The following is a 72,089-nucleotide window of genomic DNA, read 5'->3' on the forward strand; positions in this document are numbered from 1 at the left end:
AGGCAGAAAAAGCCCAATAGAGATCAGGGGAACTACCAGCTTTTAGGATACACCCTTAAAGGCTCCAATGCCCCAAAGGGGTCTCATAGGATGCCATCTGGGTCCTGCTTCAATAGTGGAAAGGAAGGTCATTGAGCTAAAGCCTGCCAGGCTTACATGCCTCTGCTGTGAGGAAACAGGTACACTGGAAGGTAGACTTCCCCCTTGCTCCTCTAAGGGAGGATTCAGTCTCTTCCAGCCCTGCTCCAGCCACCTATGACCTAACCTTTCCCAGAAAGCTGGGGTTTGCCACTGAAGGCTGAAGGTGCCCAGGGCCGTCGGCCCCATCTATGACATTGTGGATGAGCCTAGGGTATTTCTTCCAAGAAGCAGGTAAACTGACCTCATTTGCAGAAGGGCCATTTAACTATGTTTTGCCTGAATAGTCAGGTTTTTTATTCTTCCCTCAAAGATCTCTGTTGTGGGTGTTGATAGTCCTATTTTCTGCTGCTTTGCTTAATATATAATGTTTCCTTTATCCCTCCTACCTCAATGCCCCACTCATATTTCAGGCTGGGACCTACTCCTAATTTAGAGCTCTCTCTCCCCCCTTTGCCAGCTTCTATTATGAATCTACCTTTGCCACCCAGCTTAGTGTATCCCAAGCTTCTCTTTACCAGGCCACAGTCGCAGAGCTCCAGGAAAAAGCAACCTGGTCTCATCTCTCCAGGCAGAGGAAAACAGAAACTCCATATCCATGCATGCTTCAAACGGCTTTTCCAGTCTACCTGAACCATTACCAGCTAGAAGCAGTGGTCATTGGGACTTGGACATGAGCTGCAAAGTATAGAATGGTGACAACAATTCCAGTGCCATGCAGACTTTTCCTGGATGTGGACTTTTCCTGGACTCCTGCTCCCTGTGACAGCTCCTAACAGACTGAACTGTGGTTGGATTGCATTTTTCAGGGATTTGGCGTGGTGATGGGGCCAACTTGGACTTGGTGAACATGTTAAGGACACTACTCTTTTATGGATTCTGGCTGTATTGGCCAAGAGTTTGCTTAAAGGCTTTTAATCACTGTAAAAAAAATAGAAGACTGGATAAAGAAGATGGGACACATATACACCATGGTATACTATTCAGCTAGAAGAAATGATGACATCAGATCACTTACTGCAGAATGGTGGATCTTGATAACATTATGCGGAGTGAAATAAGTGAATCAGAAAAAAACAAGAACTGCAGGATTCCATACATTGGTGGGACATAAAAGCAAGACTAAGAGACATTGACAGGAGTGTGGTGGTTACATGGGGTGGGGGGAGGGAAGGAGGGAGAGGGGGAGGGGGAGGGGGAGGGGTACAAAGAAAACTGGATAGAGGGTGACGGAGGATGATCTCCCTTTGGGTGATGGGTATGCAACAGAACTAAATGACAAGATAACCTGGAAATGTTTTCTTTGAATATATGTACCCTGATTTATTGATGTCATCCCATTAAAATAAAAATTTATTTATAAAAAAAAAACAAAAAAAAAACAAAAAAAAGAATAGGCATGCAGATCAATGGAATAGAACAGAGAACCCAGAAATAAACCCACACCTTTATGGACAATTGATATTTGACAAAGGAGGTAAGAGCATATAATGGAGTAAAAACAGTCTCTTTAACAAATGGTGTTGGGGAATTTGGACAGCTACCTGCAAAAAATGAAACTGGACCACCAACTTACATCATTCACAAAAATAAACTCAAAATGGATAAAATACTTAAATGTAAGTCGTGAAACCATAAACATCTTGGAAGAAAACAGGCAGTAAACGCTCTGATATCTCTGGTAGCAGTATTTTTGCTATTTATCTCCTTGGACAAGTGAAATAAAGGACAGGATGAACAAATGGGACTATATGAAACTAAAAAGCTTTGCACAGTAAAAGACACCATTAACAAAATAAAAAGACAACTCACACAATGGGAGAATATATTTTCCAATTTGTCTAATAAGGGCTTAATAACCAAAATTTATAAAAAAAAAACTTGTAAAACTCAACACTAGGAAGGTAAACACTCCAATCAAAATATGGACCAAAGACCTGAATAGACACTTCTCCAAAGAGGACATACAGATGGCCAACAGGCATATGAAAAAATGTTCAATATCACTAATCATTAGAGAAATGAAAATTAAAACCACAATGAGATATCACCTCACACCTGTCAGAATGGTGCTTATTAACAAAACAACACATAATAAGTGCTGGCGTGGGTGTGGAGAAAAGGGAACCCTCCTGCACTGCTGGTGGGAATGCAGACTGGTGTAGCCTCTGTGGAAAACAGTATGGAGATTCATCAGAAAATTAAAAGTGGAACTTCCCTTTGACCCAGCTATCCCACTTTTAGGAATATATTCTATGAATACCAAATAACTGATTCAAAAGAAGAAATGCTCCCCCATGTTTATTGCAGCATTGTTTACAATAGCCAAGATCTGGAAACAGCCCAAGTGTCCATCAGTGGATGAGTGGATTAAAAAGCTGTGGGATATATACACAATAGAATACTACACAGCCATGAGGAAGAAGGAAATCTTACCTTTTGTGACAACATGGATGAACCTGGAAACTATCATGCTTAGTGAAATAAGCCAGACAGAAAAAGAAAAATATCATATGACCTCACTCATTTGAGGAATCCAATGAACAATGAGAAATGAGCAATGGAACAGAGGCAGAGGCTGATCAAAAGGACAAGAGAGAACATGGTCAGAGGGAAAGTAGAAGAGAAGATGAGATCAGAGAAGGGAAAGGGATTAATGAAATTATGTATACATAAGACAGCATTATAGAGTACAGGACAATAAATCCTGGAGGGAGGAGAGAATACATTGTGGGAAGGGGACATGGGGGGGCAGAGGGGAATAAGGGAGATATATATGGGGGACACTTGAATCTATGTAAACACAAATTAAAATCATAAATAAAAAAACTTTGAAGATAAATTAAAAAAACAAAAGAACAACAACAAAAAAAACCCAATGCCCAGACAATCATATAAAAATGTTATTACATTTGAATGAAAAAAAAAGGACATACTTTGAGGAAGGTGCGGTGGCTACATTTGGTGTATAATTTGATGTATTGTTATGTTAATATTGTTATGTAAACATAGGGTGATTTTTTTTAACTTAATAGTGATGTATGTGTGAGAGGATGTAAGCAAAGACAGCAAGCAGGAAAGACACCAGTTCATTTAAAAAGCATCATGGGGTCTGAAGCTGGAGACATTAAACTAGTTAAAAGAAGCAACAGAAAAGAACTAAATCTGGAGTCTGAATTTGATTGAATAATTCAGAGAGAATGAAAAGTTGTAAGAAATGTATTGGTAATATATTGTTACTTCTAAAAACGACTGTTATACTGAGTAAAAACTAAGAAATCCGAGTGGAAATGAGTAGTTCTGACTCAGCATATTCCATTTTAACCACTAATGGAAGGGTGTTCATTTCAAATAAATGCACAGAATGTTTTTTAAACCCAATCTAATTAACCATAAGTTAATAGAACCAAAAATATTAAGATGAGACATTAGGTATGCTTTTTCTTGTGTTCTGTTTATTGAGCTCCCCAATAAGGAAATCTATTGTGGTTGGAAACTCACTTCCTGCATGCTTCCATGAAGAAGCTCTCCCTATATCTAATGCTGTTTTGTTTCCTCAGTCCTTCCTTGAGGAAGAATTCTAACTGAAAAGCTTGGGAGAAGTATACGTATGTATGATTCAAAACTCCTAGATCTCATTTGGGAGTAAGTCTTCCCAGAGAGAGCATGCATTTCCATCATTTCTGACCCTGTTACGCTTAGCAGTACAAGTTCACATTTGACAATTTGCTTTGTCTAGATCAGTGATTTTCAACCTTTTTTATTTCATGGCAGGACACATAAACTAATTACTAAAATTCTATGACACACCAAAAATATGTTTCTTGCTGTTCTGACAAAAAATATATTTATAATTTTGATTCAGATGGCTATTGTTGTGTTGGCTGTTGTCATTTTTAAATCTGACAATCTAAGGGAAAAGAGGTCAGTGCCCTTGTCTAAATAGTCAGGTACTGCATTTTTCAAAATTCTTGCAACACACCAGACTGATGTGGCACACTGATTGAGAATCGCCATTTAGGTGACTAAAGTGGTCATATTTGTGGGTAAAATATTATTAGCAAGCGCCCTTGAACAGAGCTAAAGCTGCATTCACCAAATAACTTTCTAATATGGAAATATTTTAACTTTCATTTGTCTAAATTCATCAACTGTCTCCCAGCTTTTCCAACACCAGTTCCGGAAAAGAAATGTTGCAGTTAGAAACTTCAACATGTGGCTTCACCTTTGTTGATTCAGTATCTAGTGTGGAGTGAGCTCCGTAGAATATCCATAGCTTAAATTGAATGGGTCCACTGGAGTCTTTAATGCCAAGGAAGGACCCAGTAACCTCTGCTGCAAAGACAAAAGTGTATACTTGACTCTGGGCTCAACCATCATTTAATCTAAAGTGGTTTGATCAAGTCTAAATCCCTCTTTGCCTCAGCTCACCAGCAGGAAACCAAAACTGAAACAGTAGAGAAAAGACCTCTGAAAGAGATAGCACTGTTACTTTTTTTGTCTTTGTGATAGCTCTCTTACCGATGATGTCTTTCTACGACTGCTCTTAATAGAACTTTATTTCTGCTTCAACTGCAGTGCCCCAAAGGCTTATCATGGACCTGGCTAAGTACCGTGTTTTCACAGCAGCAGTTTCGAGTAATAACGCATTTCTGAAGGGTATCTAACCTAGTCTGGGGAGGGTCAAAGGAAGATTCTTTCAGGATACTGATATTTAAACTAAGGCCTAAAGCCCTGGCCGGTTGGCTCAGTGATAGAGCATTGGCCTGGCGTGCAGGAGTCCCGGGTTCGATTCCCGGCCAGGGCACACAGGAGAAGCGCCCATCTGCTTCTCCACCCCTCCCCCTCTCCTTCCTCTCTGTCTCTCTCTTCCCCTCCCGCAGCCAAGGCTCCATTGGAGCAAACTTTGCTCGGGCGCTGAGGATGGCTCTATGGCCTCTGCCTCAGGCGCTAGAATGGCTCTGATTGCGGCAGAGCAACGCCCCCAGATGGGCAGAGCATCGCCCCCTGGTGGGCATGCCGGTGGATCCCGGTTGGGCGCATGCGGGAGTCTGTCTGACTGCCTGACTGCCTCCCCGTTTCCAGCTTCGGAAAAATACAAAAAAAAAAAAAAAAAACCAAAAAACAAACAAAAATAAACTAAGGCCTAATTTATAAAATAGAATTTGGGAGTTGGCTTTTCAGGAAGAAAATATGACATAGAGGCAAGAGTGACATGATCCTGGAATGGCAAGGAGGCTGCAGTGACTGGAGTCAAGAGAAATACAGGAATCATGGCGCAAGATGAGGCTTGAGAGGTGATGACACAAGGTCTTGCTGACCCGAAGATGACAGGTGTAACAGCTAGTAAAAGCTGCAAATGTTTGGAAATCAATCTTTATTTGAGGAGAAGGAATGTTAATTGATAAACCATTTTAAATACATTTTGAGGGACAGAGATCATTTCTAAAAGTGCCAATACGCCTTCCTCCTTGGTTTGCAATGTTCTATAATTTTAAATAAGTTTCTTTGACTAGATTGATAGCATATCCTCATTTATAAAATACTGATCTATGACAGAGACTTCTAATCTTTAAATAATGAATTTTAATGACCCATGAATCTAATATAAAAGGTGCTATAACTTTGCAACACAGTACAATATTATGGTCTAGTTTTAAATATTCAGTATCATTATGCCTTTAAAATGTTCTCAAGAATTAGGTTGATTATACATGAGCATTCACTGAGCGAGTCTAAGAATATAAATGGTTCTTTGGATGGCTAACTCCACCTTGAATGGTTTCAGAAAATAGACCAGATAATAGTGATGCAAGGTTTAAAGTTTTTTCTGTCTCTATAGGCAACTGTCAATTCAATTTATATTCTTTGTATAATGGGCACTTAAAGTGACTTCTGCTGCTTTAATGTTCCAAGCTGATGCAGAATATTTCTGGAACCTCCCCCATCATTCTAAACATATAGCACAATCCTCTCTAGGATTCAAACCTTGCCACTTATCACCTTTATATTCCCAATTGGAAAGAAACTGTGGAGAAGCATAGTACTTCATCATAGAAATACTTGAACTACATTTCCCTTAAGAACAAATATTTTCTCAGTCAAATAAGACAAAGAACAAGATTTTGCTTTGCGTGTAATATATACATGCGTGTAATTTGAACTACGTCATGAGTATCTTTTATATTAACTCAGATCCTTACTGCTAACAAGGCTGCACACTTTCATTTCATGAACACAATAATAAATATACAGCCAACACCATCACCAGCCTGGTTTCTCATCATTCAGTACTTTCTGTGTGGGAGACAGAGTTTTATAGTATGCTGCTCTACATTAAAGTGAATTATGGTACATCCTCTCATTGGCCTATGAGTCTTAATTTTAGGCCTTAGTATCAAAATGTAAATGCCTCAAAACCTTTTCTTGAACCAATAACTTCTATCTGCCATTGTTATTTTCTTGTACTCATGAAAAAGAACAAAAATCCTTATGCTAAAACAGCATTGGCATAGACTAAGAAATAGTTATTTTATATTCAAGTTCAGCAGAAAAATGTCATTGCTGATGATTACTCATGTACTTGAGTGCATGTTATTATTTTCCAAAGTAGCATCTTTGGCTAGAACTTGCAACTTGCATATCCTGATGGTCTTAATGAGTATTAATGTGAATATTAATTGATGATTCACAAAACACCTTGGTTCCACAGCTTCGTTTTCTAAGGCTGATTCTGACTTGACACTGACGCAATAAAATCTTTTGAACTCTACTTGTTAACAGAGACTAGTCATCTCTTACCTGTGAGCCTGTCATAATACTTATGGTCATTATTGCGCTTCCCCCCACAGCTCACTTCTGAACGCCAATGTAAATATTTCTAGCTATCAGGGTCAATATTCAACTTCCTCCAACCACACATCTGTGATCAGTGCTGTCTGAAGATTTTCTCTTCATGCTGCTCAATGCAATACTTGATGACAGAATGTTTTAGACAGGGTGTGTTACCTTTCTGAAACTATGCAGAAGAGATCTTTTAAATACAGAGAGTGGATCACTTCTCTCTCTGTATCACTTCCAGTTAGAAAGGTCAAGTGAGCACATTTGTTGTTCTGCTGAAATTAGCTCTGTGTTGTCATTAGGCAGTTCTGAGGTTTACCAAATATTCTATATGTACTCCTACCTACTGGACTTAGCTGTAACTGTAACACATTTCTACCAAGCTTGAATGACTTCTTTGTAATGTTTCCCAATTCAACTTTTAATTCAAGATATGATTTAGAAATCAATATGTTAGAAATGTTTTTCTTAAGTTCTCTAACCACATTATTTGATTTTACTGACATTACAAGTCCTTTGAGTATAAATCACAAATAATTATATATTGTTCATTTGGGGATATTTAGTACTTGTTTTGAGTTTACTAATTGGTTTGCATAGTGAGTCCATGGATGTTTTCAGAAAGAAAACAAACCAAGTTTATACTTCTATGTATCTCTTTATTTCAGTCAATCACCATTCAATTACTTAAGTGTTTAGCATTTGATTAGGTTTCTGTATAATACTAATACAGGAACCATATGGCTTGTGAGGGTTAACCTTTTGAGAATCATTCAATTATGTTTCCACCCTCAGAATTTACCTAAGCAATGTTAAAATGGTCATTGTGGTTTACTTCTCTGTTAAAGAAAAGTGCACATGGTGATTAATGGTACTTCTAGTGTCTAGTTCATTTTTTAAAAGTGACTGAGCGAAGGCCTTTACACAGAGATTTTTTTTTTATTTTCAGGACATACTGACCTTTAAAAAGTGATCTCTGTCCCTTTGGCTGACTTCCTTAAAAATTGTTTTTCTTAGAGATGTGTAACATATAGACACACACACACACACACACATATATATATATATAATAATTACATGTAATCATTATATATAATTACTATATATAGATAAATATATCACTACAGGTAATGATTATGGCACAGTTTCTCCAACAGTAATAGAAATTTAGATATTCTGCCCCCCAAAAAATATTTAGCAGTAAATATTTTGAAGAAAATATTGGGTTTTTTTTGGTAAATATTTAAAATATGATTTTGTCAGTTTTCATTCTATAGCAGTTTAAGTAACTCTTTCTTTCTAGTTGTAAAATAAAGTCAGAAATCTGGATTCTAGTATTAAAAGAAACCTCTAAAGTTTGCCTAGGTTCTATTTAGTTTAAAATTTGGGAAATTCATGCAAGTTCAATAAGAAAGTAATAAAATATACGAAAGAAAGGTTATTGGCTTTAAATGACTAAGGAGACAATGAGAAAATAAGTGACAAGTAAAGGCAAGAAGTCTTGCATAATACACAAAATGTAAAATGAATAAAGAAAACCTTAACACAGAATAAAATTATCTAGTAAAGAAAATTTGTAAACAATGTGTCAATGGAAATCATGAATATAGATCATTATTGAATACATATATCCAAATATATGATTAAACAAAAATAAGCAAGAGGTGTGTGATAGAACACAATCTTCATAAGTCTGTAGCATTCATGAATATCTACATCTGATTTTTTAGTTTACATATTCACATGCTTACACATACATACCCAAAGCCAAAGTTTGCAGAAAAATTTCAGGTCACAATTCTTAATTTTGTATTTGCAAATTTTTATAGCAGTAACAACAATGTAAATGAAAATACAAAGAAAGGTTGTCAATGAACCAACCAAACATTTGATAAAGTGTTTTGTTTTTATATATATACAAAGTAAAAAAAAGCATATATACAAACTAATATATATACATATCCTAAGAATTCCAACTTAATGTACCCAGAGAAAAATAAGGTAAATGTGAACATGAATATGTCATAATCGGATTGGTGCTTTTCATTGTTAAAGACTAACTTTTTGTACAGTCTGAGTTTGCTGCTTCAGAGAAGATTCTAGTAGACCTGCTTGAAGGAGGCTGTTTCCTTCATTCACACCAGATGGCACTATGGAACTTTTCCAATTCTTTAATAGGCCAAGCAAAAATAAAAGATGAAATATAGCGAAAAACTATTGCTGAGTAAATTTGTGTCTCACTTTTCTTTCCTAAGGTCATCTGGCATCATTGTTTAACATATAACACAGGACTGTGTCCGCCTAACTTGTTTCCCTTCTACAACTCTAGAAGTACACAAAGGTATATAAATATTAATCAGTTTCCTTAAGACTTCCAGAAAGACCTGAGTTTAACTGGCTTTCTGGGAAATAATTTATCTTTTGCTTTTCATATCTACTTCATGGACCTTGTAGAAATTCATCAGCAAAGTATAACCACTGATAATTTTTCAATGTTCACATTCCTACTATCATGCTCACATAGCTCAATTGGTCCTAATTGGACTATCTATTAATTTTCAAGTTGTACCAATATATTTCACTGATTTCTTCCTACTTATCTACAAAGGTTATGCAGATAAATTAAAAATTTTAGCACATTAAGACTTAGTTCCATTTATTTATCTTATCTTTTTATGATTTTTATATTACCATTTGTTATTTATTTCTATAGTAAAGGGGATCTGAATATACAGTATTTAGTTTTCAGTTTTAATTACCTTTTTTATTTTACAGTTTCTTTTGGTTGCTTTTTTTTTCAAAAGAAACAACTTTGAGCATAATGGTATAAAAAAGTCTATTTAGTGTGCTATGCTATGCATTTAAATGTTTATATTTAATTAGAAACATATTTTTACATGCAAAAAACAAATAATATACATTTCTACTTTCCAGTAATTCAGTAGTGTCCTGATATTTATACAAAAGTATATCAACTTAGGTTTATAAGATGCTATCAAAATGACTTTTTTAAAGAAATAGCAAAGTTTGAGGCTAAAATATTATTTTAAAGAATAATTTTTCTCTATTTTGTGTAGAAATAACATGATATACTGCTTCAGACAATGCAATAAATTATGTGAAAATATTCTAAGCCATTATTTAATGTAGATATATGAAAATAATATTGCGGCCCTGGCTGATTGCTCTGTGGTAGAGCATCCGTCCAGCATGTAGAAGTCATGGGTCTGATTCCCAATCAGGGCACATAGGAGAAGTGTCCATATGCTTCTTCACCTCTACCCCTATCCCTTCTCTCTTTCTCTTCTCGTCCTGCAGACATGGCTCAGTTGGAGCAAGTTGGCCCTGGGCACTGAAGATGGCTCCATGGCCTCACCTCAAGCACTAAAATAGCTCTGTTGCCAAGCAATGGAGGAACGGCCCAGGGGGGCAAAGCATCACCTGGTAAGGGTTGCTGTGTAAATTCCAATTGGTCGGGACACATGAGGGAGTCTGTCTCTGCCTCATGGACTCTCAGTTAATTTAAAAAAAAAAAAGAAAAAGAAAAAAATATTGCCATTATCAAGTCCATGATTATATCCCAATCAAGTAATAAAAATGTCAAGTATGTATCCATTTACATCTAGTAGAATCTAAGCAACACAAATATCTTTGACTTTTACTTATGTAACTTAAAAAACTAAGAACTGTAAACATCTGTAAACCATAAAGAGACATGATAAATTTGACATTCCATAAACAGGGCTCTATAATGAGAGCTTTTTAACGTACAGGAAATAGGCATATGCTTATATGGATGTTTTGGTAGAATTGACTAAAGGTTGCATGAGAAATAAGTTAATGGACTGAAGTTTATAGCTCTGTGTATAACTGTCAAATCTTTCTGTAAATTACCTTTCTCTTCTGCTGGCTGGAATGCAAAAAATCCAATAAACTGTTAATAAAAATGGAAAGGTCATATGTAAATATCAAAGATCTTGAAAATGAACCAGAAAAGATGATAGTTTGCAGAAAAATATCATTTCATATTCTGTTTCATTGTATTCTAAGTGTGATTTGGGTTGCAAAGCATGTTTCCAAGGGGGAGAAAACGAATCAGAAAAGTTTCTATTAAAAAGAGGTTAGTTTCTCTGAAAAAAAGAAGAGTTGAAGTACTAATTGGCTGTTGGTTTCTGCAACTTCAGAAGAATTGCAAACAATTAAACGCTTTGATATTTTCTCTGATTAAGCAAACTCTTAATAGGGCCTCATGGAATTATTCCAGAAACACTGAGAGAGCACAATCTGCGGAGGATGTGTGGATGTGATGGAAGGTTCATTACTTAGGGCCTGAGAGGCTCATCTTCTGTCTGCAGCCAGACACCTCACAAGGCAGCATTTGCTGGCCTGGTCTCAAGCTTGCCCAGAATTAGGGACGGAAAGAACTGGAGCAACAGAAACTACGCTTCTCTGTCCTATTCCATTTATCCAGAGACAGCGTCGTCCTTTTAAAGCCAATTTGAAAGTTGAAGCCTCATAAAGGGAATGTAGTTAGGCCCAGGGAGAAGCTGAGTTTGAACAACATGCTGCTTTTGATGAGGCCATGCGCGGTGCCTCTTGATCTCTGTGTCTGTATTTTAAGGGCTTTTGTGGTGCCTGCCTGGAAGAAATGGTTAGGCAGAAGGGCAAAGTGTGGATTTGGTCACCCAAACAGGTCCTGGAAAGAAAAATTTTCTTCCCGATTTTTCCTTTTTATTTTAGCAGTGTCTAAACTGTAAAATTGTTATTATGGGACCAACGTGGAAATCAAATTTTCCCAAGAAAATGAAGTAATAAGTAGCACTGATTGCTAGTGAAGTCTTTTAGCAGAGGGGACAATTAATCCTGTATGATTAAGGCATATACTCAATTTTCTTTAAATGTTCTAAATTATTCACTAAGAGCAATGAATGGATAAATTTATTTAGACCAATGTGTCATGTTTTCCTTAAATGATCTAAATTATTCACCAAAAGCAATGAATGAATGGATGAATTTATTTCACTGTAAACATATAGCAATAAATATAAGATTTCAAAATAAATTAGTCATGTTCACATTTGATGTAAGTTTGCTCATTTCATTAACTAATAGCTGGTAAATATGATGGAATAACAGTGAGAGAAACCCAGAAAGGATCCAAATATACACCCAAGTGGGATTTTGAATTTGTAGAAAAGTTCCTTCCGGAATACATTATTTAGCATATTTAAATAATATTGGCTTAAGGTCAGGCTTAAACTAAAAGCCTTTTTAATTTAAACCTTTCTGATTCCTTGTGATCACTTTTCAATTAGACAATGAAAAACAATTTAGTGGATACTTAGCTTAATTGGTTTGCTTCTACTTTTGACCTCCAGGGCTTCACTTATGTATTCTATGCAATATGTTTATACAATTACCTTCTTCTTTAGAATGCACATTTCCCTTGATTTTGTACAAGCTGTCTGATTTAACCACTGTTAAGTACTCTTTACTCTTTTTTTTTTCCTTTTAGAAGTGTAGGGTTCAATGTGTTGCTTCTAACTTCTGAGATTAAAAGGAAACTAACTTTTTCTTAATAGGAAAGGACAAGTCTGAATCAGTAAATGATGTAATTTGTCTTCATATTTATGCTACACAATGTTTAAATACAATGTCACTTAAACATTAAACAAAATGCTAGAACAAGAAGTTGATAAATAATTAGTTCATATACTAATTTCAGAGACAAATGTGTGTTGGGCAAATGAGTTTGTGAAATTTATATTTTTTTAAGTTTACTCACTTTTATTGTTAGAAAATGGTGTGGGGCAGTTGATTATAAATTGCAGATTGCATTCCTGCTTGGGAGGAGCCATTGTTTTGCTTATGTTTGCTGGAGGAGGGGGTCTTTGAGGGCCCAGACAATTTTGCAGAGAGAGAGAAGGTACGCAGATGGGGAACCAGAGCTGAGGGGCTTTGGGAGCCCTACTGAGGTTTGTGGGGGCCTTTGATTTTAAGAGGAACTGGAGAAGATTCTCCTGGTTGTGGAACCAGAGAATGTGTCAGGGCTTTGGGAGCCCTGAATGAAAAAGGAAGTGTTTTCCCTGTATGTTTGCTCGTCGGCTGGTGCAAGATTTTAATACACAGAATGGCCCACCATTTTTGGCTCCACTGTTTCTTTACCATCCTTCCAAATTTAATGAGAATCTGCATATGAACAGCCATGACAGCAGTGACTCCAGGCCTTACACTTGTGAATTAAATATTTTGTAGTGATGAAGTTTCTGTTTATGTCTATTTGTGTTAGAGTAATTATAATTCTCCATGGGCCAGATTCTTCTAAGTTCCATAACATTTCTCCCAATAAAGTTCTGTAAGTTTTAAGCTTAATAGGCCAACAATTTATACCTAACTGTATGCAATGCAATATGGAATATTAAGTTGCTAGCAACAAAGTATATGGGGCGAAATCTCAAATATGGTATAGGTTTAAAAGCATAATCAGTTTAATATTGTGGGCAAAAAAAAAAAAAAGAAAAAGGATAGAGCCACAAACTAACTCTGACAAGCTCAGGTGAGCCCTACACAGTGGTCTTGCAAACTCAAAGACCTAAATAATCACACAGGTTGGTCAAAAAATAAAACTTTCTAAATAAAAGCAGTTTGTGATGGCTAGTCATGTCTGTAAAGCCAGTAGCCACGGCAACCATCACAGCCGCCTGGCCCATGCAGGTTTGCATTAGATTCAGACAGATGGTAATGAAACAATGGAGCCAAGAACTGGTGGGCCATCATCTTTATCCTAGCTTGCACCCAGTGGGCAAGAAATACACACAGTGGGCTCCAAAACGCACTCATTCAGTGCTCACAAATCTACTGACGTATCCGAGTTTCCTAGAATCAAAGGTTTCTAGCTCAGCCTTATTCACCTCTGTTCCCCATTTCCTTCCTCTACACAAACTCTGCACAAACAGGCTTCTCTCTCAGCACTCCACCATCTCGGCTGCCTCTCTTCTCCTCCACGAGGCCTTTGTCTGCTCTCCTTTGTCTGCTCTCTTCTGTAATGCTAATATTAAGAACCCAGAGAGAGCAAGCTCCTGGTCTGCCCCACTTCATAGTATAGAAATCAAAACCTTTAATCCAATATACAAACAAGAAAGCGTCTGATACAAAGTCACTTATCTGAGGCATAATGGGATTCCTCATGAGAGTGCACCACCCCACATCAAAAAGGGTGAGAAAGGCTTAGCCCTAAAACCAAGCCCCAGGTACAAGGATCCTGCCTGCCAACAGCCTGCCCCAACACACATTAATATAATCACACCCATCCCAAGCAAGAAGGGCAATTAATATTATCACCTGGGCAATGGGCTTCCAGGTAGGCAGTGCCATCTTTAACAAAGTGAGCATAATATATTTTATCTGCCCAACAATGTCCTAGAGCGGTATTTTTCTCTAAAGAAAGGTTAATGCTTACCTAACTAAGCCTGTCTGTTTTCTTTTTGAATCTATGGTAAAGTACGTGATAACATGTCTTTAAAATGTAAGAGGAATCTTCTTTTCCTGGCCCGTCTTTTCAGGGCAGGTATCCCACCAGAACAGGAACCAGCAAACCCTCTCATTGTTATCATGTGAATCCTTAACTGTTAACTGTCTTGTTCCTGCCTATGTAAAAAACATTTCCTCATGTACTTTTATTTTTTGACAGAGAGAGGGACAGATAGGGACAGACAGATAGGAAGGGAGAGAGATGAGAAGCATCAATTCTTTATTGTGGCACCTTTGTTGTTTAATGATTGCTTTCTTATACGTGCCTTGATGGGAGGGGGGGGCTATAGCAGAGTGAGTGACCCCTTGCTCAAACCAGCGACCTCGGTCTCAAGTCAGTGACCTTGGGGCTTCAAGTCAGTGGCCATGGAGTCATGTCTATGATAACATACTCAAGCCAGAGACCTTGTGCTCAAGGTGGTGAGCCTAAGCTCAAGCCTGCGACCTTGGGGTTTCGACCCTGGGTCCTCTGCATCTGACGCTCTATCCACTGCATCACTGCCTGGTCAGGTTCAGCATGTACTTTTTTACTTTTTATCCAATCCCAGAGATTCCTTCTCCACTTTGCTTTCTCTTGCCTCCCTAATCTATCACCAATTTTATGTAATGCCCTTACGTCTTCCCCTTTGGTTCTAAGATATAAAGTAAGTGGTGGTAAAATTACCATTTGCCAGAGCATTTTCTCAATCCAGTGAGACATTGCTTCCTGGCAATTGTCAACAGTTTGGCTCAAATAAACTCATAAATTCTTACAGGTTTAGAAATTTCTTACATTGCCTTAACTTTTATATTTAAAAAGCTTTTCATGCTGTAAGGCCAGAAGCCACAGCCACCATCACAGCCACCTGGCCCGTGCAGGTTTGCATTGGATTTGGACAGATGGTAATGAAACAATGGAGCCAAGAACTGGGGGCCATTAGCTTTAATCCTAGCTTGCACTTGGTGGGCAAGTAAAACACACACTGGGCTACAAAACCCACTCATTCAGTGCTCACAAAGCTACTGACTTATCCTAGTTTCCTAGAATCAAAGGTATCTACCTGACCAGTCTTATTCGCCTCTGTTCACCATCTCGTTTTCTCTGCACAAACTCTGCACAAACTGGCTTCTCCTTCAGTACTCCATCATCTTGGCTGCCTCTCTTCTTCTCCACATGGCTTTTCTCTGCTCTCTCCTCTAATGCTAACTGAGAGAGCAAGTTCCCAGTCTGCCCACTTTTATAGTATAGAAATCAAAACCTTTAATCCAATATACAAATAAGAAAGTCTCTGATACAAAGTCACTTATCTGAGGCATAATGGGATTCCTCATGAGAGTGCACACCCCACATCATGCAATCAGTCAAGGGTGTGGGGAAAAGCTTAGTCTCAAAACTAAGCCTTAGGTTATAACAACCTGGCCTGCTTACAGCCTGTCCCTCATACCCAATACAAACTATAAGTGAGCAAACATATATATCATATTTAAAAACTTTTTTGACCAACACATGTAATTAGAATTATGATGACTATTTCAATATAGTTATATCAAAAAATGATGTTCACCTTATTGATTGTGGTAATGATTTTTCTATGGTGCCATAATTATATTTTCTTGGAGTTATGTTTTTAGCTCTGAAGTTCAAAATAGGTATTTATTTCCTCTGGCTCTTCTAATTGCATATCCTCAATGTTTCTTTCTATAGGAAATGCATAAAATTTGAAGTGCTGTACATAAACTGATATGATTTTTGTAACATGCAATTACTGTCAGTATCCTAGGATATTTTTAACTTTATCATGAACCACTTTGTCCTGTTTCTGAGATTACACTAGTTCTCTGTTGGTCAAATAAATTTGTAAATATGATATATATCTTTGCTCATTTATAGTTTCTACTGGCTTTACATTTGGCACAGTCTGTGTCAGAATTCAAATCAGATCAGTATAAAGCCACCACCACCTTTGAGCGGTGGAGTAGAGGACTGGCTGCTGTTATGGTTCACATGGCTGTCCTTTTGGGGTCCATAGGCTGGCTGACTTTTACAGCCATGCGTGAGGAAACTGAGGGCTCTGTGGAAGAGGCTGCCCGGGATCTGCAAACCGAGCAGTGGAAGGAGCTGGAGCAAATGTGGGAGAAACAGATGCCGACCCTGGAGCAAGCACCAAAGGAGGCCGACCAGGTTCACAAGATTAGCTTGGAAATGGAACAGCGGCTGGAGAAGGAATCACAGGTTTGTGAGTCGCAGATTTCCCTGGACATTGTGGAGAGCAAGCTGCAGTGGGAGGCCAGGGCTGAGGCCGGAACTGGGGCAGCAAGGTGGCGGCGTCGGGGCTCAAGCCCGGCAGCAGGAGCTGGTGTTTTCAGTTCCTCTTTGGAGGATGAGGAGAATTTGGGCTAGAGTTGTTATCTGCAGTCTCCAGAAGGTGAAAGCCCAGCAGCAAGGAGTACCTACTACGCCCCTGGTAGGTCTGCAATTTTGGGACAAGGGGTGGATGCCATCATGCTCTCCGGAGCAGAGATGGAAATGCTGACTGCCATTTCCATGTGCTCCTTCTTGGGACAGTGTAAGACCTGCCAGGATGGCAGGGATGAGGGGGGTGGCTGAAACCCCATTTGCTTGGACTAATTCCTGGACAATGACCAGAGTGGACACTGGCTCCTTTGTTGAATGGACTTATGGATTTTGGACAATGTGAAATATCCTGATGGGGGTGGAGGGTGGCTTTGCTGGAGGCCCTTCCCCTTCCCCAGGAAGCTTTTTATACAGCTAGAAAGAAGGCTGAGGACATTTTGTGCTTTTGGCAAAGTGCTGAGAGACTGGTGAAATATGTACCTTTGTAATTGTTGAAACTGTATGATTTGTGCTGTTGTTGCAATTATATAATGTGCCTAATTTCCTTGTACAGGAATACCTGTGCTTTAGACTGTGAAGCGAGCAAAAGGGGTGAAATGTTGGTCAAATAAATTTGTAAATATGATATATATGTTTGCTTGCTTATAGTTTGCATTGGATGTGGGAGACAGTCTGTAAGCAGGCAAAGTCATTATAGCCTAAGACTTAGTTTTAAGACTAAGCCTTTCCAGCCCTTTTAATACTAAGATCTTTTTAAAACTAAGCTTTTTCTGACACTCTTGACTGTTGCATAATATGGGGTGGTACGCTTTTATGAGAAATCCCATTTATGCCTCAGATAAGTGACTTTGTATCAGAGACTTCCTTATTTGCATATTGGATTAGATATTTTGATTTCTACGCTCTAAAATGGGGGCAGACCAGGGGTTTGCTCTCTCAGTTCCTGAAATTATTATTGCAAGGAGAGGCAGCCAAGATGGTGGAGTGCCGAAGAAGCCAGTTTGTGCAGAGTTTGTGCAGAGAGAAGGAGATGGGGAACAGAGGTGAATAAGGCTGGTGAGGTAGAAACCTTTGATGCTAGGAAACTCGGATAAGTCAGTGGCTTTGGGAGCCCTGAATGGAAAGGGAAGTGTTTTCCCATTGTGTGTATTTCTCGCCCACCGGGTACAAGTTAGGATTAAAGGTAATGGCCCTCCATTTCTTGGCTTCATTGTTTCATTACCATCTGTCTGAATCAAATGTGAACTTGCATGGGCCAGGCGGCTCTGGTGGTGGCTGCAGCTACTGGCTTTATATACTCCCAGTATACTGCTCACAAAAATTAGGAAATATTTTATCACTTCATATTCATTTTGAAATATCTCCTTATTTTTGTGAGCAGTATATTTAGCTTCCTTGATGACAGAAGCAGTATCAGCAATTTGGGGAAATATACATGGTTTACAGCTTAAAAATAAACTAACAATGCAAGGCCCATGAGTTTTTATCCTATTCCATCCCTATTGTGCAACCCAGATCAAAATACTTATCTCTCCATACTTAGAGACTTTATCTGTACAGAACTGGTAAAACCATTTTTACTGAAGCTCTTTGGTCTGATGATGATAGAATATTAATACTAGTATTTTTGAAGGGTTGGTTTAGGATTAGTGTGCCTGGATACAATTAATTGCTGATGATACATAGGAAAGTAGGAGAGAGGAATTTGACTTAAACTTTCTTTCCTGTTATAGTTTCATTGTAATAAAGTAGGCATCGAGCTCTTTTGTGTTGAAGTAGAAATATTAGAATCATAACACCAGTGGTAGAAATATACTCTTCCTTTTAGATTTATATCACTAGCATTCCATACTTTTAAAAATAGAGATGAGAAAAACACAAACCTGTTGATTTAGAGAAAAAACCCCCATAAAATCTAGAGATAAGAAGAATAAAAGATAAAGCTACAGTTACAAGCCTAAGTCAAACTGCATCCTACATATTAGTGCAGGGGTCCCCAAACTTTTTACACAGAGGCCAGTTCACTGTCCCTCAGACCGTTGGAGGGCCGGACTATAAAAAAAAAACTATGAACAAATCCCTATGCACACTGCACATATCTTATTTTAAAGTAAAAAAAACAAAACAGGAACAAATACAATATTTAAAATAAAGAACAAGTAAATTTAAATCAACAAACTGACCAGTATTTCAATGGGAACTATGCTCCTCTCACTGACCACCAATGAAAGAGGTGCCCCTTCTGGAAGTGCAGCGGGGGCTGGATAAATGGCCTCAGGGGACCGCATGTGGCCCGTGGGCCATAGTTTGGGGACCCCTGTATTAGTGGCTAATGCCATATCTGAACCATATTTAGCAGCACTCCTGAGGCATAGCAATTGTTATGGCAAGACAAATAAATAAGTAGGGGAAATCTACTTTTTTAATTTTTTCCTCTAGATATTAGAGGAATCCTTATGTACATTTATATAAATTCTCTTTGACAATCTAGAAGCAGAATTGCTTAACCCCAGAAATGACTTCAGATCTCATTTTAGAGGTGAGGTCAATGTTTGCATAGCTAGATAGTCATCGTGTTCTCTCTATTGTTTGTTCTGTTTTATACCAATGACTAAAGGCTCAGTGATTGTTCATCTACCTATTATTCTTCTGGCTGCACTGCAGGCAGGGCTTTCTAGCCATGTAGCCTGCAAGTACAAGTCCATAACTAAATTCTCCTTTCATTCTCATGGCATCCAGTTGGGAGAAGATGGACCCTTCCTATTATTATTGCTTTCATGGACAAGGGCTTTGGAATTGCAAAGGAAACTAAATTTTGTTACCAATCGACTGACAGTGAAGCAAGCATTGATTTCTGCATTTCAATGAAGTCGATGGGATGAGTAGATACACTTGTCTGATTTCTTCAGGGTTATTGAAAATTTACCATACACTTATATTGAACTAAACCAATTGGAAGATGCAAACTAGAACTTTGGTTATCTGTGCCTACTTAGTTATATGTATGAAGTTAGAGATGAGCACATAGGGATTTGGAGTGTTGTAACTCTTAGAGCTATTGGAGCAAAAGCAACAATTATCATACGATAGCATGCAGGTTTTGGCACTTTCAAATTTGTCAAGTACTCTGGCAGCATGGACCTATGTAGAAACAGAAAGGACTACCTTAAGACCATCCTTGGAGTATTCTACGTACAGCACTTTGACATTTCTAATAAGAAGAACCATTCCACGGAGTTGTCTCTGCCCTGTATTCTCTAATATGTCTCCACGAAGCCTTCCATACTATTATCATGGCACTTATAGTACAGTATTCCATCAACACATTTTCTTGTTTCCCTTAATTGACAACCAACTAAATTAGGACAGATACTGTGGTGTTGATTTCTAAAGGCTCTGTATGTTTAATCCTTAATACACCAAAGGCAGTCAAAATATACATGTTAAATGAAGAATACTGCCATTTTTCCTCATATTTTCTAATAACTATTTAGACAATATGTTTATTAAAACAACATTTTAATAAGAATTATATATATATGGATAATTTTTCTCTTAGAAATAATTTTTAATTTTTATTTTATTTATTTATTTTAGAGAGGAGAGAGAGAGGGAGAGAGAGAGACAGAGAGGAGAGAGAGACAGGGGGGAGGAACTGGAAGCATCAACTCCCATATGTGCCTTGACCAGGCAAGCCCAGGGTTTTGAACAGGAGACCTCAGCATTTCCAGGTCGACATTTTATCCACTGCGCCACCACAGGCCAGGCTTAGAAATAATTTTTGAAGCATACTATAAACATTTTAATCCTTAATTTTTTATGCAGTTAAACTTTTTCACTTTGCCCTGGGAACAATGGCTTTAATTGTACATTTAGAAAAAAAACTATTTAATATTATTATTGTCTATTTATTTACCAATCATACCCCTTGCTCATTCTTAGGTTTCCTTTTGGGCTATAACTGTGTGCCATTTTTCCCAGCCCAAATTTGTCAAGAATATTTTATTCATGGACAATAGTGTGGTAGTTGTTGGGATGGGGGGGGCTGGAGAGAGGTGGCAGAGGATATAAAGGGGAAAAGAAAAGAAAAAATAAAAAAGAATATTTTATTATGTTTTTTCAATGGTATCAATTGTTATGGTTGGCCAAAATCAGTGACCTCTGACATTGTAACAAAGGTCCACTTTATTTAAGCTCAGACACAGTTATCCATTAAGTAAAATAATTTTATCTGGCACTTCTTTTTTAAAGCTTGTCTTGATAATATCGCTTCTACATAACTGAAAATATTTCTCTTCTCTTTTTGAGAGCATGGTACTACCATGCTTCCAGTCAAATAAATAAGAAAAATAGGCATCATTCTGTCTACTTTCTTCTAACTCTAACTCCCTTATCTAATCCATCACTAAATCTGTTGCAATTTACCTTTGAAGTATAAGTAAGCCCACCCTTTATAGCTAACTATATCTTTGCCACATAAGCACCCATAATATTTTGGCTAAATTACTGTAATAGTCCACTTTTGATCTCCTCCACACATCCATTCTACTCACTTTACACTAAACTCAAAGTCATTTTTTCCCCAAAATAATTCAAATTGACTATCCTACAGCTTAACACACTTCAAAGATTCAGAGGTGTCTGTTGGTATCAATCAAATCTGAACAGCAATACATTGTAGAATATGAAGAAAAAAAGCCTAAATAAAATGCATTATTGAGTTTCATGTAAGAATACTGTTAATGATAATTCTCATTATTTTTCATAACATTTCTGATGACTTAAGAGATAATTTTGTTTCTTGCTTTAAGGTAAAAAATTGGTGTGCATATAGGTTTATAAGGGGAACCAAAGTTTAGCCACCCCAAAATAATACCATTTGGTATATTGATTTTAAGCTGGTTATTAGGAATCAAAAGACTCAGAGGGAAACTTTGACCCTTCCCCACCTTATCTGTCTAAAGGAATTTAGATTAAAAAGCCTGTTTGTAGGAAGTGAGCATCATCTTAACATCATAATATAAGCTACATGTGGCAGATAAGGAGAAATCTAACAAAGCCTGTTGATTAGACAACCTTGTGTTCTGTTGTTTCCAGTGGTCGAGCCATAATTTGTGTACCACATATTTGCTCTTTCTTATTTACCTGTAAATTGCCTGCTTTCCTTTTGAAATACAAAACCTCTGCCTCCTATTCCTTAGTCCAGAACAGCCAGAATCAACAGAGAGATGTCCCATCAGTATGCCTCAAATGTGCAATGCCTCCTTGGGTTTCATATCATTAGGCACTGTTATATATATACATCTGTAATTAATTGTGGACATTTTATCCTCTTAATTTGATTATTAGCCAGGCTAGAAAAATTTAGAAGGTGGAAAGAGGTTCTTTTACCTGTACCACCTAAGAATCAGGCTATAAGAAGACACAACCTTTCCTCTTCCTCTCTGCTATCTCCTTGGCAGCCATAAAGCAGCAACCATATGTGAGTGCATCTTTATCCACACTGGCCAGGCCGGTGTCCCGATTGGCAATGCCTGCTGGGAGCTCTACTGCCTGAAACATGACATCCAGTCCTATGGCCAGATGCCAAGTGATAAGACCAGTGGATGTGGAGAAGAAGAAGAGTGATGACTCCTTCAACATCGTCTTCAATGAAAGAGGTACAGGAAACATGTGTCCAAGGCAGTGTTTGTAGAGCTGGAACTCACAGTTAATGACAATGTTTGCATGACACTTACTGCCAGCTCTTCCACCTGAGTAGCTAATCACAGGCAAGGATGATGTTGCCGATAACCATGCTAATAGGCACTACACAATTGGCAAGAAGATCCTTGACCTTGTCTTGGACCGAATTCAGAAACTGGTCAACCAGTGTGCATAGGTCTTCAGGACTTCTTGGTTTTCACAGCTTTAGTGGGCAACTGGTCTGGATTTACCTGCCTGCTGATGGGACATCTCTCTGTTGATTCTGGCAAGAAGTCTAGTCTTCCCACCCCCAGCTTTCCACATCTGTAGTTGAGCCCTACAACTCCATCCTGACCACCCACACCACCCTGGAGCACTCTGATTGTGTCTTTACGGTTGGCAATGAAACCATCTATGGCACCTGTCATAGAATCTTGAGCTCCCAACCTGTACTAACCTGAATAAGTAGAGAGGTGAGGTTGTGTCCTCTCTCACTGCTTCTCTCAGATTTGATGGAGCCCTGAATGTTGATTTGACCAAATTACAAATCACCCCAGTGCCCTATTCCCAAATCTATTTCTCTCTGGTTACTAATGTCCCTGTCATCTCTGTGAAGGAAGCCTACCAAGAACAGCTTTCTCTACTACAGATAGGCATGCTTTGAGCCAGCCAACCAAATGGTGAAATGTGACCCTTGTATATCTGTGGCTTGCTGCCTGTTGTATCCTGGTGATGTGGTTCCCAAACATGTCAATGCTGCCATTGCCACCATCTAGACCAAGGATACCATTTAGTTTGTGGACTGGTGCTCTACTGGTTTTGAAGTTGGCATTAATTACCATCCTCCCACTGTGGTACCTATGAAGACCTGACCAAAATACAATAAATTATGTGCATGTTGAATGACAGCACAGCTACTGATGAGGCCCGGGCTCAGCTGGACCACAGTTTGACCTGATGTATGCCAAGCATGCCTTTGTTCATTGGGTGAGGGCATGGAGGAAGGAGAACTTTCTGAGGCCCTTGAGATCATGGCTGCCCTTGAGAGCATGGCTGCCCTTGAGAGCATGGCTACCCTTGAGAGCATGGCTACCCTTGAGAATGTGGCTGACCTTGATAGCATGGCTGCCCTTGAGAGCATGGCTGACTTTGAGAATGTGGCTGCCCTTGAGACCATAGCTGCCCTTGAGAGCATGGCTCCCCTTGAGAACATGGCTGCCCTTGAGAGCATGGCTCCCCTTGAGAGCATAGCTGCCCTTGAGAACATGGCTGCCCTTGAGAGCATGGCTCCCCTTGAGAATGTGGCTACCCTTGAGAATGTGGCTGCCCTTGAGAGCATGGCTACCCTAGAGAATGTGGCTGCCCTTGAGAGCATGGCTGCCCTTGAGAATGTGGCTGCCCTTGAGAGCATGGCTGCCCTTGAGAACATGGCTTCCCTTGAGAGCATGGCTACCCTTGAGAACGTGGCTGCCCTTGAGAATGTGGCTGCCCTTGAGAACATGGCTGCCCTTGAGAAGAGTGATGAGGAAGGTGGTATGTATCCAGTTGAAGAGAGTGAGGAAAAAGAAGAATATTAAACTTAAAATGTCAGTAAAGTACTACTTTTACAAGGAACCTTATTCTGTTTTAAACATTGAAAGTTTGTAGTTTGATCAGTTAGTTCGTGTGTAACATGTATACTGTCATATACAATGACTAACGTATGCTTTAAACATGATGCTTTGTTATAGACACACACTGCCCATTTTTCTGATGGATTTGAATAAAGTATTCCCTTTCTAAAATTGGGAAAAAATGATAGGAGTAAAGTTATTTTTGACACCCCATAGTTACATAATAGTCTTCCTAACTAAACTTTGAGTTTGGGCATGACAATTATTGTTGTCCACACAAGGATGAAACCTTACTGGCCCTTAATAAATATCTGTTGTCAGGCATTTCCTCTGTCAGCCATACCAACTCCAAAAAATAATCAATCAATTCTTATGGATTCTTCCTCTGTGACTATATATAACCATTATTACTGCTTTTATATTCCCTTAGTATCCTTTTAACATTTTTAGAAATTGTATTTACATTGCTTGTAATTATTAATATTAGTAATTAGTGTATCTTATTTTTTTCATGATCAGTCTGGCAATAGGATTACCAAATGTATAGGTTCTCACAAAGAACTGGTTTTAGGGTTTTTTTTTAATTGATTTTGTTTTCTGTGTCACTGATGTTTAATTAAAATTTGCATTGATTTAATTGTATATTCATTCAGTTCTTTCAAATAGTATACAGGTCCAGTGTTTCATTTTCCCCCTCATGATAACAGTAAATTCACCATCCTCCTGTAGAAGACCAAGAACATTTCTCCACCAGGTACCCATTGTGATAGGATTGCCCAACACTGGTATTCTCCAGCAACCTTCTAGTGTCTGGAAGTAAGAAGGGTGTACCAGGCTTATGGAAACAAAAAGCTTCCAGGAACAGCCTGTTTATTGTAGGATTTTCCCCTTCCTCTGGGTGGTGCAGAACACTTTCCAGCTTGAGCAATTATTATCATGGGATAACTCTACTGGGGCCCTTTACCAACAGCACTGCTTGTTGGTAAAGAAAGAATGAGTCTACTTGGGTGGCCTTCTGGTTATAGTTTGGTAGTTAAGAAACATTGGATCAGAATCCTCTGCTATTGGGTAGAGAGACTTAAAACTCTTAGCCTTGTGTGTTCTTCTGGTCATGGGGTCTCAAACCAGTTCACCTTCTTTTTAGCATTCAGAGTTCTACTTTGGTTGTCTCCTTCATTATTTACAGAGTTTATAATTTTTTTTAGTAGAGAGAAACAGGGAGAAATGTATTTATGCTATCTATCCAGACTAGAAGCTACTATTCATTGATGTTTGCTCTGTACTTTATTATTTTATTATCTGGACTAGAAGTTTCTATTCATTAATGTTTGCTCTATACTTTATTATTTTCTTTTTTCTGCTTAGCTTAGTAATAACTTGACTGTCTTATTTAGTTTCTTAAGGTGGAAGCTGAGGTTATAAATTTGACATCTTTCACACAAAATGCTGTTCAATGTAAATCAGTTGAAGCTGTGAAATCTAAAATTCAAAATCCACTTTTCCGAAGTAAATTTTTAAAGTGGACTTAATATTAATATTAATATTGGCAGCTGTTGTTTGAAGTCATAGTCATATTTAAGAAAAAGAACCCATGTATTATATAAAACTTATTAGAAGCCAAGATGATCCTTTTAAAATATGGGCTAAATCACATCATCCTTCTACTCAAAATACTGCAGGGTTACCTTATCTCAGTCAATGTAGAAGTTGTCTCATACAATGGCCTAAACTCTTAAAGATATGCACTCTACTTCCACTCTTTTCTCTGAGATCACCTAAAACCTCTTTTCTCTCACCTGCTGTGATCATCCTAATGTTCTTGGTTCCTCACACACACCAAAAGCACCCATGTGCAGAGGATTTTGGTATATCAGGTTCCTAGGACTGGAATTCTCTTCCCTCAGATAGCTGCATGACTCTTATTCTCCTCTTTTAGGCTTGTGCTCAAATGTCATTTTATCAATGTGGCTTTCCTTGATGACTCGGTTTAAAATAGTAATGACCCAAACTAGTAATATTTATCCCTTTATAGGTGTTATTCTTTTCACCAGAGAACATTTCAAACTTAAACATTTTCTTTTACTTGTTTGTTTGATGACTGCCTGTTTCTTCATGATAGGATATGAGTTCATTTAAGGTAGATTTTTCTTTCTTTCTGCATCACTGCTTTCTCTTCCACGTAAGGTAGAATGATACATATTCAGTAAATGATTTTTGACAAAAGACAGGGAGAAAATAGGGCAGAAAAAGATAAATTAAAGAAGGAGAAAAGACGGGAAGGAAGGAAAAAAGAAAGGAATAAAAATGGAAAGAAGAGATAAAAGATTGAAAGAAGGAAGAAATGAAGGTTAGACACTGAGATCACAAATCCAGAGATAAAAAAAATCACATACTTTTATACCTGAAGCTTATTATTTTTGGATCTAAATTTTAGAACATGACATATACTGTTTGTAAATATATTTAAATTTTCACATACTTCTGTCCTTTCAACCTGAAGAGAACGGTGGGCACTGTTGTTGATGCTGTGCCTATCTGATTGGGTTCCCTGGAAACAGACTCTGAAATGAAGACTTTCACACAGATGGTTTGCTGAGAAGAGACACAAGAGATGTAAGAAAATGGGAAAGAAAACTCTGGGCAGAGGCTACCTATTAATAGCCAACTAAAGCCTCAGCTAACCACAGTAGGAAGTTCTAGAGTTGAAAGATTTCTTAAAGTCCATGGGGCTAATTTTGCACATTCTTCATCTAGATATTGACCATCTGTAGAATCCAGGATGGAAATGTTTTTGGGTAAGGCTCCCTGAGGAGGAGCGCAACTCAGTGCAGCTGATATTTCCTTTGTCTAGGGAAGCAATATGTCAGCCCTGCTGAGGATATCTGGACAGATATTTTTCAGCTTTATTGACACATAAAATTGTAAGTTTAAAATTTCCACTTAACTTGTAACTTTTTGTGTCTTTGAGTCTTTTGTAGGCAGCGTGTATTTGAAGCTTGTTTTTTCCATTCAGTAGCACATGTGATATAGTTATAGTGTACCATCATCATAGTTCTTTATGAATGATCATGCTAGCTTAATGTCAAAGAATGAATTGTAAAGGATCAAAACCAGGAGCATGAAGTATATAGGCTAAGTGAGGTGTTTGTGGCTTGCTTGTTAGTGGTAGTAGAGGAAATAGATTTTTTTTTTTTTGTATTTTTCTGAAGCTGGAAACAGGGAGAGACAGTCAGACAGACTCCCGCATGCGCCCAACCAGGATCCACCCGGCACGCCCACCAGGGGCGATGCTCTGCCCACCAGGGGGCAATGCTCTGCCCCTCCGGGGGGTCGCTCTGTTGTGACCAGAGCCACTCTAGCGCCTGGGGCAGAGGCCAAGGAGCCATCCCCAGCGCCCGGGCCATCCTTGCTCCAATGGAGCCTCGGCTGCGGGAGGGGAAGAGAGAGACAGAGAGGAAGGAGAGGGGGAGGGGTGGAGAAGCAGATGGGCGCTTCTCCTGTGTGCCCTGGCCGGGAATCGAACCTGGGACTTCCTCACGCCAGGCCGACGCTCTACCACTGAGCCAACCAGCCAGGGCAGGAAATAGATTTTACTGGATGAATTCCAGATATGTTTGGAGTTAGATACAAACTTATTTACTAAAAAAAATTGAAAGAAGGGTAGGAGAAATAATTATCCAAGACTAAACATATATTTATGGCTTGAGAAATTGTAGGATCGTAGTAGAATTTTTGAAGAGACAGAGCATTCACGTCTGGGGGAGAGGTTCAGAGTTTGGGAAATAATCAGGAAGACTTTGTTAGGTTTGAGATGCATGCCAAACATCTCAGATAAGATATCAAGTGGGCATTTGAATATGTGTATCTAGAATTTTGTAGAAAATTCGACCACCATGGAAGATTCAGAATAGAATTAAAGATTATAGTTGTTTTTATATCCAAGAACCTTCTTACGTTCTTGCTTGAGAGCATGTAGATATATACAATAATGAGAGGAAACTCACAGTGCATCCAAAGTTGTAAGTCAAGAGAAAGAAAGATGCTAACAAAAAAGAAAGGAAATGACATGTCAATGAAGTAAGAAAAGGAAAGAGAGAGAGAGAAAAAAAAAAAAACTCATGAAGTATAGGATAAAAGAAGGCCATAAAAAGGAAAAAGTTAGTTAAGAATTTTCCCAAATATGTCTAGGCTTAAGAAATATGTAAAAATAATTGAATACTGGGTTTAGAAAACTAGAAATAAGGGATATCATAAAAAAGAAAAAGCGTAATGGAATTATAGGAAGAAATAGTAGAAAATCAGCATTGAGACAAGAGAAAAAATTGTTTAGCAACAACAGTGATACACAGAAAAGAATCAACCCAAAGCCAAAACCCTGAGTTACAGAAATGCAAGGGAAAAAACATACCCTTTTCATGTGAAATGGCTTTAAGAAATCAGTCCTTAGATGAAAGCCAACAGTGAAGTTACAATAAGAGGAAAAGACATCAGGGACATATAAAAAAATGGAATATATGAACAAATTTGTGTATAAAAAAGAAATTTGGGGTGAGGCAAGAATTATATTTTAAAATATATTTAAATTTTATGAGGCTTTCTTTCCACAAGCCTCTCATGGCTGAGTTTTATTCTCATCTTATATAATATTTTCTTATATTGCCATATACCTGTCACCATTCTTCCATTATTCTGTGTTTCCAGTTTTCTGTTCATGTGTCTTTCAATCCCATTACATCTTTGAGAAAAGAGATTGGGTATTATATATCTGAGTACCTCATAAAATGGTCTATGTAAAGTATATAGAAGGCACTAGAAATTTATTAGTTGATGGAATTAATTGACTTCAAACACCTAGAGGAAAAAATACTGGTGTCATTCAGAGGCATCATAATGAGATTTTCTTTGTAGATTTTTTAATATGCAATGTGAAGCATAAAAGTGTTAATTCCCAAGAAGTTGGGACTTTTTATTTCCTTGAAAGTACGGGCTTTATCAAAGAGACTTACTTTCCTTAGAAGAAAGAAAAAAGACTAGTTTTGCTAGTCTTTATCTCTTTATGCCTGAAAAAAGAAACAACAATCTATTTGTATGCAGGGAAACTTAAAACAATCTAAGTGTTTCAATCAGAGAAAATTTAATGCTGGTAATTGGTTACATGGGTAATTGAAGACCAAAGGAACAGGATATATGAGAAAGTAAGCAGAGATTAGAAACAACAGGAAGCACTACCAGTCCTGAAACTAGAGAGATACATGAAAGAGGGATGTTGTCAGAGCTCTGAAGCTGGTACTCTAGAGCAAGGGCTAACTCTCAGCAGGAACTCAGGCACAGAGGGACAGGTTACTTTGTAGAGGAAAAGATAATGGGAAGAAACAGCGATGTTAGTGAAACAGTCTTAATTCTCACCTGCACTTCATCCATAATCTTCCTCTGAATCCTACTGTTGCCAAGAAAGCAAAGGCACTTGGACAATTTTGTTCCTTCTAAGGAAAGCAAAAATAGGAAGTATAAAAAATGCATCTAAGAGGAAATAGACCAATTATTGGTATACATTCTTAGATCATGGGTATCCAAAGACAAATCTCTCAAATATACCTTACTAAATAATAAAAGATGATGACAAAACATTTATAATTTTATTATCATTACAGAACAACTTGCTGAAAGTGCAAATGCTTGGACTCATTTGGAAATGTTGTCCATTATTTCATAAATTTGTATCAGTATGGAAAAATCTATGACAAAAATCTTTATTCCCTCATTTAATTCACACATTAGAAGAAAAATCTATTCTTCTTATCTGGTTTAGAAATAGTTGTATTAAGATGGTAGAGCTCACTGACTTTTGCAAGCATAGAAAGATATTGATTGAGCAAAATGTCTAGCCTCAGATCAGTGTTGTATGCCACTTTTAGTTAGAAATTACCCATTTGATTCTGCTACAGGAAAATGATGTGAGACAATTTAAGTAATAGCTATCAGAATTAATGAGTATGTTTTCATTAAATTCAAATACACCAAAAGAATTATCATTGAAATCATATTTCTCTTTCAAAAAAGGAACACTTTATTTTCAAAGTTTTTCCTTAATAGTTTTCATATATAATGACATGTAATAAGTCAAAACAGCTTTAGTATATTCGACTAATAATTTTGTAATTGAGGATAAGGTTTCAGTTCCTTTTTTCTTTCATAAGAGGGAATGTTTAAAATGTTTAAAAACAGAAGAGGAAATGTCTTCAACTGAAACCTCGTCACACATATTTACTTCTAATATTACTTTAATATCTTGTAATTAGTGGATATTTTTCCCCTGAACTCAGCAGGTCTTATGGAAAATCAAATGCTATTTTTCTGTTACTTTATAAATAATAAATTAGAACAGTAGAGGACAGTAATAGAAATCATATCAACTACTACACTACAATGCATATTAGCTTTCAGCACCTTTTTGGGCTAACCCAATTAGTTTTCTAGGCAAAGATAAAAGACCTGGAACAAGCTTTAGATAAGTAGTCTAGGCAGTAAAAATACTCTGTGCAAGAGCCTAGAGTTAAGAAAAAAATGTCATATAAGGACCAGCCAATAATTTTAGAAAGGGAAAACATTAAGTACTTACTAATGAAATGTGACTAAATATAGGTCCAAAGTGTTAATAAGCACTGGGATTTGGCACTTTTTTCCTAGGAGTGGTGAGATTTAATTGACTTTTTGAAAGGGAGAAACATGATTCCATTTCTACTTTATAACATGCTTGTGTTAGTGTTGGGAAAATATTGATAGGGACATGCCTTAGATTGAAGGGAGATAGAGAAAGTCAAATGTCTTCCCAATTATCTTTGAAAATGATAGTAGTTCCCAAGTTACATAGAGGTCAGTGGGGTTTGAGAGGATAGGGATGATTTAATAGCCATAAAGAAGAAAGCCATGACAAGTCATTGATTAGATGAGACATTTGAATTAGAAGGAAGACTTAAATATGACTCATTAATTTCTGACTTCCCGACTTCGGATTTTTAAGTTAATTTTGGACTTCAGTACATTCAATGAGGGTGATGACATTCTGTAAGTCTACATTTTGGGGAAGCAATAATTAACAAGCACCATCCCATGTACTATTTTCTACAATAAGCAAAATGTTGAATAATCAATCAGAAGTGACTTTAAATGCCATCTAGTTCAATATCCTAACTGCAGTTGTTAATTTTACATGTCAGCTTGGCTAGACAGTGATGTCCAGTTGTTTAGTCAAACATCAGTCAAGATGTTGCTGTGAAAGATTCTTTAGATCTGTGATTAAAATTTAAGTCACTAGTTTTTTGAGTAATGGAAATTACTTTCATGATGTGGGTGGGCCTCATCTAATCAGATGAAGCCCTTAGAGCAAAAGACTGAGGTTTCCTGAAGAAGATATTCTGCCTTCAGACTGCAAAATAGTTTCTATCTAGGTTCCTAGTGTTTGGACTCAAAACTGAACCTCTACCTCTTACCTGAAGCTACAGCCTGCCAGCCACACAAATACATGAGACAATTTCATAAAATAAATTTGTAATTGATCTATAAATACATACATATATGCATATACATTCAACCAGAAAAAAAAAGAGTTAAGCTGTAATAATAATAATAATAATAAAGAAGCATTTATTTGAGCTATTGCAATCTGAGAGATGCAGATTCAGGTAGCACAGTGAGCTCCAGAAGAAACAAGGGAAGAAGGCAGGATTTATAAAAGGCATGAAAAACACAAAATGTAATTCTTTCATGCAAATGAAGAATTGCTGACTAGATTAGCAGTGATTGGTTATTTCCAATATGCAAACAAGGGTGTGTGTAAAAACTACAAGGAAGAAAGTAAAGTTCGTATTTGTCCTTGTACCAGTTCTTGTCCTGGGATGTTCATGGCTCCAGTATGTTTTCAGCTGAATTTAGCAACCGGTCTAGCAACTTAATAACAGCTGTGAGACACAACACTTAATAGCAGCTGTGAGACACAATGTGTACCTAAGCTGCATTGCTTGCTATTCCCTATTAGGCTTCTGTTTTATTTTTTTAAATATGTATTTATTGATTTTTTTAGAGAGAGAGGAAGGGAGAGAGAAAGAAACATCGATCTGTTCTTGTCTGTGCCCCGAACAGGGACTGAACCTGCAACCTTTGTGCAGGAGGATGCTCTAAACAACCAATGTATCTGGCCAGGGCTCCTGACTTTATTTTAATTGACTCTCTTAGCAATGCTTATTCTACTTTATTTTTTTATCTATCTATCTATCTATCTATCTATCCATCCATCCCAGTGATTTTCAACCTTTTTCATATCATGATACACATAAACTAATTACTGAAACTTTGCAGCACACCAAAAAGTATATTTTTTGCTGATATGACAAAACAACAACAAAAAACCAAACAGGTATGATTTTGACTCAATCACACCAAATGGCTGTTGTTGTGTTGGCTGCTGTCATTTTTATTTTTTATTTGACAATGTAAGGGAAAAAGAGGTCAGTACCTCTGGCTACATAGGCAGCTATTTCACGTTTTAAAGATTCTCGCAGCACACCGGGTGAAAACCGCTGATCTCTCCGATTGCTTCTGTTTCTCTGGAGAACCCTGACTAATGCACCAACCAATGTGAAAACCTTTGCTACAGCATCCCTGTCAGAAAGCCCAGCTATCCCTGCCTAAAGTATTACTCTGAAGAAGACTTTGTTTCATCAGAAATATTTTTCTTTCTGGGACAAATTAGGTTGTTTAAAATGTACTTTTTTCTTTTCTTTGTCTTCTTTCTCTCTCTCTCTCTCTCTTTTTTCTTTTTTAAAAAGGAGAGTAGGGAATGGGAGTGAAAATTCCATTTTTCCTGCCCTCCTTTTATGAATGAGTTGTCTGTATTGAGATAGAAGTAAGGATTTTGTGCTGTGCCATTACTTGGCGCTATGTGGAATGGGAAAATTAACGGCTGCATTTAGTACCATACAATATGGATGATACAGCCAATGGGAAAATATATGTTTAAATTATTTAGCATTTTTTATATTAGGTTTAATTATCATTATCACTTTCTTTTCCAAGCCATTATCCTCCTTCATAGGAACATTACTGAGCATCGCTTGGTGCTGTATTAATGGTAGATATAGATTTAATTATTCAAATCAGATATGCAAGAATTTTTATTTCTTTTTTTCCTGTAAATAAACATAAGTTCTATTTCCAGGTGCCAGTGTTTTTAATGGAAAGAACTTAATCCTCCCTTGCACTGCATCTGAATTCCTGAAAGCTAATGTAGTATCACAAAAATGGACAATTAGAATGATAATGAAATATAGTGGAGTTTTGTCCAGATGGAGAAGTTTGCCCTTGCATATACATTTCTCTCTCAGACTCTGCTGTTCTGTGTTGGTTCTCAATTCTTTTCCTGAAGGCTGCTTCAATTTAAGTGTTTTTCATGGCAATTACAAAATGTACCTCATGTGCCCTGAAATTCATCTTGCTATCCCTCTACTACCATGAGGAAGAGAAAACTTGGTGAGGCTTCTACAACCTCTCTGCCTACATGTATGAATAGAGTTCTTTACTCTGGAAGATAAAAAATTTTCAAGAATGTTTAGGGTTTAAGTGCTTCCTGGCTCTCTAGCTATACTCTGCTAATTCACTGATTCTCACTTTCAAGAATCATTATTTTATACTTTTTTCTCTCTAATCAGTCACTTGGTATTTGCTTTTACACAAATCCGCAGATGATGCCCTTGCTTTGGGGAAATTGAGAGAAATTCCTTAGGCTCTTACCATCATGTCTACACACCTGCCAAAAACACCAACAAACACTTTCTTTGTGCCTAGTGATCCGCACTTCTCTCTTTGCTCACTCCTATATTTGGGCACTAGATCCCATTCTTTGAAACCATTCTGTAATTTACCAAACTCCTTTCTAACAATTTAATGTCAGAGGAGCAATTTTGTCATATAATCAAGTTTCATGGCTTTAAATAACACCTGTATTTTTTTAGTACAACTTCTAATTTTTTTTAGTACAGTTCTATATTCTAATATCTCACCATTCTTGACATTTCTGCTTGAATATCTAATATCTATTTTAATCTTAACATAGCCAGGATAGAATTGCGGCTCTTTCCCCTTAAAGCTGCTCCACCAATAAACTTTTCTTCAATTGGTTGACAGCAACTCTATCCTTCCACTTGTTTAGAACAAACATTTTGAAGTCATTTTTGATTTTTCTCTTTCTTTTATATCCTTTGTCAAATATATTATGTCTTATTTGTTCAACATTCAAAATACATCCAAAATACTGTCAGTTCTCATTACTATATAATTTCCTCTCTGGCCACCATAATTTTCCTCCTTGGATTGTTCAAATGGCCATTTAACAGATTCCTCTGCCTCTGCACTTGGCCTCTCACAGTGCATTTGTTATTTTTTCAGCCAGAGTAAGTGAATCACGTCATTCTTCTGTCCAGCATCTTACAATGTTTCCTCATTTCACAAATGTAATGTGAAATTTGTTGAAACGGTCTACAGAGTCCTAAAATTCCTTCATTATCTCTAAGGGGTTAATTCCCCATTACCTGTGACTTTATTTAATTCTCACTCATTGCTTAGTTATCCTTACTACATGAGCTTCCTTCTTGTAACTAAAATATGCTAGAAACAGTCTTATCTTTGAGTATTTTTCTGGATATTTCCTCTGAGTGGGGCACTCAATCTCCAGGTGTTCACTTGGTTAATTCCATCACTTCCTAAATTTTGGCTCAAACCTTATCTTTCCATTTAGGTCTACTTGCTCCTACCTTTTAATGTTATAGCTTTTCCTCCCCCTAAGCCACTTTAATTCTTCTTTATCCTGTTCCTTTCTTCATTTTAAAAATATAATTTACTTTACTGTATTAACAGCTAATATTTTTTTCTGTATTAAAAACTCAATAAGGCAAATCTCTCTACTGGTATGCACTAGGTAGCAAAAATTCTGGATCATAATAAGTGATAAATATTTTTTAAATTAAAGAATGCATGCAAGAATTCTATTACTTGTACTCTAATTTTCCTGAGGGCATGTGTGTTTCAAGTGTAAACATCTTTTCTTTCCCCCTATACCATCACACCCTATGGTCAGAAGGTCTAACAGAATGAATGATATAGAGGCCAGCATATAAAACAAAATTCCTTAGAATTATTAATGAACACATCAAATGTTATCGATTGGTTGGTTGGTTGTTTTTTTAATGTTGTCTATAGAACCATCTGGAAGTTGTTTTAATACCTACATTTCATATAGGAAGACTATAACTTTTTAGAAAAATAAAGAAACATATGGAAGGTCATACAACCAGAAAGCGGCACAAGTACTGTTTGAGCCAAAGTGTTTTCAACTTTATCTTCCATATCACACAGAGAACCATTACCAGGTTCAAATCTACTTCTTATCTCTATTCTAAATGCCATCTGTAAGGCCAGGAGCCACCGCCATTGTGGCCATTCACATGCAGGGTCACATTAGATTCGGAAAGACGATAAAGATACTGTGGACCTGTGGTGGCGCAGTGGATAAAGCGTCGACCTGAAAATTGCCGGTTCGAAACCCTGGGCTTGCCTGGTCAAGGCACATATGGGAGTTGATGCTTCCAGCTTCTCCCCCCTGTCTCTCTCTCCTCTCTGTCTTTCTCTGTCTCTCTCTCTCTCCTCTCTAAAATGAATAAAAAATAAATAAAAAATAAAAAAGATACTGTGGAGCCAAAAACTGGTAGGCCATCCCTTTATTCTAGCCTTGCACCTGGCAGGCGGATAAAAACACACAGGGCTCCAAAACCCACTCATTCAGAGCTCACAAAACTACTGACACAACCGGGCATTCCTAGAATCGTAGGCTCCCACCATTATCAGTTACCTCTGGTTCCCCATCTGCCAACATGTCTTCTTACTCTGCAAAACTGGCTTCTCTCTCCTTCCCTTCCATCTTGGCTTCTTCTTCCTCCTCTTCCTCTTTCTCCTTCTTAAAAACTACCTGGGCCCACAAAGACCACCCGCCTCCAGCCCGCATTAGCATAACAATGACCCTTCTCATGAAGGAAGGTAATTAGCAGTTTCACCTGGCAGTGCCATTCATGTGGGCAACACTATTTTTAACAATAAAAAGTGAGCAAACTCAGAAAATACAGAATTTACAAACTCATTTGTCCAACACCATCTTTTTTCTATATTTTTTTAGTTTCTCATCATTCCAATCACATATTTAGGCTATACATTCAGCCAATAGTTACAACCTGTCCCTCCAGATCAAAGTGCGTTTACTTTTCAAGTCTCAGTTTCGATATGGTTGAATAAGTGTAGTAATATGTGTCACAGGCTTAATTTTTTGTGTGTGTGTGAAACAACATTTCTTCATTCCAGTAGCATGACAGTGATATTGGCGTTTCCCATAGCATAGCTAGCATACTTAACTCTATATAATGACTATGAGTAACGATTACTACCTGGTTTTGTTCCCAGATTGCTTACTTGCACTTCTCCTTTGTGTTTCTTTTCTATTCTCACTGTCTTTCTTCTTTTTACACTAATAAAACCCCTAGCAAGTAAGAGATATTTCACTAGGCATGAGGAAACTCAAATATAAACGGGCGTTAATCAAGACATTCAGAGTATGAATTGGCCAGATCATCAGACCCCAATTCCTTCTTTTCTAAATGCTCTGTTGGAGATATATGCAGATATGGAGACATTAAGTTTGATTAGCATCTCTTAATTTTTTTCTAACAATACCTTTTTGTATGTGCTTACCTCAATTATGTTAAACTGAATCTATCTTTATATATATATATATATATATATATATATATATATATATATATATATATATATATGAAACTCTACTCCTGTTTTTAAGTGTGGTTATGTAACAAAGAAAGATTCAGGAAATACCTGTCACACATCCTCTGAGATTTCAAAATTTTTATTTAAATAATAATGAAGATATTATCATAGTAATTTACTTTCAACCTTTGAGTAAAATGTTCTCCAGAGACGGAGCTCATTGTATAGCTTTTTGCAGGCTTAAGCCAGAACTTCTTTAAGAACAATTTAACATTAAGCTAGAATATGCTTTAAATCATAGTAGAATGCCTTTTGAACTTAATGGCTACACAACTTCAATCACCAATACTTTCATCAATTTCTTTTTTAAACAAAAATCTAAAAAGAGTATTAAACACTCTAGCCAGATGCAGCCTAGATGAAACTTTTGTTCTAGACATCATTGCACTTGTTTAGTTGAGTCAAATTCAATATTATTGTGAATGTCAGGAGGAATTTGGCATCAGTGCTGCAAATATTTTGGTTGAAAATGTGTATTTAAACAGCTGAGTCAACATAGAGGCATCTGTTTAACTTCTACTAACGAGGGACCCAGAGTATGTCTTCCAGACACTAGTGTTAGCAAAGACCAGTGTGGCAAATCCTGGGAGTGTGAAGTATGTGAATTCATCATTCCAAATGCAATGCTTTCTGTTGATCTTTGGGAAGAAATATTTCGAGAATTACATAGGAATAGACATGCAGAATAGAAATTTTTCACGTGGTGCTCATGAAGCATCTTCTGAACTCCTGTCTTTGACTTGAAAATTTCTCCTGCTATGTTACCTTTTTTGTCATTAGAGCAGAGAGGCACAAGTCTGTACTTCAAAAGTGAGAGAAGAGATGCACAGAAATTGTCTTTTCTTGCAGAAGCATTGTAGATACCCAGCTTTAGGAGGAATTTTGCTATTCGGTCTCTTGATTTATCATAAAAACTGTGATGTATTGGCTGCGCGACCCAATGCAGAGTGGTGACAGCAGTAGTTTCTTCCCTAAAGCAATCCCCATATTGTTCAATGTGCTTCACTGGTATAAAATAACATTTAATACATGTACTCTCTGATTCAATTCTGATGTTAGAAACCAAGATCTCTGACGGAAGTGCCTTCGTAGCATAACTCAAAATTTCCACGACTCTTTCTGACAATTTCTCAATTGCCCTGCCCTCTGTTTCTATCAAAATTTCTAGAAAAACAAACACACAAATATATACGTGCACACACACAGACAAAACTTTTGTTACGGTTTTTGCTACACCTTAACTTTCATACAGACCTCTGAAAGTTGCTGGGGGAAAAAAAATCACAAAGCTAAGCTGGTTGTTGTGAAGACACCATCACTCACCTCTAATACCATAAAAGGTCTGCCGACTTGGAAGAATGTCTGTTCTTATCCCCTTTTGATCTATTCTCTGTAGTGCAACCTTAAAAATAATTCTAAGACAGTGATGAGTAAATGTTTTGCCTTAAGTGAATTCTTTCTAAGGCTAACATTGAAACTAAGGATGTAGCCACCTATCACTTCTCATCTCAAGGTCATTATGGAAACATACTTTTGTAGAGAAATGATTGAAACTTGCTACAAATACTAGTGATCTTCTCTAGGCTTTCCTATAGCAACTAGCATGAATATATACATTTTATTATAACTAATCCTAATTATTATTTAATGATATATAGTTACCTGAATATATTGAAAGCCCAATGAAAGCAGATTATTCTTTTTAAATTTCTCACCATTTTTTTCTCATAGCCGGCATTATAAAATTAAATCATAAAAAGATATATATTTGTAATATAAATAGTGTTTATTCTACACAGAGGCTTAATTTCTTTGGAATTTGCATCAATTTTACAAATGTTTCATGTGTATGAAAGGTATATTTTTATAAATTATACATATTAAACTGCATAGTTTCAGAAACTTAATATATATGTAGTTTTCTGAGAAAGCATCACCCTAGCCAGAGCTATGGAGTGGCGTGGAGGCCTGGGCTTCTAGAAGGAGGACAGTTGTGTAAGGCTAGATGGAAGCACAGGAAATGGCTTCTCTGTGTTGTGGTGACTTCCATGCACCTTGCTCTTGTCCACGGCCACCACACACATGATGAGGGAGCAGAAGAAGCTGAGTATGTGTGTGTTGGTGCTAGGCCACCTGAGGATATAACGATGCTATACCTGATCTAACCCTTGCCCAATATCTTTCTATGAAGCTCAGTAAATATGTATAGTGTTACATATCTACTGCTGTGTCTTATGAGTTGAGTCTGACAACTTGAACCTGTAACAACCACTATGCCAAGGCAGAGACCAGCAGCCAGAATCAAGTTCTCTAATCCTCTGTCTCAACGTAAACTTTTGAGGCACAGCAACTGGAGGAGGCTGCCTGCAGAGGACAACTTGCTTGCTGTACAATAAACTGAAGATTTTCTTTCGCTCATCTCAGAGCCAGGAAAGGGGAGGACAGGGAGAATAAGAACACCCTTGCGCGGGACTTGTCCATTGGGCAGGGTGTTGATGAGAGTGAGAAATGAGGACAGAGAGAATGGGATCACATGCACATATGGCTTCTAATGTACAGCTTTACGCAGCTTGTTTTCTACCTCTATTTTAGTTTATATTTTCTTCCTCTATCACTTTATTTTTCTGAACTGTTCTTGTTGCTTTTGAAGAATATTTTACTTTTGATGAATTTTGCTGATCATCTCCCAATGGTGTTAGAAGTCTGAGTTTCTGTTCACTGTATTTCCTCAAGATTATTAATTATACCTAGAGGTTTAATTAAATCAGAATCAATGCCTATTGGTATTATTTTATTGAAAATAAATCAAATATGTATTTTATTTGTTTATTAGCTGGAATATCTCTACAAAATTAAATTTCTCCTTATTAACTATTTATGTTTTTGTTATCCTGAGGTACAATTTAAATAAGAAAGACAGAAAAAAATTTCTAATTAGTCTCCTAATTTGGCATTTTCTAAATAACTGATTTTTCAGCCTCTACCAGGTTAATCAAAAATATATTCCTAATTAAAATAATGAAATCATGTATATAAATATGTTTAATGCATTTAATGTATTAAAGTTATTGTTTTGAAAATGCCCAACTTTTCCATGATTTCTTAGGGGGGAGTAATTCAAGTTGGCTCCTGGATTCTTTTGATGTGATCCTAGCAGCCTTTTTTGCTGCCTTTGGTGCTTGAGAATCATCTCATCCATTCTCTTTCCCCAACAAGAAGCAGCAGTTCCTGCTAGAAGTAATCCTATTCTTTACAGTGGCAATATTTTTGAGAGACTAAAATTTATACAGAGAAGCATTTAATGCTATGGATATGGTAAATTTTTCTCAGTGTCTTAAGCTAACAGAGCTAGAATATATATATTTAAATGAATAAGTTCAAACATATTTCTAATAGATCTTCAGAATTATATTATTCTTAATTCATCTACTTATTATTCCTCTTCAATCTCTATTCCCCCACACTAAAAAAAATATTTTATAACACAAACTTTGTTACCTGTTTTATCTTATACTACATGCTTAACAGTCTCAAAATTGACAACACCATAAACAACTTAATTGTGAAAAATAACAACTGTATTCATGTAAACAGTGTTTTGAATGGTTTTTATCCTTAAGTCATTTTCCCACCAGGATGCATAATCAAATTAATGTGCTTTAATGTCACTTGAAATATGTCCATTATGTGTGGTTAGGTCACAGGTTTATAACTGTACATGGTTTTATTTGCTTCAATTTCAATTTTTAGGAATCGCTTCTCTGGGATTTAATTTGTTTTATAATCATGCAAAATAATTCTATGATTCCTAAATCATATTCACACTATAATGTATATTCATAAAAAGCTAGGTTCTAATTCTACCCTTTCTAATCTATTCTTTCCTTACTTGTAAGCAAATATTTTTTAAATGATATGGTTATCTTTCCAGATTTTTAAAATAATAAAACAGATATATGTGTATATGAAGCCTCTTCAGATACATTTTTAATTATTCTGGACCTCAAAAAATGCAAATATAATTATATATATTTCATTTTCTCTTTACCATTTTTAAATTAACAATAAATCTTAGTTATCTATTTTTTATAAAATATAGATGAATACTGCATTCCTTTTTGCAGCTACATGGTAATTTATTATATAAACTTTCTTAGTTAATTAAATCAGTTCCCTATTGATGAATATTTGAGTTTTCCCCAGCTTTTTGCTATTACAAATAGAGCACAACAAATAGCCTTGTGTGCACATCGTTTCATGCCTTTTTTTTAGTTTGTTTTTTGTTTGTTTGTTTTTTAGAGAGAGAGAAGGCTAGATAGGGACAGTCAGACAGGAAGGGAGAGAGATGAGAAGCATCAACTCATTGTTTAGGCACCTTAGTTGTTCATTGATTGCTTTCTCATAGGTGGCTTGATGCAGGGGCTCCAGCTGAGCCAGTGACACCTTTCTCAAGCCAGGGACCTTTGGGTTTAAGCCAGCGACCATGGGTTCATGTCTGTGATTTCACAGTTAAGCAAACAAGCAGGTTCTCAAACTGGTGAGCCTACACTCAAGCTGGATGAGCCCATGCTTAAACCTGCAATCTTGGGGTTTCGAACCAGGATCCTCAGCATCCCAGGCTGATGCTCTATCCTCTGTGCCGCCCCCTGGTCAGGTCACATCATTTCCTGCTTTGACAGTGTATATTTGGCATAACTTCTTTAAATAAAATTATTGGATGAGAACATAAACTTATGTACACTTAGATATTTGAAAAAAATATTTTATTTATTTGATAAGTTTATTTAAAATATATACACCAAATGTTTATACCAATATTATTAACTCTTTGCACATATAACTGAAATATATTTTATAAACTTTCATAAAGGAATTTTATATAAAAGATTTCAACCATATGAAATTTAATGTATTCCTTTGTATCATTGGGTTTTTTTGTTTTGTTTTATTTGTTTGTTTGTCATCACAGAACTATATCTAGTCCTGATGTCATTTTAAACAAATCCATTGAGAGGCAGAATACTTTCTGAATTCTGTGACTTCTATTTTTATTGTTTTAAAACTTTTATTAAGTCTTTAAAATTAGTCATTAAGTTGACTGTGAAAATGATCTTTTAAGGTAGCCCTGATTTTTTATTGTTATAATAATAATAATAATATTATTATTATTCCTTTAAGTTGGGGAAAATTAAACAAAGATATACTGTTATCTATAGGAGAACTTAAATTGAATCTGTAAATAGATTTTGCTACATGAAAAAAGAGATGTAAACATAAACACTTTGACCAGATTCACAATTGTTGAGACAGCACTTAACTTTAGAGTGCTGTACATTTTAACAGTCCTTGGTGCCATTTAACTCTTTTTTTCATATAATATATGTTCAGTTTTCTGTGTAGCATCTATACTTGTCTGAATCTTAACAACAGCAATGTATAAGCATAACTTTCTTTCCTTTGCATGCCTTTTCATTTATACAGAGCTAATGATGTCATATTTAGAAATGTTGATATAGCACTCCTATTTATTAACTTTATTTCCCAAGCCTAAATTCAGGGTGAAAACAAATACCAACTCTTGATAGGAAAAGAATCAAAATTAATTACAAAGAGGCATGAACATTGGTATAGGAGACTTTATTGTGGCCATATTTACAAAAATTTACTTATACTCCTAGATTCTTACGAACTATCATATTAAGAAGAACTGCAAGAAAATATGCAGTTAAAAAGTAAACTATCTAAGTGGACTTTAATAATTCCTGAACATTTAACTGTAACTAATTATACTTGTATTTATTACAAGTACAACCTATAAATGGAAATAATATGTATATTAAAGTTCAGCACACACTATTAAAAACAATGTTTCTTTATTAAGTGTGTAGTTAGATACATAGGTAGTTTCTGAATCAAATTGCCTCAATATAAATCCTGGACTGCTGCTGGCTAACTGAGATTTTGGCCACATTTAAAAAACTTATTAAGCCTCAATTTCCATTTATTTGAAATTAGCATAATTAAAGGATTCTGTCAATGTATTTTTGTCACAAGAAAATGATCGTATTTGCCTTTGGCAAGTAGTATCAATAGATTTTACTGAGCATTTACTAGGTACCAAATACTACTAAATTGGTATAAAGTGAATCATACATTTGATGAACTCAAATAATTTTAAATTTAATTTTAATTCACATTTGTAAGAAACAGAGAGTTGGCTTTAGTGGGTTGGCTCAGTGGTAGAGCATTGATCCAGCATGTGGAAGTCCTGGGTTTGATTCTTGGTTAAGGCACACAGGATAAGCAACCTTCTGCTTCTCCACCCTTTCCCCCTCCCACTCTCTCTCTCTCTGTCTTGTCCCCTCCTACGGCAATGGCTTGAATGAACAAATTGGCCTGGGTGCTGAGGATGGCTCCAGGCCTCACCTCAGTTGCTAGAATAGCTTGGTTGCTGAACAATGGAGCAGCAGCACCAGATGGGCAGAGTATCATCCTGTAGGGGGCTTGCCAGGTGGGTCCCAGTTGGGGCATATGCAGGAGTCTGTCGCTTCCTCCCCACCTACCTACCTCTCACTTAATAAAAATAAATAAAAAGAAACAGAGACTCATTTAAGATAACTTAAGTGCAGGGCATTTTTTATGGGGAGAAATAAGTAGAAGTTCAAAAATGTCAAAAGCAGGAATTATAGAAGTATTGGAATTTCTTGAGGTCCGTGTTTGTTGTAGAAGCCAGACTTCCCCCATAGACTAGTGGCTGGTCCATATGACTTACTGAACCAATGGGATATAAACAAAAGTAATGTATGCATCTGTGAGTCTGTTTCTATTTTCTTTGTTATTTTATTTTGTTTATTAGATTCCACACATAAGTGAAATAATATGGTATTTGTCATTTGTTGACTGGCTTATTCACTTTTGACAGCTCTCAGAGAGTAGGGGGTTTGAGGGGTAGGTGAGAAGAGTGAGGAGGTTAAGCAAAAATAAATAAACAGATAAAAACAAAATTAGACACAGCAGTATGGTGATTGTCAGAGGGGAATGGGGATGGTAAGGTAGAAGAGGGTAAAGGAGAAATAAGAACGATGAAAGGAGACTTGACTTTAGGGAGTCGAATGCACAATGCAATATGCAGATGATATTGAGTGGTACATTTAAAACCTATATGAGCCTGAATAGGCGGTGGCGCAGTGGATAGAGCATCAGACTGGGATGCGGAAGACCCAGGTTGAGACCCCGAGGTCACCAGCTTGAGCACGGACTCATCTGGTTTGAGCAAAAAGCCCACCAGCGTGAACCCAAGGTCACTGACTCCAGCAAGGGATTACTCAGTCTGCTGAAAGCCCATGGTCAAGGCATATATGAGAAAGCAATCAATGAAAAACTAAGGTGTTGCAACGCACAATGAAAAGCTAATGATTGATGCTTCTCATCTCTCTCTGTTCCTGTCTGTCTGTCCCTGTCTATCCCTCTCTCTGACTCACTCTTTGTCTCGGTAAAAAACAACAACAAAAAAACAAAACAAAAAAAACCCTATATAATTTTGTCTGGAATCACCGAAGTTGTTAGTTTGAACCCTGGTCAGGACACATATAGGAACAGTTCAATGTTCTTGTCTCTCTGTCTCTTTCTCACTGCTTCTCTCTCTTAAAATAAATAAATAAACCTATTTAATTGTATTAATGAATAACACCCCTTAAATTCAGTAAGGAAACTTTAAAAATAATATTAAGTAATTTTAGAAACAAAGATATCCAACTAAAACTCATAGACTTCAGCTCTTAAATACGCACCATGAGAAGAATCTCTTCCAATGCTAGTCTTATTTAAAGACTCTCCAAATTTAGAATAGAAACTCATTGAACCACAGTGCCAATTACACTAAAAAATATATCCTGACATTGTCTGAAACAAACAAAATTAACACATGCAAGTTCTAAACCAAAACTTTGAATCATAGTTTGAATAGCATGTCAAAGAAAACAACATGTTCCAAGGTGTCACTGTGTTAGGCAGGAAACTTGAATGAAGATTCCTAGGTCAGAGCCAAGCAGAACAAACAAAGTGATAGCTGGTCACAGAGGATGGAGTGGTCACAGCAGAGCTACTGCCGCCATGCAACGGAGCAAGAAGTGAAACTTGGTTGTGGTTGAATCATTAAGACGGTGGGCTGTGCACAATAAGAGCGCAATCCAGCAAAACTGACTCAAAGTGATGAGTATTGAAATTGTGCCCTGAGGGTGGTGGCAGAAATTTAGGGGAAATATTAAATGGTAGAAAATCTTTATTGAAACCCTTTAGAACATGGTACTATGAAGCTTGTTTTGTAGGCAAAATCCATTCTACTCCCTTTATTGTTGGAAAGTAAAGTAAAAGCACATTTCCTAGACTGACCTGCAGGTTCTTTGCCATTGATATGCTCCTGTGTAAATGTGGAAAGCAAGTGAGAAGGTCATCATCTTGTTGAGTTTCTAGGAAGTTGCTATTAGCAAAAAGATAATGAGAAGGATAAGGCAGTGTACAATTTCACTGTCTATCTGACAGTCTGTTCCACTCAGAGACAGTAGTAACTCACCTTGATTCATTGTCTATTTTTTTCTGGAAATAAATTTAGGAGATTCAAGCAAGGACCTATACATACTTTGCTTGAAATACTTATGCAAGCACCTGATTTTATGCATTACATAGTTTTGTATTTAAAATAGATGAACTATTACTTTGTTTTGTTTTTTGGTTTATTCCCTACATTGAATATCAGTTGATTCAGGACTATCTTTTTCACATCTAATTTTTTAAATGCTATAAAATAACCTATATTTATTGAACACTCTACCTAAGTAATTCATTGTTTTACTCATTTCAACACACAAAGAACTAGTTGAGGAAAAGTCTCTATGAGCCCATTTGATAAACAGGATCAAAGTTTTCCTTATAAAAGAAAAAATACAAATAGGAAGTAGTGAAAAGTAAGAGAGAAAGTATAGATGTAAATTAGAGGTAACAATATATATGGAAGGCAGAATAAATGGCTCCCTGAAGATGCCCATTTTCTAATCTCTGGAACCAGTTAATATACGTTACCCTATATAACAAGTGACTTTGTAGATAATAGTTAAATCAAAGAATTTTAATGAGAAGATTACCCTGGATTATTTGGGTGGATGCAACTCAGATGATCACAAAACCAGAGTATCAGTCAGAGAGAGATTTGAAGATGATATGCTTCACTCTTTGAAGGTAGAAGAAGGGGATGTGAGTCAAGGAATGCAGGTACCTTTAGAAGCTAAATAAGGAAAAAACAGAAGTTTTCCCCTTGGAGCCTCCAAATGAAAAGAAGCCTTCTGAAACTTTGAATTGATCGTAGTGAGACTCATTTCATATTTCTGACCTTCAGAACTCTAAAATAATAAATGTATGTTTTTTAATTCTCTACATTTTAGTAATTTGTTACAATAGTGATAGGAAACCGACAAGGTGTCAGATCATAATTTTTTCATCATTTTTTGTTAACTTGTTATTGTAGTAGAACATCCAAAAAGAAATACTTATATACTGCTACAAACTGAATCTAATTGTCAACCAGAAAGAAGACCAAGAAAGAGAGCATTCAGCAACCCAGGACCTCAACTCCTCACTCTTTTTAAATCAACATCTGACCTCATAGATTTAGTTTGCCTCTTTATTTTTATTAATACAAATGGAATGAAACAGTATGTATATTTTTTCTTTCAGATTTTTACTCAGTGCTCATAATTTTAGCCCATATTTATTTTTATTGTTGTAGAATAGTGTATCTTCATTATATATGTTAAATCTTTGACAATATACTAAAATTTATTTATCAATTCTAATGGGCATTTAAATAGCTTTTTTTTTTCATTATAAGCAGTGTCATTATGAACTTTGCAAGTACATACATTTTGGGAACATATGCACGTAATATGTGTTGAGTGTATACTAAATAGAATATACTGGAAGCACAAGCTTGTTGAGTTAAAAGATGTTACATGTTTAGCTTTAGTAAATGTTACCAGTGACAGATTAAAGATTGAGGGAGCCACAAATGCTGCACATACCTCCCAATTTAGAATTGGAATCAGTATGTCTCATTCTCTTGAACCTGGGAAGGTTGTGCGTCTTCCTGAAATAAGTGGGTACGGCAGAGTGATGTTGTGCCTGTTTACAGCAAATCTATAGGAGGCTGGCTGCTTCCACGTGTACTGTACTTAGAAATGCTTGCTCACAGTTTCAGTCCCTTTAGGAACCAGTCACAAATTCTTTGGGAAACTCAAGATGTAGAGAAACCTCGTGTAGCCACTCTTTTCAACAGCCCTGGTTGAGCTCCGCAGACTGACTGCTCCCATCACAATCCAAGTATAGATATGTGAGCAAAAGCGAACTGAGAGGTGGATTCTTCAGTGCTAACCACCCTACTTAACACTTACAGTTAAAGAACAAAAGGCCAGCCGAACCCTTACCAAATTCCGGACTTGTAAAATAAAATTGTATTTTAAGCTACTAAATTACAAAGTAGTTGGTTACATACCAATATAAAACTTGAGTTAAATTTGGCATCTGGAAGTGGAGTACTAAATATCAAGAGCCCAAGACTGGTGGTGGGATTAGACCAGTTTGCACCTATTCAGCAGAACTGGTACCTAATTTATTGTTGAGTTTGGCAAACCAGTCTTTAAAATGACAGTTGTAGCCTTACCATGCAGTGGCACAGTGCATAGAGCATTGGACTGGGATGCGGAGGACCCAGGTTTGAGACCCTGAGGTCACCAGCTTGAGTGCGAGCTCATCTGGTTTGAGCAAAAAGCTCACCACTTTGGACCCAAGGTTGCTGGCTCGAGCAAGGGGTTACTCAGTCTGCTGAAGGCCCATGGTCAAGGCACATATGAGAAAGCAATCAATGAACAACTAAGGTGTCGCAATGAAAAACTGATGATTGATGCTTCTCATCTCTCTCCATTCCTGTCTGTCTGTCCCTATCTATCCCTCCCTCTGACTCTTTCTCTGTCCCTGAAAAAAAAATGACACTTGTATTCAGGGTTCTCTCTAAGGTGGGTGCCTGGGCAGCTGCCCAATGTGGAAATTACAAATTTACATTCCTTACTCTTTCTTTAATGTTCATCTGCACAACAGTGTGTTCTAAGTGCCTGTAGTAATAATGTTCATTCTGTCCATAGGTGAAAAAATTTGCAAGTGAGGATGCCCATCAATAAGCAATATAAAAATATCTCAAATAACTGTTTTATTGTTCTTTTGTCAGGTATTATTTAATATTTTTATTAATATTGTAAAACCTTTTTGTATAAAATAATCTAGTTTTGTGTACCTCTTTTGTTGTTTTTATTTGAGTATTAAATGCAAGAAATAATAAACCGCCTTTTGGGTATATCTTTTTTTAAACTTAAAATGGTCATTAGGGCAGAGAACACATTGCTAGGTTATTTGAATCCCATTATTGCCTAAGACACATGACAATGACTTTCAGACTGGACAGTGAGCAGAGGCTGGAAGAACTTTGAGAAGACCATAAATGAAAGCAGAGACTTCAAGGCTTCACGGCTTGCGGTTTTGAAGGATAGTGAGAAAATATCTGAAAACTAGAAGAAAAAGATAGCTATTATGCAATGAGAGCAAATTTGGCAACAATGTCACCTGTAAAATGTTGAAAATATAAAGGGTTTGTAATTAAGTAGATAATTTAGTTGGAGAGATTTTCAGGAGCAATTCAGTGAGTGACATCTGGCTTCTACTAGCTATCCATTGATAAAACGCAGGAAAAGAGAAATTTAAAATTCAACTCAAGATTTTGAGTAACAATTAGAAATATAGTACTTTTCACTTCTTTAGATTTAAAATAGCTGTACCTGAGAAACTTCATTTATTCCTATAACTGATTAAAATGATGACATCTTAGACCTTATTAAGCCTGATCTTGTCTTGAAAGTCTGGTAATCTTGTACTTCGTGTAAGTCAGAAATGTAAGTAACTTGTGGCTGGAATGTGGGCTTCATTTCCTGCACATAGCTACAAATTCTTTGATAGTCCTGGCACCCAGAGGTTTTCTCCCTTTCCCTTTGTCTTTACTCTGTATAGTCTTTATGGGTACTTTAACAACAACAACAAAAAAAAATGGTAGAATTGATGTGTCAGTTTCCAGAGCCAGAACCTCACTTTTTGTCTCTCAAAGTTGTTGCCTCTGGGAATCCAGCTTCCATAACACAAGACACCCCCATGTCAGTGCACCAGTAACAACCATGGCTCTCAGCACAGTGGTTCTCAGTTTCCCACAATTTTAGTTAATCTGATTCTGTGTTTTAAAATGACTTTAAAAATTTGATTATGAGGCACTGGCCCGTTGACTCAGTGGTATAGCATCGATCCTGCATATGAAAGTCCTGGGTTTGATTCCCATTCAGGGCACATAGGAGAAGTGCCCATCTGCTTCTCCATTCCTCCCCCTCTCTCTTCTCTTGTCTCTCTCTCTTACCCTCCTGCAGCTTTAACTCGATTGGAGCAAGCTGGCCCTGGGCACTGAGGATGGCTCCATAGCTTCTGCCTCAGGTGCTAAGAAGAGCTCTATTGCTTAGCAACAGAGCAATGCCTTAGATGCACAGAACATAGCCCCCTAGTGGGTTTGCTGGGTGGATTCCTGCTGGGGCACATGCAGAAGTCTATCTCTCTGCCTCCACTCCTCTCACTGAATAAAAAGAAAAAAAGTTGATTTAAAAATGTATAAATCAATTCTGCACCAGTTTTATTATAATGGGGTATAGTAGGCATAGCTATTTGTTCATCCTCTTTTCTTCATTATAGCTAAACTCCATTTTTTAAGGAAGCAAGGAACTGCATTTAATTTTCAAGTTTTTTTATTTTTGTTTTTTTGTTATAGGGATATGAGAAAGTTGTGGCCCATAATATGTGGACATGAATGACTGAGAAAGATTTAACATTTAATGCCTTATCAAAAGGCATCCAATGTTCATAGACTGGAAGACTTAATAGTATTAGGATGTCAATACTATTCAAAGTGTTCTAAAGACAATGCAATTACTATCAAAATCAACCTACCAAAAAATGGTAATACTAAAATTTATATGGAATCACATGAGACCCAGGTTAGACAAAGCAATTTTGAAAAGAAATATAAAATTGGAATATTAGTTTCAAAACTTATTACAAAGCTACAGTAATAAAATAGTAGTAGTTTAACTATGGGCATATAGTTCAATGGAATAGAATTGAGAGTCCATAAATAAAGCCATGGTCAATTGATTTTTCTACGTGGATTCAAGATTATTGAATGAGAAAAGAATTATCTCTTCAACAAATGGTTCTTAAACATCTTGATATTTGTATGCAAAAGGACAAATTTAAACTTCCATTTTATAACATATATAGAAATCAAATAGATCAAAAACCTAAGTATAAGAACTACACTTATGTAACTCTAAGAAGAAAATATAAAAGCAAATCTTTATGACCTGGATTTGTCAATGCATTCTAAGATATATCAAAAGCACAAGTAACAAAATAATAATAATAAAACTCACCAAATTAGACTTTGTACAAATTTTAAAATGTATTGTGTATCAAAGGACAAACAACATTAAGGAAATTAAAACACAACCTACAGAATGAAAAAAAAAGCATTTGTAAAGTATATACTTAATGAGCATACAGTATCTAGAATATGTATAAAAAATGAAAACACAACTTAATAATAATAATAATGAAAACAATTGTAAGGTGGGCAAAGGACTTGAATCAACAATTTCCCAAGAAGATATGTAAGTGGATAACAAACATGAAAAGATGCTTAACATTGTTTAGCTAGTAAGGTAATGGAAATCAAAACCATAATGGGTTATCACTTCACACCCATTTGGAAAGCTATAATCAAGGACAAAGAAAAAGACGCTAGTAAGTCTTACCAAGGATGTGGAAAAACTGAAAATTGTGTTAATTAGTGGTGGTTATGTAAAATATCATAGTCTATGGAAACAGTTTGGCAATGCCTCAGAAAGTTAAGTATAAGATTATCATGTAAACCAGCAATTCTATATATGCCAAAAAATTGAAAATAGGAATACAAATAATGCTTGTACAACAATGTTCGTAGTAGCACTAGTCTCTGTAACCAAACAGGTGGAAACAAGCCAAATATCCTAATAAATGCAAAAATAGAAGGTGTTATATCTGTACAATTGCATTTTGTTTTGCAACAAATGAAGTACTAATGCATATTACAACAGAGATCCACTTCAACAACATTATGTTAAGTAAAAGAATCCAAACACAAAAGGTCACAGCATGTATGATTCCATAATATGAAATATACAGAATAGGGAAATCCATAGAGACATAAAGTATATCAGTGTTTGCCAAAGGCAAGGAGTTAATTGCTTAATTAATGAGTTTGAGGTTTCCTTTTGTGGTTATGAGAATATTACGCAACTAGGTTGTTAGAGATGATGGTTGCACAATATTGTGAATGTACTCAATGGCACTGAATTATACAGTTTAAAGTAATTAAACTTATCCCATGTAAATTTTACCTCAATTAAAAAAATAAAGCATGCACACAATATATATCCTGTGAGTTCCTTTTTATTCTTTCCAGTAATGTAAATGTAATGGCTGGAGCTGCAGCAATCATTTTGAGACTTTGAAAGTAAAAATGGACATTGAATTAAACAGAGGGGAAAGAAGACATTTTTATCTCAGTGATGTTTATATGAGAAAGAAAGTAAAATAAAACATACTATTTAAAGTCATTAAACAGTTGTTCTGTTACTTAAAACCAAATGTGGTAATAATCAATAATTTATCACTAAAGACATTATAAATTCATTTAGGAAAAAATAAGGCTTTTAATTTATAAAGAAGACAATTTTATTAACCCAAGTTTAGCTAATTATTCACATTAAGAGCATAAACACTCAGAGTTTTGCATGTGGACATTAAGGAAGGCTGTTACAATATGCAATGGTAATATACTACCTGTTTTAATTAACCATGATGCTCAGTGAATAGCTCTTTTATGGATTTGCTACAAGGATTATAGTGGAGATGGCCTCTTCCAGGTGATGAAGTCAGTATGTAAATGCAGATGATAGGAATAGATTTGATCTGAAAGTTTAAATAAAATTTAAGTCATGAATCAAACCACTTAATTCCCTAAAAATTTCTCCCTCCATTCCATATTTTAAGTGTATATGTTTTATTGATTTCAAAATTTTGTCTATTGTCTTACATTTTTCTTCCTTGTTTGCTCATATCAAATATTAAATATTTTTCTTCACTCTATCTGCAGATCTATTTAGCGTCATGAGACTTAGCAAATAAAAAGGACATCTATTTAAACATTTTTAGATAAACAACAAATATGTACTTTGTATAAGCATGTCCCAGTCACTGCAAGGGCCAATCATATTCTGAAAAGAAGTCCGTTACTTATCTGAGGTAAACAGGCACTTAGCATTTTTGTTTAATAAATGAAGCAATAATCCATTTTACCGTAGTCAAAACTGATTTGCTGTCATTTTCATGGATACTAAAATGTTAATTTGATGTTCTGTGTCTACGCACTGTCATCTTTTTTTTCCCTTTTTCTTCCTGTTGCTGCTATAGTCTCCCTAGCTGTGATTAGTCCCCTTCCCATTAGCTCCTTCAGCACTTGGTTCCAACTATTCTTTTCAAATAAATTTTGTCAAAATATTATAACATATGATAATTTATTTAATTCTGAGTAATATCTATTCTCTAGCTTACCATCTAATAATAATATTGCTTATTTTCTTATATATTAGCAATGTACTTTATAGTGAATATAAGAAACACCGATTTTTCACTGAACTAGCTAAAATAAGTGGGCTGGATATATTAGATTGCTTTGGGATATTTTAATACCTAGAATTTTTTCAGCTCGTATGACATGAGGACTGGGATGGAATTCCAATATTTTTTCTGATTGTCACGACAAACTCACATGATGCAAAATCCCTGGGGTCATTCAATCCAATTGATTTGCAGCCAAATTAGAACAAAGATTGGCAAGAACTTAGCCAATCACCAAAACATGTCAGAAAAAAATAAGCACTTTCTACTTGGTTATATGCTTTTCGTGTCAATTAACCCAGTATCCCATTAATAAACTGTTAATGTGGATTCAGTTGCATCATAAGTAGCACAACCTCCATTTTTCCTGCCAAAAATATTCTTCTAAGAGATTGTTTGAACTAGAATTTTCATTTCCCTGGTGGAAATTTGCTTTTGAAACTTTCCTCTGAAAATATGCTCAACATGATGCAGATTGTTTGTATGAATTCTCAGAGCCAGGTTTTTCTTCCCCATGTTCTAGGAAAAAAATCATTTGACAAATTATCTGTGGAATGCTTTTGAGATAGAGGTTTAAAGAAATTCTTAATGGAAGTGAGGTATTAGTTCGTGTTAAGTATATTCAAAAATAGTATATGGAAGAACTTTGCTGCTGTTCAATATTTTAACTTTGAACAACTTTGACCAAATATACACAAAATCAACTACAGAATCCTGGGTATATATTTCATCTTGACATCTGCAGGTTCAGATTGTTTTACAGAATGCTGTCAACACTGAAAGACACCAGCCTCAGACTTAAACCTTTTGAAAACCTGATGGTTGATACGAGAGTTAAAATAGTTTCATCGTAGTCACAAAAACTGAACTGTCAAGTTTTTAACTTTTACAAACTCTGGCTTTTCTGCAAGTATCTCTTAATATATTCGACTGGCTGTTAGTATGTAGCTTTGGAAACAGTCATCTTTTCCCCCCTGGCAAAAAAAAAAAAAATGCTTCTGAACATGTTAGGTTCCCAATGATTCAGTGTTCACAGCGTAGTTCTATTTTTCTTTCCTGTTTTAAATCTCAGTGGATTACAATGTCACAAGTTTACCAAAGGTCAAACATATCTCGGTTCCCAGGCTTTGGTATGGTAGATCAAAATATTATTGGTATTGAGATGGACTGCAATATATATTATCCATTCTACATATAACTCCAGGAAAACATATGAATTGGAGAAATTACTTACATCTCTGTCACTTAATAAAATTTGTGTTTATAAGATCAAAATGGATAATATAGCATAGAGTTAGTAGTGGTGAATTATTAGAGATATATTCTTAATATGTGGCATGCAGAATCTGGACAATAGTCCTAGATGATTTTGCTCGTGAATTTCCATTCTGGTAGGCTCCCCGTATACAAATGAAGACACCCTCAGGCTCATTGAAAGGCAAATCACATAAGCAATATGTTTAGAATGAGATTGACTGATAAAAGGATGAGTCAATTTTTTATTGATTTTAATTTATTGTGTTTATATAGATTCTAGTGTCACCTCAAATGCATCCCCCCTCCCCTGTATTCCCCTCAACATCACCCTTGCTCCCCTCCCCATAGTGCCCTCCCCCCTCCCTTCAGGTTTATCCCATCCTATCATCCCCTTTCCCTCTCTCCTCTTTGCCTCTGGTCCCTTTGTTTCCTCCTCAGTCTCAATTCCGTTCCTCAGTTTACATTGTTCATTGGATTCCTCAAATGAGTGAGGTCATATGATATTTTTCTTTCTCTGCCTGACTTATTTCACTTAACATAATAGTTTCCTGCTTCATCCATGTTGTCACAAAAGGTAAGATTTCCTTCTTTTTCATTACCCCATAGTATTCCATTGTATATATGTACTATAGCTTTTTAATCCACTTGTCCACTGACAAACACTTGGGCTGTTTCCAGATCTTTGCTATTGTGAATAGTGCTGCCATAAACGTGAGGGTGCATTTCTCCTTTGATTTATCTCAACGGGCAAGTGAAATAAAAGAGAGGATAAACAAATGGCACTATATCAAACTAAAAAGCTTTTGCACAGCTAAAGACAATAAGAACAGAATAAAAAGACAAACTACGCAATGGGAGAATATATTCGACAATACATCTGATAAGAGGTTAATAACAAAAATTTATAAAGAACTTCTAAAACTCAACACCAAGAAGACAAACAATCCAATCAAAAAATGGGCAAAAGAAATGAATAGACACTTCTCCAGAGAGGACATTCAGATGGCCAATAGGCATATGAAAAAATGCTCAACATCACTAATCATTAGAGAAATGCAAATTAAAACCACAATGAGATATCACCTCACACCAGTCAGAATGGCGCTCATCAACAAAACAACACAGAATAAGTGCTGGCGAGGATGTGGAGAAAGGGGAACCCTCCTGCACTGCTGGTGGGAATGCAGACTGGTGCAGTCACTGTGGAAAACAGTATGGAGATTCCTCAAAAAATTAAAAATGGGTCTGACCTGTGGTGGCACAGTGGATAAAGCGTCGACCTGGAATGCTGAGGTCACTGGTTTGAAACCCTGGGCTTGCCTAGTCAAGGCACATATGGGAGTTGATGCTTCCTGCACCTCCCCCCTTATCTCTCCCTTCTCTCTCTCTCTCTTTCTCCCCCTTCTCTAAAATGAATAAATAAAATCTTAAAAAAAAATAAAAATGGAACTGCCTTTTGTCCCAGCCATCCCACTCTTAGGAATATATCCCAAGAACACCATATCACTGACTCAAAAATGGATGAGTCAATTTAAAAAGAAAGGGTTTTATATAGACACCAAACTTATGTCATTACAGTTTTACCCAGTGAATTTTATTTTCTCAGTACATTTAGTGCCATCCTTCACTTTGATTATTTGTGAAGTTCTGCTGTCCTCTGTTGCCCAGGCAGCCACATTATGCAAAATCCATTATGAAGTACAAACGAAATGTCTTAGTCAGCTTGTGTGTGCAGCCATGTGAATGTGTTTCTATGGGCTCTGTTGCCCTGGTTTCCTCTAACTAAACAAGAATACACAATGTGTCTCTGTTTTTCTGTCTCCTTGGGGTGTCCATGCTCACTCTTTCAGTATGATTACAGTGGGATTGCAAATTAGACTTTAAGAGAGCAAAACATTTGATCTAAAAATTATACTGGAATTAACTCTTTAGTGATGAGTCCCTATTCTGTGACACTATTATGTTTGTTCACTGATCTAGAAAAAAATGCCAACCCACTTGAAAAGAATTCATACTGGCTGGACACTAGGGGAATACAGATTATCATTTTCAATCTCTCTCTCTCTCTCTCTCTCTCTCTCATGGTTTTTTGTTTTGTTTGTTTTGTTTTTGTTTTTTGTATTTTTCTGAAGTGAAAAGCGGGGAGGCAGATAGACTCCTGCATTCGCCTGACTGGGATCTATCCCTTTTTTTCTTACTTTCTCTGTAATGCATAGGATCCTAGTGCCTTGTAAAGTACAAAAGTGCTTATGCCAAAAAAACTAACTCTGAATTATTTAGCTCTCCATATGGTACTGTCAAGTGTAATTGATTTCACTGTTTGTAACTCCCTATCCAATATTATGATATAAGAAATTAAAAATACTCTTCTCACAACAATAGCAAGAATATTTTAATTAAAAATATAAAAACACCAACAACTTTAATATATTCTTTGTTGGCATCATGTTTGTTTTTAATGAAACTTTCTATTATGTACATAATTACAGAGAGAGAATAAGTACACAGAATGAACATGAAGACTTTTCCTTTTTGATGATGTTTTTCATTTATTTATTTTCTTTTTGTGAGAGACAGAGAGAGGCAGAGAGAGGGATAGATAGGGATAGTGAGACAGGAAAGGAGAGAGATAAGAAGCATTCATTCTTCACTGCAGCACCTTAGTAATTCATTCATTGCTTTCTCATATGTACCTTGACTGGGGCACTACAGCAGACCAAGTGACCCTTTGCTCATGCCAGAGACCTTGGGCTCAAGCTGGTGAGTCTTGCTCAAACCATATGAGCCCAAGATCCAGCCAGCAACCTTGGGGTTTTGAACCTGGGTCCTCCACATCCCAATCCAATACTCTATCCACTGCACCACTGCTGGGTCAGGTGATGATATTTTTCTTTTAGAATTTTAGCCTCCATGAACTTGAACTTTAACTTGTTAAGTATCGAACTATACAAGGTGAGGTAAAAGTAGGTCTACAGTTGTTCATATAAAAATAATAAATAGTAATACAAAAATAAACTCCATGTTCTGTCTACTCACAACTGTAGCTCTACTCTTATCCATGCTGCATTTATCTTCTTCTATGAACAGTCAAATAATTTAACCTCCTATTCAATGTTCAAAGAAACTAAAAAAAAAATGTGGTTAAAATATGTACAGTGGTACCTTGAGATACGAATTTAATTCTTTCTGTAACCAAGTTCGTAAGTCAGTCAACTCGTATATCAAACTGCCGATACTGGACCCGTGCACCAACACGCCAATTAGTGGCAGTTTCTCAAATCACAACTCATATCTCGGAATTTTGCTTGGATCTCAAACAAAAATATGGACCAAGTTGCAGCTCATATCTTAAAAAAAAAAATTGTATGTTGGTCTGTTCATATCTCAAGGTATGAATAATTACTGTTGATTGGCTGTAAAATTACTGTATAAGTACCTATTGATTGGCTGAATTAAATTATTCTAGTACTAAATCTAAATCTTAATCTTAGCATACGTGTGTGTATTAGTGAAGAATCTTTCATTGCAAGTGACATAAACCTATATCAAATTAGCTTCAGCATAAATGGAATTAATAGGATTGCATAATTATGAAGAGCAAGGGTACATTTTGAAACACTTAAAACAACCTTGGCCGGTTGGCCCAGTGGATACAGCATTGTTCCAGCTTGTCAAGGTCACAGGTTTCATTCCTGATCAGGGCACATATAAGAAGCAATCAGCCTGACCTGTGGTGGCGTAGTGGATCAAACCTCGACCTGGAACACTGAGGTTGCAGGTTCAAAACCCTGGGTTTGCCCAGCCAAGGCACATGTGGGAGTTGGTGCTTCCTGCTCCTCCCCCCTTCTCTCTCTCACTCTGTCTCTCTTCTCTAAAATGAATAAATAAATAAAAATAATTAAAAAAAAAGAAGCAATCAATGAGTGCACAATGAGTTGATGCTTCTCCCTCTCTCTCCCTCCTCCTTCCCTACCCCTCTCAAATCAATAGATACATTTAAAAAAATAATAAAAGGAATACTTAAACCAACTGCCATCTCCCTAAGGGTATTTTCCCACTCTATTCACATTAGTTTTTTGTTGTATGCAAATTTGTTCTTTTGTACTGCTGACTAGAGTTTTTTTATGCATTAGCCTGAAGGAAATAGGAGATGGTAAAAGCTCTTAGTAAAATAAGAGGAAATGGAGTATCTTCTTCCATTCAAAATCAGAGAGGGAAAGAAAGAGAGAGATTGTATTTAATGTTGGTTCTGTGTCATGTCTTTGGTTCAGTCATGGTAGCCACTAGAATCAAATACAGGGTGTCCTCTGTTTACAAAAGTCTTGACATATGACGTTTCGAGTTTACGACACTCACTCCCATAAAACTTAAAAAAATTGAAACGTGAGTGTTTTGGCTTATGCCGTTAGCACTATACTTTTTTAATACTCATTTTTTGTCTTTTTCTGTCACTACAGTGTACAGTTGGCCAGATAAAATATATTATGCTCACTTTGTTAAAGATGGCACTGCTCATGTGGAAGCCCATTACCCAGGTGATGATATTAGTTGCCCTTCTTGCTCAGGATGGATGTGATTATATTAATGTGTGTTGGGGGTGGGCTGAGGGCAGGCAGGATCCTTGTAGCCTGGGGCTTGGTTTTAGGACTAAGCCTTTCCCTTCCTTTCGATGTGGGGTGGTGCACTCTCATTAGGACTCCCAGACCTTCGATTCTGTGGTGGGGAGGGGAAGGGTGGCAAAACTTTATTCCTGGTGTCATTGAAGGTCAAGATTCTCTCCTCTGTACCTGCTTGGTCTGCATAACTTATAGTTTTTCTCTGTTCTCCCTGAAAAATAACTCAGTATCTTGCTCCAAACAGGGTAAGGCCAGTTTGAGCTGGTTTTGCAGTTACAGTTCTAGCATATTTTTATTTATCCCAATTTTAGAAATACCACTGTAAATGTATACATATCATTTTGTATAGCACCTGGTCTTTTCACCAGACAAAAAATAAGGGAAATTATTTTACTATATCATACAGATAGGGTCTTTTTAATAAAATAAACTAATTAGTGTTTAAATGTTATTAAGTGTTATGATATTTAGATATTAAGTAGGTGTGATATTTTAAGGCAAATAAAAGAGGCATCTAAGATATGAAAGATGGAATCTATCTTGACAGAGAAAAATATACTTTAAATGCAGTTATTTAAATAGAGACTTCAAAAGTAATTATCTGCTTTTCACTCTGATTTCTTGACCCTTCTGAGCTCCCCAGTGCTTCTACTCCTATTATGGATTATTTTGCTCTGCTAGGAAACTAATCTGCATCTCATAGAATGTGAGAGCTATTGGGTTATTTTAAAACAATTTTGGAGAGAGGGTTCCTATCCAATATGGAGTTAGAGAGCTAAAGTAGCATATAAATATCCCTTTTAACAAGTGTAGCAAGCATACATAATATTTCAGAGTATATGTACAGTAGTAAAACTTTCAATAATACTGTATTTAAAATGGAATATTAGAATTAGATAGCATCTAGTTTGAGTCTCATCCTAAGGAGTAATAAAAATACTAAAATTAGAAGGCAGAATCCCAGGGCGGAACTGTAATAGACGAGATGAAGTACTGTAACCGAAAAACACGAATGCAGGTTTGGCCACCTGCTGTAAAAAAAAAAAAAAAAAAAAAAAGTCAAAATCGTGACAAATGATGGTGTAGAAGGTAAGAGGTTTATTCAGGTGCCGAGACTGGAGAGCATGGGGAACTCCCTCTCGAAGGTCATTTCCCCTTCCTGCTCAACCCAGTGGTTCTTATAAGGATATGAATGGGAGGTCCTTTTCCTATCCAAGTATCCTGCTAGTGGCCAAGGCCCTATCCATTCATGTTTCTGACTTTTGTTGCTGATGTAAAAACCTCCCCCCTGCACCATCTTGATCAATAGGGGAGACCGCCCAGTGCTCCCTGACTGTCTATGGCAGCGGTTCTCAACCTGTGGGTTGTGACCCCGGCGGGAGTCGATTGACCAAAACACAGGGGTTGCCTAAAGCCATCGGAAAATATATATTTCCCGATGGCTTTAGCGGCTGAGAAGCCGCGCTGTCTGCAGCAGCGCTATTCAGCTTGAACGCACGCCGTTATGGACGTGCGTTCCAAACTGAATGCCTACGGTCATGCGCAGATGTGATTGCATCATCCCTCTGGGGCTTAAGGGGTGGGGTAAGTGGGGGAAATGCTCCACAGTCCATAGCAGTGCATTACGTGTGTCTGGCACTTGCTGACGTCATCAGTGGGCGGGTGCAGCAAGCGCCGGAGGACAGAAGCCTAGGAGGCGGAGAGGCAGTGAGAATACATAATGCATATCAGGTATTTACATTCCGAATTATAACTGTAGCAAAATTACAGTTATGAAGTAGCCACCAAAATTATTTTTTGGTTTGGGGTCACCGCAACATGAGGAACTATATTGCAGGGTCACGGCATTAGAAAGGTTGAGAACCACTGGTCTATGGTAATAGTAGGACAAAGAGGAAAGAATTAAGAAAATTAAAAAAAACACAAACAAAGATGTCTCAAGATGATACTTTAGTGGTCCCCCATCCAAATTAATTATATGTAGTGTTGTCTAAGTGTAACAACAAGTGCAGAAACTGCATGGGCCACAGAGTTAATACTCATATATAGTGTGATGCTTAATGAGGAACACATTAATTACTGACTCAGGCAATGTGATGAAAAGGCCACGTGACCTCATTTACAAATGTCAGGCTTATTGAGACCTATATAAATAATACAATGTGCATTCATTTTGGGGATAAGGGTTATTTTAAGCCAACATAAAAAACAATTATTCTTAGCAACTACTAAATATAATACCTTGTACAAGGAATTTTACAACTCTATTCTGCATGGACAAACTCAGTTAAACCTTTCAAACTCTCAAAATAAAGTCTGATTTAATTTATCCCCTTGGGCTGAGGGCCAGTAACCCAAGGAGTGTCAAATATAAGGATGAACGATTTACTCTAGTGTCTTCCTGTTTCTGGTAATAAGTTCATAATCATATCTAATTTAATTTAAACTTTATGACAGATAAAGTTAAATTTTAGGTACTAATTAGAGGTGAAAAACATCAACTTTTAAACCTCACAATAATGCCTCATATTCTCAGGGCTTTTTAGTTTTCCCTAAAGTCATCATTACTTTAAATTTAAATTATTTAATTTTAACTCATTTTGACCTTTTGCACTTGATTCATATTCTAGTTATTTAATCAATTTTCTGCCTGTCCTTTGATTCCTGAAATATAGTCATGGTAAAAATAAAATAATTTTTTCTTAAAGAAACTCTTTCTCATCCTGAAAACTAATTAATAATCATATAGACCAAAAAAGATAAATCTTGTGACAATTTATGTGAAGCCATATTATGCAGGTATTCAAACTTGGCACAATTAATCTCTTTGCTCATTAACTTCTTATAAGGTATAAGGAGACAGTTGGATTATGTTCCCATCAAATCAGGCAGACTGTCAATAAACTAATTTCTCTAATTAGGGGTGGTGGTGAATTTTTGTTGTTGAGAGAAACAAAACATTTCTTGAGACTTAGTGTATTGACAACAGAAGACTTTTCTAAGTAGTCTCTGAATAAGAGAAGAAATGGAAAACGTACCCATTAGTGATTTTAATGTAGAGCGTTTTAAATCTCAAAGATTTACATATATGAATATGAAACACCAAATCAATAGAAAAAAACAATTGATATCCTATAGCAATACCAGCACCAGTTTTCTTTCCTTCAGTGAAAAGAAAATAGATTTTTTAATGTCCAATGATATATAAAGCATATTCTTTTAAAATTAATATCACCACTGCTAGTATTTCTGATGTTGAGAAAATAAAAAGAGAAAAATCCATCAAAATAATTTCCAAATTAAAAAGACTTTACCCTCTTGGGTTTTAGCTTAGTAACCAAAAGATAAATTAATATCTTTATCAAGCCATTTTTTTCTCTTTTAATAGATGATAGATAGATAAACATAGATTATATATATAGAATAATATATATAAAATACAGATTGAAATCCAGACTTTTCAATACAGTTGGAATTCAGTCTTATTTTTGTTGATTGTATTTGTCTAAGAAATGTAAGACAAAAATTTTCTTTACATTACTCTTCTATACAGTTATAGAACTGGTAAAGTCTCCAGTGCTCCCCACAAACCTGAGCATATCTTCTTGTTTATATATCTGTATGAATCACATAGTGTAGCTTCAAGGCCCATATATGTCTCTGCATAAGGGCAAAGGTTTGTTTTTTTTAATGATTTCCACCTTCTTTACCTCATTCTATGTGGTGGGAGTATTGTATTTAATAAATCACCAGACATGGAATGATTGTAAATAATGTGAAATAATTGATCAGTACATAAATACTGATATATTTTAATTCAGTTCAGCAAGTCCTAATTAGTCTGGAGAATTGATTATATTAATGCTTTAAAAAATAGAATTGAAGTAGAACCTTGTTTAATAGAAATGCTTTGGACTTTACAAGAGTGAACAGCTGTGCATGCCTAGAAACAGATTGTTGATCATTCCCTCCTGTTAAAGAGTGCCCAGAAGTGCAAGCTGAAGAGTTCTATTGTTTTAGTTCTTAACTCTAACTTCACACAATAGAGGCCTTGCATTTGGGTATTTTGTACATCTACTTCTTCAGTTCTCACTGGAATAAATCTTGGATCTTTTATAGTAGATGCAAAAGCTTTATTTCATACACTTTAGTTATTTATTAAAATATTAAAAAGATTTACCCACTTGGGTTTTAGCTTAGTAGCCAAAAGATAAATTAATATCTTTATCAAGCCAAAATATTAATAATGTGTTTACTAAGACATTTTTTAAAAATCTTGATGGCATTTGTTTACTCTTTTTATTTCCAATAGTAAATTACTTTTGCTTGACCAGGCAGTAGTGCAATGGATAGAGTGTCAGCCTGGGATACAGAGGATCCAGGTGAGAAACCCCGAGGTTGCCAGCTTGAGTGTGGGCTCATGCGGGCTCACCAGCTTGAGCGTGGGGTTGCCGACTTGAGCATGGGATCATAGACATGACCCCATGGTTGCTGCCTTGAGCCCATGTTGCTGGCTTGAGCAAGGGGTCTTGGCTCAGCTAGAGCCCCCCTCCCCTGTCAAGGCACATATGAGAAAACAATCAATGAACAGCTAAAATGCTGCAACTACAAGTTGATGCTTATCTCTCTCTTCCCATTTGTCCCTGTCTGTCCCTCTCTGTCTCTCTCTCTCTAGAAAAGAATATGCCTTTATCTAAAGGATATGTGTGCTTGAAAAATAATTATAATTGCATTAAACTATTACTCCATGTTACAGAAAAAATATTAAGACTTTCTATTGTTTACATTAAACAACCAAGCACCTTTAAAACAAGTCAAAACAGAAAGGCCTTCTCTTCCATTGGAGGAACCCTGTCATGTCCCTGGCCAGAAAGAGCACTGTGGCCCTTTCCAAATAACCAAGGCATTTTACAGAGCCTGTGCCCTGAAAAGACATTCTCAGACTAGAAACATCAACTCTAGCTGGAGACAATTGGGCTAACTGGGGTGGGATATAAGAGGATAGGGTCCCAGACAGGGAGTTCTGGCCTCTTGAGGCCAGCTGCCCACAGACCCTTGCTGCACTTTGCCATCTTGGGCTAAAGGTGGTGACTGGGGCTAATCAGTCTCTTCCTCCCATAAGGACACCAGTTCTATTAGATTAGGGCCCCACCCTTATAACCTCACTTAACTTTAATTACCTCTTTAAAGACCCTATCTCTAAAATAGTCACAGTGAGGGTTATGGCTTCGACACATGGATCTTTGGGGTGACGACAAGTCATTTCAAAAGAGGCAATTATTAGTTACACCTTTGCCTGTGCCTGTACAAGAATCTCTATTAGTCATTTGAGCTGAGACTCAGACTTGCTCTATATGTTTTCCTGTCTGTCCCTAAAATCACATTCTAGAATTGTAAGTCCTATTGTCTTATACTCTCAGGGACTACTCAGTGCACAGATATGTTACTGAAATTCTATTAATAACTAATTTCTATGAAAGTAAATATGTTCACTCTCCCTAACTCCTATAGTACATTTCAATACCCATATTTGACTTATTCATTTTAACTTTGCAATATAGTTGTTGGATAGGCTTTATGCAGGAAAATCTATGATGTATTTATATTTGACACCTGTTATACCACACTCAACAGCTTCAGCCTTCAGTGATAAATAACTGATCAGTTTAGTGATCAAATACATGAATCTAATATAAATAGTGAGTTTTAGAAAAAATTATATTAACATGTAGATTCTGCTAATTAATTTTGCTTATGTGAGATCAATGACAATTTAACTAGGCAATAATTGATTTTAAACAAATATCTCTCTTCTGCAGTTTGATAATTTTACTTCTTAGACTTCCAAATATGGCAGTCCCCCTGTTTTATTGTAATTTATATGCACATGTAATGTACATCCCACTTGATCATGGTGTATGATCTTTACAATGTATTTCTGAATTTTGTTTGTCAATATTTTGTTGAGGATTTTTGCATTTATGTTCATCAGGGATGTTAGCCTATAATTGTCTTTTTTTTTTTTTTTTTTTTTTTTTGTGGTGTCTGGATTAGGTATCAGGATTGCTGTCCTTGTAAAACAAGTTTGGAACTATTTCTTCCTCTTGTAGTTTTTGGGAAGAGTTTGAGAAAGATTGGTTTTAATTATTCTTTGAGTGTTTGGTAGAATTCACCAGGGAAGCCATCTGGTCCTGATCTTTTAAATTACTGGTTTTAAATTACTGATTCAGTGTCTTTACTAGCAATCAATCTGTGTAGATGTCCTATTTCTTTATGACTCAGTCTTCATAAATTGTATACTTATTGGAATTTATCTATTTCTTTTAAGTTGTCCAATATGTTGGTTAATAACTGTCAATCTTTTATGGTGTTCTCTCATGATCATTTTTATAGCTGTGGAATCAGTTGTAAGGTCTCCTCTTTTATTTCTGATTTTATTTTTTAAATCTCTCTTTCTTTTTGATGAATTTAACTGAAGTTTTGCCGATTTTGTTTATCTTTCCAAAAAACCAGTTCTTGGTTTTGTTTATTTTTTAAAATTTCTTCTTAGGCCCTATTCTATTTATTTCTGCTCTGAACTATATTTCTTCTACTAACTTTGGGAGTTTTTTCCTTTTTTTCTTATTTCTTGTGTTGCAATGTTTGGTAGTTTATTTGATATTTTTCTTATATCTTGATGTAGGCATTTATTATTGTAAGCTACCCTCTTAGAACTATTTCTACTTCAGTCCATAAATTTTGATACATTGTATTTCCATTGTTATTGGTCTCAGGGTATTTTAAATTCTATTTTAGTAATTGTTTTAAAACTATTAATTTTTTTTATTTTAAAGAGAGAAGAAGGGAGAGAAAGAGAAAGACAAGAACATTAATCTGTTCCTGTGTGCACCCTAACTGGGGATCGAATGGCCAATCTCTGCTCTTCTGAATGTTAATTTTGTATCCTGCGACCTTACTGTATTGGCTTATTGTTTCTAGTAGTCTTTTTGTGGATTCTTTGGGGTTTTCGATGTATAGGATCATATCATCTGCAAAAAGTGATACCTTTACTTCTTCTTTTCCGATATGGATGCCTTTTATTTCTTTGTCTTGTCTGATTGCTGTGGCGAGAACCTCTAGTACCACATTAAATAAGAGTGGAGAGAGTGGACAACCCTGTCTTGTTCCTGATTTAAGGGGGAAAGCCTTCAGTTTAGTGCCATTTAACATGATGTTAGCTGATGGTTTATCATATATGGCCTTTATTATGTTGAGATATTTTCCTTCTATACCCATTTTGTTGAGAGTCTTAAACATAAAATTGTGTTGTATTTTATCGAAAGCCTTTTCTGCATCTATTGATAAGATCATGTGGTTTTTGTTCTTTGTTTTGTTGATATGGTGTATTACGTTAACCGTTTTGCGTATGTTGAACCATCCTTGAGATTCTGGGATGAATCCCACTTGATCATGATGTATTATTTTTTTAATATGTTGTTGTATTCGATTTGCTAGTATTTTGTTTAGTATTTTAGCATCTGTATTCATTAGAGATATTGGTCTGTAGTTTTCTTTTTTTGTGCCATCCTTGCCTGGTTTTGGTATGAGGGTTATGTTGGCCTCATAAAATGTGTTTGGAAGTATTGCTTCTTCTTCAATTTTTTGGAAGACTTTGAGTAGAATAGGAACCAAGTCTTCTTTGAATGTTTGATAAAATTCGCTGGTATAGCCGTCAGGGCCTGGACTTTTATTTTTGGGGAGGTTTTTAATGGTTTTTTCTATTTCTTCTCTACTGATAGGTCGGTTTAGGCTTTCTGCTTCTTCTTGACTCAGTCTAGGAAGGTTGTATTTTTCTAGGAATTTATCCATTTCTTCTAGGTTGTTGAATTTAGTGGCATAAAGTTTTTCATAGTATTCTACAATAATTCTTTGTATATCTACGGTGTCCGTGGTGATTTCTCCTCTTTCATTTTGGATTTTGTTTATATGAGTTCTTTCTCTTTTTTCCTTGGTAAGTCTTGCCAAGGGTTTGTCAATTTTATTGATCTTTTCAAAGAACCAGCTCCTTGTTCTATTAATTTTTTCTATAGTTTTTCTGTTCTCTAATTCATTTATTTCTGCTCTGATTTTTATTATCTCCTTTCTTCGGCTGGTTTTGGGTTGTCTTTGTTCTTCTTTTTCTAGTTCCTTAAGGTGGGAAGTTAAGTGGTTCACTTGGGCTCTCTCTTGTTTGTTCATATATGCCTGAAGTGATATGAACTTCCCTCTTATCACTGCTTTTGCTGCATCCCAGAGATTCTGATATGTCGTATTGTCATTTTCATTAGTCTGTATAAATCTTTTGATCTCTGCACTTATTTCTTCTTTGACCCATTCATTTTTTAAAAGTATGTTGTTTAGTTTCCACATTTTTGTGGGATTTTTTTCTTCTTTTTTGCAGTTGAATTCTAGTTTCAAGGCTTTATGATCAGAAAATATGCTTGGTACAACTTCAATTTTTCTGAATTTGCTGATGTTGTTTTTGTGGCCCAACATATGGTCAATTCTTGAGAATGATCCATGTACACTGGAGAAAAATGTATACTCAGTCACTTTGGGATGAAATGTCCTGTAGATGTCTATCATATCCAGGTGCTCTAGTGTTTTGTTTAAGGCCACTATGTCTTTGTTGATTCTCTGTTTGGATGACCGATCTAGAGCCGTCAGCGGTGTATTGAGGTCTCCAAGTATGATTGTATTTTTGTCAGTTTTTGTTTTAAGGTCAATAAGTAGCTGTCTTATATATTTTGGTGCTCCTTGGTTTGGTGCATATATATTAAGAATTGTTATGTCTTCTTGATTCAGTGTCCCCTTAGACATTATGAAATGGCCATTTTTATCTCTGAGTACTTTTCCTGTCTTGTAGTCAGCATTATCCGATATGAGTATTGCTACACCTGCTTTTTTTTGGATATTATTTGCTTGGAGTATTGTTTTCCAGCCTTTCACTTTGAATTTGTTTTTATCCTTGTTACTTAGATGAGTTTCCTGTAGGCAGCATATAGTTGGATTTTCTTTTTTAATCCATTCTGCTACTCTGTGCCTTTTTATTGGTGAGTTTAATCCATTTACATTTAGTGTAATTATTGATACTTGTGAGTTCCCTATTGCCATTTTATATCTTGCTTTCTGTTAGTTTTGTGTCTTGTTTGATCCTTCTCTTTCGTTTTTCTATCTTTTGTTTTTATTTGGTTGTATTCCATACACCTTTCCTCTGTTGCTATCTTTTTTATCTCATGTGCTTCTGTGGTGGTTTTTTCAATGGTGGTTACCTTTGAGTAATGAAAAGGGTCCCTACCCTGTTCATTGTAGCAAACTATTTTGTGAGTACTTTTGCACTCCATCGTCCTTTGCTACTGTTAATCTCCATCTTCTCCCCCTCTTTCTTTTTGTTGTTGTCACAGTTTAAATTTGGTTTTATTGTGTTCTTCTTGGAGCTTTTACTTGTGGCTCTGTTTTTTTTTTTGTTCTTTGTATCTGATTGGAGAACCCCCTTTAGTAATTCCTGGAGTGGGGGTTTTCTGATGATAAATTCCCTCATCTTTTCTGTATCTGTGAATGTTTTTATTTCTCCTTCATATTTGAAGGATAGCTTTGATGGGTATAGTATTCGTGGCTGAAAGTTTCTCTCTTTCAGGACTTTAAATATTGGGGTCCACTCTCTTCTAGCTTGTAGAGTTTCTGCTGAGAAATCTGATGATAATCTAATGGGCCTTCCTTTATATGTTGTATTCTTCTTTTCCCTGGCTGCCTTGAGAATTTTTTCTTTGCTGTTGGTTTGTGTCAATTTCATTATGATATGCCTTGGAGTAGGTTTGTTGGGGTTAAGAAAACTCGGTGTTCTGTTTGCTTCTTGAATTTGAGGCTTTAGTTCTTTCCACAGGCTTGGGAAGTTCTCATCTATTATTTGTTTGAGTATGTTCTCCATTCCATTTTCTCTCTCTTCTCCCTCTGATATACCTATTATTCTTATGTTATTCTTTTTGATGGAGTCAGATAATTCTTGTAGGGCTATCTCATTTTTTTAAATTTTTGAGTCTCTTTCTTCTTCTCTCTGTTGTGCCTCAAGTTGCTTGTCTTCTATTTCACTAATCCTCTCTTCTATCTGACCTGTTCTATTAGCTAAGCTTGTTACTTCGTTTTTCAGCTCGTGAATTGAGTTTTTCATCTCTGTTTGATTTGTTTTTATAGTTTCAATTTCTTTGGACATATATTCTTTGTGTTCATTGAGTTGTTTTCTGAGCTCCCTAAATTGCCTTTCTGTGTTTTCTTGTATATCTCGGAGGATTTTTAGGATTTCTATCTTGAATTCTCTGTCATTTAGCTCCAAGGTTTCCAATATATTAAATTTTTTCTCCATAGATTTTTCCTCATCTAGCTGTGTTACCTCTCTTTCTTTTGTATCCATGATATTCGATTTTCTCTTCCTTAATGGCATCTGAGGGTGGTTTTGTTGATAGTATTGATGAGATTTAATAAAGAATAAAAAGTTAAAAAAAATAAAAAATAAAAAAAAGTTGTTTTTTTTTAAAAAAATTAATAATGAAATAAAGAAAAATAAAATAATAATTTTTAAAAAAAGGAAATTATTCCCCCCCTCCTTTTTTCCTCTCCTCTCCCCTTTTTCTTGAGAAAATCTTGTGGTGAACTGTGAATTATAACAAATAATGCCTGTGATGGAGGTCCTGAATTGGGGAAAAGTAATAAAGGGGCAAAAAAAAAAAAAAAAAAGAAAAAGGGGGGCGGTATGGACCCACAAAAAGCAAATAAGGAAAAAATTTGGGTCAAGAATAAAATGATTTGCTTTTAGGTGTTGGTTGTCTCAGAGTTATAATGAGAGGAATAAGAGGAGAACAGAAAAATGGGGGGACAAATTAAAAAAATACTATTGTATTTAGTGGAACAAGAACTAGATAAAATGGAGAGCCAGGGATGGGAGCACTGCTAGTGAGTTAAAAATGTGAAGTAAAAACCCCCAAAATGCCACAAACATAAGTTTGAGTCCCAGATAAGATAATTTGTTTGTTATTGATGTTTGAATGAGAGGAGATGTAAAGGAGAAAGGAAGAAACTAATATAGAGGGAGAAAAGAAAGAGAGAGAGAGAAAAAAAGAGGGAACCAGTAAAAGAAGAAAAAAAAAAGGAGAGAGAGAGAGTTAAGGGTTTTGGAGTGCAACCCTCATAGAGAGAAAGGAAGAGGAGAAAAAAGATAATGGGAGATGTAACACTTATGGGTAGTGTAGTTCAAGGAGAGGAGAGAGTAAGACCGGCAGAGAGTTAATCGGCCAAATTGGAGGAGGAAAAAAAGTATCAAGAATGAAGATAAGAGAAACAAATGAACAAATATAATAAAATGGGATAGGTTATAAAGTCTGCAGATTATTCTTGATTTTGAGAGGTTATCTTCTTGTTTTTTCTTTTCTCTCCCTCTTCCTGGTCGGTGACTCTGTACCCCAGGTTCTGCCCCTTTGGCACGCTCAGGTAGAGGTTTGCAGTTAATAAGTCTCTATGGCAATGTCATGTACTGTGCTTTAGTCTCGTTGGGAGTCAAGGCTCATTAGCATTCATAGGCTCCGACAGTGAGAGAGTCCGTGTTCCTGGAGCCTTTCTCCTAGTCTTTCCTTCCTCAATTAGTAGCCTGATAATCCAGCTATCGGGTTGTTGCTGCCTCTGCCTGGATAGTAAGAGGTTCAAAGAGCTGGCAACTCCCCAGTCTATTCCCACTCAGCACAGGGCTCTGGGTAAGGCTCAGTCAGTCAGAGCTGCTAGCATAATCAGGCAGGCTTTCCGCCCACTCAAAGACCTCTGGCTCTGCCACTCTGTCCGGTAACACAGGCGGGCACCCACTTCCGGGGTGCTTGGAGGAAACTCTCATTCACTATCTGCGTGCGCAGACCAGGATATCCGGCCAGTAGTCTCATGCTCTGAGTGAAACCCCCAACCGCATGGAAATTTGCAGCGCTGGAATTCGCTCTCGCTCCGTCCCCGTGCGCAGCTTTTGCAAGGCACTGGGGTGGCCTGAGATTCCGCTTTTGCCCACACAAAGGCCCCTGACTCTGCCCCTCTGTGCGATAACACGGGCGCTCACTGCCGAGGCACTCGGAGGAATCGCTCACTACCTATCTGCGCACGCACACCAGGATATGAGGCCGGCCGCGTTTCCCTGAGTGAAACCCTCACCAGCACGGAAAATTTCCACCGTTGGAATTAGTTCTCTCTCCCTCCCGTGCGCGGCTTTCCCAGGGCGCTGGGGCTGCCCAGAGATTCTGCTTTTGGCCCACAGAAAGGCCTCTGACCCTGCCTCTCTGTGGGGCAACACGGACACCCACTTCTGGGGCTTAGGAAGAGATCTTTCGCCCACTAACTGCGCACCAACCAGGAGAACGGGTAAAATGGCTGCCCCGCTTGTCTTTCTTTGTTTGGGTTTGGCGCGAGTGTTAGCTTGTATTGCCCGGCTTGCCACAGGAACAGTTTTTCCTCCGCTAGGATCTCCGTGCCACAGCCTGGTTCGGCCTTTTGTGCGCGGCCTGGATGTATTCACCCCCTTTGCCTGCCTCAGTTTCTATATTCACAGTTACCAGAGAAAGCCGCCCTGTTTAGGTTAGTGAGGAAGGCGGAGCATTTCTTACTCCCTATTTCCTTCAGGATTTGGTTATATATTTAGCCAATTTTTCACTCGACCATACCTTCGGGTGTATTGTGAAGCATCTGGAGGCTCCAAGTATAGGTTTTCCTGTTTCTGGTTGAAGATCTTGTTGAGTTTTGGGGGAGATTTATCGGTATCGCTTTCTACTCCGCCATTACTCTGACGTCATCTCCTCTGCTCTTCTGAATGAGGCTCTAACCAACTGAGCTAACCGGCCAGTGCTCTCTCAAGGTATTTTTTAAATTTTGCCTTGATTTCTTCTTTGATCCATTGGTTTCTCAGTGGTATGTTGTTTAATTTCTACAATTCTTGGAATTTCCCTGTTTTCTTCCTTTAATTGATTTCTAATTTAATAGGATTATGTTCAGAAAAGATACTTAATATAATTTCAGACATCTTAAATTTATTGAGACTTGCCTTATGGCTGAACATTATCCTGGAGAATGTCCTATGTGCACTTGAGAAGAACATGTATTTTTCTTGCTTTTGGATAGAATATTCTGTGTATATATGTTAAGCCTGTCCAATATAACATGTCCTTTAAATCCAATGTTTCATTTTTAATTTTCTGTCTCAGGAATATATCCATGAAACTAAGTGGATATTAAAGTCAGCTACTATTATTATATTGCCATTAATTTCTCCTTTTATGTCTATTAATATTTGCTTATATATTTAGA

At 36.6% G+C, this 72,089-nt stretch overlaps 1 pseudogene; it reads left to right on the forward strand.

Annotated features, from left to right (window-relative positions):
• The first annotated feature begins 19,934 nt into the window (after positions 1-19,934).
• LOC136306666 (tubulin alpha-3 chain pseudogene) lies at positions 19,935-24,105 on the forward strand (annotated as a pseudogene).
• The last annotated feature ends 47,984 nt before the right edge of the window (positions 24,106-72,089 follow it).

The sequence above is a fragment of the Saccopteryx bilineata genome, chromosome 5 (genome assembly GCF_036850765.1).
Source record: "Saccopteryx bilineata isolate mSacBil1 chromosome 5, mSacBil1_pri_phased_curated, whole genome shotgun sequence".
NCBI classification, from domain to species: Eukaryota; Metazoa; Chordata; class Mammalia; order Chiroptera; family Emballonuridae; genus Saccopteryx; species Saccopteryx bilineata.